The sequence below is a fragment of the Camellia sinensis genome, chromosome 12, assembly GCF_055761805.1.
Source record: "Camellia sinensis isolate YWXY chromosome 12, ASM5576180v1, whole genome shotgun sequence".
Taxonomy (NCBI): Eukaryota; Viridiplantae; Streptophyta; class Magnoliopsida; order Ericales; family Theaceae; genus Camellia; species Camellia sinensis.
In genome coordinates this window covers 40,143,514-40,215,602 of record NC_138972.1, presented here as the reverse complement: position 1 = coordinate 40,215,602, position 72,089 = coordinate 40,143,514, and the positions used below count along the sequence as shown (strand labels likewise).

Genomic DNA, 72,089 nt, shown 5'->3' with positions numbered 1-72,089 from the left:
ACACTTTGTCTTAGTACATGTTGTAGACGTCCTCGAACGCCCCAGGAGGATGAATCCCGTTCTGTTCACTATGGGCTCACTACAGTTCAGGACTCAAAATGTTACGGTCCTGTATCTAATCTCGCAGAGTGCAATGCAAGACCGATGAATCACCAAAGAGTCCAAATCTGGCAAATCGTTTTGGAAAACAGATTTTTTTTTAAAGAAGTGCCAAACATGGACTGCTTTGCCAGATACAGAGTCGCCACCTAAATATTTTATTTTTGAAAAATTTAGGAAATCCTAACTCGTTGCCCGAGGCCACGTGTCCGTCATCACCAAAGTTGCCTCGGCTCGGAAACTTGGGTACGATTGGAGAAGGTCACTTCGTGAGCACCCCCGCTCGCCTGATCAAAGATCGGCCTCTACTAACCATGATATCTAGTTTGAAAATATTATGCGTTCTTAAACCGGTTATTAGCCTAGATTTACTATGTGATGCGCACAGTATACAAGTATAGACTGGATCGCCTGAATTGGAACAAAATATTTCATGTTTGTTTTTGAAAACGGTTTGCTACTCGCAAGTAGGCTAAAAATACAGATTTTGCCATCCTCGGGTGGGCTTAGAAAAGATGGTTTTGCCACTATCTAGTGGGCTTAAAACTCACAGTCAATGCATTATTCCAATTCAGATAACCCAACCTTCACTCACAGGCATTCAAGCAGTTATATCACATAAGCGGTTAGCCTCATAGTAAGCATGCTATCATGGCAGTCACTCATACACATGCAAAGATGCTAAAGCATAAACACTTACCGAGTACTCCAAGCCAAAATAGAAGCTATATTAGAAATCCATGCATGATCCTAACTATACAAAAATGCCTAATGTAACACGTGCAAAAATGCAAATACAATAGGCTCGGCTATTCTAAGAATGGCATATGAAATGCAACAACTGATACACGTATTCAACTTGGAATTGAAATACAATGCAGTTAGTATAATGCGCCGAGCCCGGTGCATGCAAGACAGATGAATAATGCAAACATGCAAAAATAAGTATGCTAATTGAAACATGCCCTAATCTAACCATCATAAGCTGGTAAATAAAAGGGAGAAAGACGTGGGGTTAGAAGACATGCATCACACACAGTCTGAATGACGTGTGCCCTCGCTCGGAGGGTCCGAATGAATAATACAGTCTGAATAAATAATTACAGTCTGAATGAATAATTAAATATTACAAAACCCTAATTAATTAACAAATTAACTAGGAAAGCAATAAACTAGTATGCAAATTCATGGACCGCCTTAGCTCTGTTCCGAATGATGAAAGATGCATGCTCGAGTTGCCTTGCGCGGAAATCCATTGCGATGCCCCGATTCGCCTCTATTTGCAATTAATTCCGGAATGCTGTGCAAGGCTTTAAGAAGGTGCTGACTTCTGATTTGCTGCAACAGAGAGCAAGAAAGGGGCATAGCAACGTATTTTCACATATGTATGCACACCTCGATCCTCGTACCACCAATCACGCATCCCGATGCATGATGGCCGAGGAGTCGAATTGCACGACTCAATGTGAAATGAATGCACATGACAACACAACAAGGCCTAGACTCCATCATGGGTGATCCGGAGTGTCGGCGACCGGGAATTGAGACACATTCCGTCACTTGGAGTACGAAACGTCCCTAGTTTCCCGTGCTTAGGCTAACTCCTACCCCAAACACAATGCAAATGAGATGGCATACACAATGCGACTAACATGTAACCTAGCATACACAATGCTATGGACTAAAATGGCATACACAATGCACGTGATGTAACATGACATACACAATGCTCTAACATACAACCTAACATACGCAATGCTATGGACTAAAATGGCATACACAATGCACGATGGACTTACACCAACATGAGTGGACCTCAGCTACGCTCACATCAGTGGCCATATGATGGAAATGAGACAACCGAAACGCATACAAACATGCACGATGCAAGGGATCGATCCCAAGGCATCAAATGCCACTCTACCAAAGCATGGAAAAGGATGCAATATGGCATACAAGCACACGAACTCCAGCTTTGAAACATGATACAAAATGGTCCCGAAACATGCAAACGTGGCATACAATGCAAGCTAGGGGGCCCAGGTACCGAAACTAGTGAAGTGCGTTACACGAGAGTGTAGACACCCCATTTTTGACCGTCCTCAAGACTTGGACGTCACCGCTGGGAACACTCGGTGATTATCCATGTTTGTGTTCGTTTGGAGTTCCCGGAGGTTTCGGCTCGCGCGCCTTACCTCAGGATCCCCGAACTCAACCGTTTAGTGTCTGGTTTCACACCAAACACTTGTGTTTTGCCTCGGAGGGGCAGGGAATGCCTTGTGAGGCACCCTCACACACCACCGGCAGTGGCTAGAGGCCACCGGCTTTCTTTTTGCTGCCATCGGCACTTTTTGTTGCCGGTCGGCACATTTTATTGCCAGTCGGCATATTTTGTTGCCGGTCGGCACTCTTTTTTGTCGAAATAACATTTTTGGGCAGCCGACCACTGTTCATCTACTTTATGGAGATATTTTGTGCCAGCTGTGATAGCTGGCACCAACTCTGTAAGGAAGCTTGTTGTATAAGCTTTGCAAGAGGGAGTCTTATAAGAGGAAGGCTCTCCTCTTTGATCTAGGTTAGAGACTTGGAAGCAAAAACCAGAGCTTAGAGATATAGATACACCCTATCTCTATACCTCCCTCTCTCTCCTCCTTTGTGTGTGTTTTTTGGCCTAAAAGTGTGTTTTTACCTTACTTTTGCACCATTACACACACTATTACACCTAGCTCTGAGATTGAGGGACTTGGGGGTTGATTCTTGAGTTTTTGGACTGATTTTGATCAAAAGAAAAGGGCTGGACCATTTGTTCTTCAAAGGTTCTTCAAGGGTGAGCATCTTGCTTTATATTCCCCAAACTTGCAATAGTTTTTTACCTATCTTGCTTGCTGATTTAGCTCTTGTGTATAACATAAAAAAGGCTTATATTTTCATGCTTTAGAACTTTCATTAAGGTTGTTTTGTGGTTTGAGTGCAAACTCACCCTATTAGGCCTTGCTTGGCCCCTTTTGATGCCTCTTTGGTAGGGCTTTGTTTACTTCAGTGTTTTGATCTCTTCACCACTGAAAACCAGTGTATTTTTAGTGGTAAGGAAGATGGTTTGAAGTCTTGCATAGGGGAGGGACACCCCTCTCCCTTCATTGTCTTGTTTCCTTGAGTTTTGGCCCAAAAGGGTAACATGCATGCTTGCTTGTTCTTTTGCCTTATTTCAGAACTTTTTGGGTGTTTTGGGGTCATATGAGACCTCTGTTTTTGGCTGGATCTATGGCCCTTTGCATGCTTAGTATACTTGCTTCATACTCCCCCATTTGGCCTAGAATCGTGTCTTGTGTTTGGGCCTTAATTCTTGCATGTGTTGGCTTGGTTCCATGAAGATGTTGGCTTTATTTTATCATGTTTAAAGTCTGTTGGCCTTCATTTCAATCATGCTTGCATGGTTTGATGTCATCCCTTTGTGTTTTGGCTTGTAAGCCTTGAGCATTTCGACCTCTAACATGTATAGCTTGAACCATCTTCATGATTTTGGCATCATTTAGGACCTTATTTCAGCCCAAGAATTATGCTTGTATGTGTGCATGTATGGTCTCTTTCATGCCTTGATGGTGCGCTCTTTTATGCCTACACATGAGCCTTGGTGCATATGCCTTTTTGGAGCTACTTTAGTTGCCATATTAGGAGGGTTTGGAGTCCTATTTTGTCTGTAAAAACTCTGTTTTTACTTGTCTAAACCATGCCATGATTTGGTCTTGTTGTTGGAAGTGAAGTGCCCTTTTGTGCCTTATCCTTAGGTCTATTGGCTTGCATATTGACATGAGAGTTTGTCCGTCATTTTGGGCACTTTTTGGTACTGTTTTGAGGTGAATTAAGGCCTGCACCTTTACCACTTTAAGGCCCTCTTGCATGCTTGTCCCATGTCCATTGCTTGATTGCTTCATTAAGCCTTGTAATGTGTTGATCCCATTGCTCAAATGCTCCATGTTTGCATCATATTTATATCTTGCATGCCTAACATTGTATACTTGCCATATTAGTTGCATGACATTGGGCATGTCTTGCATGATTGGTATCATGTTGCATCTTGAGTCATGTTTGCATAACATGCATTGCATTATTTGGTTTGGGGTGTCAAGCCAAATGTGGGGATCAAGAGACATTCATACTTCAAGTGATGTAATGTGCCTTGATTCTCGGTCACCGAGGCCTTTGACTCCGACTTGATAAGGCTTTGGTTCTCATTTTGTTTGTTGGATGCATCTTTACATCAAGTGGCAAATTTGATCCCTTGGGCTATCATGCACCATTGATGGCTCGAGGATCGAGGGCCATGCTTCCTTGAGTTTAAAGCATGATAGGAAGCATGACCATGCTTACATATGCCTGAAAACCCATGCCATACTGTCTGTCCTCTGTTTGCTGTCAAAAATGTCTTCTGCAGGAAGTTTCTGCCGACCGGCAGAATTAAGTGCCGACCGGCAATCTACTTACAGCCGATAGATCCAAAAACGGCCGGTAGGAATTGTGCACTGCCGGTGGTAATTTCCCCTAGCCGGTGGTACTCTGCAGCATGCAAGGAACCTGTTCTGGGACTTTGGGAATTTTCAGAGAAGTAGGGCAGTACAAACAGAGGTGGCAGTGATGTGGTACGGGTTTTCCAGGTGAGTCAGGTATTGAGCATGCATCATTCGCGCATCCCGAGGCAGAGGCTGTGGCCATCCTCTTCTTTCTTTTGCTTTCTTTCTATTAATTAATTAGAAATTCTGTAATAATTTATTTGCTTATCATTTGGACTGTAATATTTATTTGGCCCCTCCGAGTGAGGGCAATGATGTAATAAGTGTGGGTGAGTATGTGTATGTCTTCCAATCCCCACTTCTTTCTTCCATTTTATTTACCTGCTTATGATGGTAGATTAGGGCATTTTTGAAATTAGCATACCTTATGCTATGCATGCGTGCATTCATGCATTTGTATTGCACGCATTAGGCTCGGTACATCATGCTAACTGCATTCGTATTTCAAATTCCAAATTGAATACGTGAATCAATTGGTTGCATCTCCTATGCCATATTTAGGTTAACCGAGCCTACTCTAATTACATTTTTCCATGCGATGCATTAGTCATTTTAACATGAACTAGGACATGCATATTTGCTAAATAGTTTACTGTTTTGGCACGGAGTACGATGTAAGTATTTTTGCTTTAGCATCCCGCATGCGTGTGAGTGTTGCCATGACAGTATGCTTGCCATGTGGCTAAATGCGTATATGATAAACTGTTTGAATGCCTGTGGGTGAAGGTTGGGTTGTTTGAGTTGGAAAAACTCATTGAAATCCGTGTTTTAGTCAACTTGCGGGTAGCAAATTCCAAAGCACTTTTTAAAGCAAACGGATATGCAATGCTTGTTTCCAAATTAGGCAATCTAGTCTATACTTGTTTGCTGCGCACATAACATAGTAATTCTAGGCTAATAACCGGAATAAGAACACATAAAGATTTCAAAAATGGATATCACGGTTAGTAGAGGCCGGTCTTCGGACCGGGCGAAAGGGGGTGCTCATAGCTGACCTTCCCCGATCGTACCCAAGCTCCCGAGCCGAGACAACTCCGGTGATGACGGACATGTGGCCTTCGGCACCGAGTCAGGGTTTCCTAAATTTCCCCATTTAAAAAAAATATATATATTTAGGTGGCGACTCTGTATCTGGCAAAGCAATCCATGTTTGGCACTTCTTTCAAAATCTGTTTTTCTCAAAACGATTTGTCGGATTTGGACTCTTTGGTTCAGATTTAGAACCGTGACACAAATCGAGAGTCCGAATTGTGGCAGCGAGGTCCCCTCGCGGACATGCTACAGTTTCTGGTGACTCTGCTGGGGACTTTTAGAGAGCTTGACTCAAACTCGTGATATCCCATTTTGACTTCATTTATGTGTCTTTTTGCATTGCATTTGCATTGGTGCGCCTAGGAACACAGTGTTTGCCATCTGCCATTCCTGAACGGTTTGCCGGAGGCTTGTCTTGTCAAGGCATGACCATAAGGCTGACCGGTTATGGGCTCTGACAGCATGGGAACACAAACCCCAGTTTACCGGGGCACCCTTTTCGACCATTCGACCTAGTGCATATTCGGATCCATAGTGACCATTCCAAATTAGGACAGGCTGCTTACCCGATGTTAGGTTGTTTGAAAATTGCTGCGTGCATAGTGAAACCCTAGCTCCTGACAAAATAGGACAGGGAAACCCTACCCCAACATAGGGGTGTTTTGGCTTTCTTTACTTGCTATGTGCTTTTAGAGTGTTGCTCTACAGGAACGTGCATGTCAGTTTGCAGGACTGAGTAGTAGGCCTAAGGGCATCAGTATCAGTTTATGAATCAGTTATCTGCGGGTATCAGGTTCAGTTTTGGGAACAGAGATTTTGGGAACAGTGATCAGTTTTAAGGAACAGTGTGTTCGGCTTACTGACTATGTATTATGGATACCCAACTGTGTATTATATGTTTATTTTATGCCGTTGTGCTGTCCGGTTGTTGGTTTATTTATTGCTTTATTTATCTTTTTGCTAGGTAGTTTAGCATCATTGCTTCCAACCCAGTAGACATTCCCCAAGCACTCTGGATCAGAGGTCGCCGACTCCATCGATCTGAGGATCTGATAGCAGGACAACCGGTGTACCACTCTCTACCCCCGGTTACTAAACGGAAGGCAACTAGGCAGAGGCCATCGGTTCAACAGTCAGTTCAGAGGGCCTTATCTACCCCACCTGAGTTCAGTAGGGATCAGGGTCCTGTTTCGCCCACAAAGAGGGAACGCATACCAGTAATTCAACCAGAGCAGAATAGTATGGCTAGCTTAGAGGAGATGGTGCGCCAACTTCAGGAAAGCATGAAAATGATGCAGCAGGATGCTGTCCGACAGGCAGAATTCGCCAGACAACAAGCCACAGTTATGGGTGAGCAAGCGGAGTTAATTGTGAGATTGCAGCAGCAAACTGGGGCGTCAGCTTCACAGCAGGTCCCTCCCCCACTAAGGGTTCCGATACCCGAAGAGACGCCAAACGCCCGGAATGTCCAAGAAGATACGGACATCCCAACGGGGCCAGCTCCACCCCCGATTCTGCCTCAACAATCCAAGGCACCCACTCCTATCAATCTATCGGATTCTCCCTTCGAGTCCGAGGTGGACCCCGTGGCATTAAAAATGCACAAGCTTGAAAAGCTGTTCAAGAAATCTCAGGGTGCGAAGTCCATTCCGGACATTGGAGACGGATACACTGACGCAGCCGTGACGTTGCCAGATCGGTTTAAGATGCCACAAATCGATCGTTTTGACGGATCTGAGGATCCCATGGTACACCTGCGACTATTTTTAGACGTCCTAAGGCCAATGGGCCTCACTAGATTGCAGAAGCTGTCTTTATTTGGTCGGACCCTGTCGGGTGTAGCGGCCGCATGGTATGCAAAATTGGAAGATGACGTCAAAAGAAGTTGGGACGAGATAGCTGAGGCCTTCATCTTGCAGTACTCGTATAACACACAAATCGAGATCACGACCTGGGATCTCGAGACAACGAGACAAGAAACCAAGGAGAGTTTCTCAGAATTTGTAACCAGATGGCAGGCTAAGGCTTCGATGATGACCTTAAGACCCACGGACAAAGACCAGATTCGGATGATTGTGCGCAATCTTCAGCCGAAGCTAATGCAGAAGATGATTGTAATCCCCTTCCCTACCTTTGCTGATCTACATGAAATGGGGGTGCAGATCGAGGATGCCTTAAAACAAGGCCTGATTGATAACGACCGGGAGCAGCCCCGTAGAACTTTCAATCGTAATACTAATGCAGGCCCGAGTGGCGCTACGACTACCAGGACTTCCGAAGTGAGTATGGTCACCACCAACCCTTCCCCAAGAACTACGGCGGCCACACCATTCTCCGGTGCGTCCGGAAGCAACCCACAAACAGCCAAATACCCTCCCAGAAATACCAGAACCTTTGCTCCGCTTTATGTGCCCCTGTCCAAAGCTTTGGGGGTTTTGATTAGAAAAGGGCATCTGAAGCCCCTAGAGCCACGGCCCTTACCGGAAAGACTCCCCGCTGCCCACAATCTAGCCAAGTATTGTGCGTTCCACCAGCAGCACGGTCACGACACCGACCTGTGCTTTCGATTGCGTCATGAGATCCAAGATCTCATTGATAATGGGGTGATTTTACCCCCTGAGAAACCCAATGTTACTACAAATCCTCTCCCCACACATAACCAAGCACCACCACCCAAAAGAATAAATTTCATCCACACTGGGGTCGCATCCTACGATCCTAGTATCTATATCACACCCTCCTACCTGCCTAAGCCGGAAGTTTTCCTTCCTGATTGCACCGATTTGTGCATGATGGGCGTTTCCATAACCCAACCCAAGCCAGTGGTGGTGACCATCGAGAACAGGAAAGAGAAGACTCCAAAGGAGAAAGGGATTGTCGAGCCAGAGTCTGCGGAATCTGGAAGTGATGTTGGGAACGCTTACAGTCCGAGTGACTACATTTCACCAGTGGGTCAGAATAGACTAGATGTCGAATTTCCAGTCGGGGGAGAGCTGTGTGCAATCCAAGGGGACAGTTTAGGACAGGAAACGGATGATTTGACAGCTGTGGAAGAGGATCTTGCCGAGTTCCAGTTTTACGATAACCAAGATCCAGAAGACTCAGCCGTCAACTGGTTAGATTATGAAGAATCGGCAGAGGCCACGGGATGGTTGGACGATCAGCCAGATCTGGTAGGAGAGTTTCAGTCAGAACAAGGCCCGGCAGGGGCAGAGGCGTCGATAACAGCCGGGAAGGTCGAAGAACAGAATACATCGCCGGAGAGCGCCGGTGTCGAGAGTTTCGCTCAGGAATGGAGCATTTTGAGTACAGGGATCATTAAAAAATCTACTGCATTGACACAGTCAGAACAGGAAAGATTCGAAGATTCTGAGAGGGTCAGGAAGGCAAAAGGCCACGTGGGGGTTGGGACTGCCACAAGTACAGAAATGGAGAATGCTGCGAGCATAGGGATAAAAGGTACTGCAAATATCGGGACAGTTATGCCAGAACCAGACAGATGCCTGTCAGCTGCAGATGGTATGTGGTGGGAAGACGACGATCTATGTCTGGCCCACACAAACGAAGATTGGGAAGGTAATCAACCAGATGATACCTGGTATATCGGCAAAGTCGATCACATGACTAGGAGTGGACGGTATTTCAAGCCTCCACACCTAGATCAACCAGAGGCGTCTGGAAAAGATAAGGAGGCAGAGAAGCAAAAGGAAAAGCAACTCGAGGATGAGGCCGTATTGAGACAATTGAAAAAGATACAAGAAGGCATCTCCATCTGGGGACTGCTTATGGCTTCTCGAGTACATAGACAAGCCGTCCTTACAGCCATGGACAAAGCCAAGCTTTCCATAGACACCACGCCCGAACAGCTGGTGGGCTTAGTCTTTTCGGGAGGAAATTCCCCGGCATTGAGTTTTTCTGACAAAGAACTGCCGCCCGAGGGTGCGAACCATAACAAACCACTCTACATCTCTGTCGAGTGCAGAGATAAATGGATACCCGTGGTGCTTGTTGACACGGGGTCCGCCATCAACGTCTGCCCAGCAAGGACAGCTTATGCGATTGGTTTGAAAGTCGCGGATTTTGTGCCAATGGCCCAAGTGATTCGGGCGTATGACAACACCAACCGTGAAGTAATGGGAACGGTTAAGATTCAAACAAAGGTTGGGCCGGGACAGCATGGGATAGATTTCCATGTCTTGGAGGTTCCTGCAACTTTCAACCTGCTTCTAGGGCGGCCGTGGCTGCATCAGGCAAAGGCAGTCTCCTCCACCCTACATCAAGTGGTGAAATACCCCTATGGGAAGGGAGTAGCCATCGTCTTCGGAAATTCATCGATTCATCCGCCACCAGAGGTGTCTACGCCTGTTTTAGAAATCGAGCACGGTATGGAAGATGTGTTCATATCAGGTTTTACCTTGGCTGAGGCTCGAGTTGTACAGGACATCATGGCAACTAATGAAGGGGTATATGTCAGTGCCCAAGCAGTCTATCTCATGAACAAACTCCAGCACATCCCCGGGATGGGATTGGGGAAGAACGGTCGGAAGGGCGTCTCAGCATTGGCCGAAGTGCCACACAACCCTCATACCTTTGGTTTGGGCTACCTACCCACCAAAGAGGATTGGATAAGGAAAGGAAAGGAAATGGCCGGAAGAGCCAAAGCGAAACAGATGGGGAAGCCCTTTGACTTAACGCATCGACCCATTCGGGGTACCCTAAATGAACGCTTCGTTCGGGAGGGGGAGGACTTTCCGTTCTGTGGCTTCCCAGAGCCGTGGCTCAACGCGGAGAAGAAGCGCGTACCGGGGTTTGAGATCTTCTTTGATTTACAGTTACTTGAGGATGACATCGCCGAAGGACAGGCAGATCTATCGGCTGAGGCTGAGCAGAGTAAGGAAGTGCAGTCTGAGGACGCTGAAAATGAAATAGGGGCAGCGCTGGCATATCTGCTTTTAGATCCTCCGATCGAACAGAAGTGCTTGGGGGATTGCTCCTCGGTTTGTGTGATCGGGAATGAAGCGGCTGCGGGCCTACCATCAGCTATTTTGGATGCGTCCATCGCACCTTCTCTCATCTGGCAATATGAAGAAGGCTTTTTATCTAGCAGCACCGGGTCAGGTAGTGAGCCGGAACCTGATTCCACCAAATCTTGTGCGTCGGAATCAGGTTCCAGCTCGACTGAGTCTGAGTCCGGTATTCCTGGGAGTGATCTAGGTCGTTATTTTCTTTCTCTTTTGAGTCTGTTGTAACAGAAGAGTCAGACGGCTTGGAAGTGTTTAATGAGAACGACGTGGATGTGGTTTCTGAGTATTTTTCTGTGCCTTTGATTTATTGCTTAAATCAGGATTTTCAAAATTTTGATGAAAACGACGAGGAAGAAATTCCTTCGATTTTGTAACGATTAATTGATCAAGAGCAGGAAAGATTTGTTAAACCCTTAATGGATGAAATCACTACTGTGAATGTTGGTACTGAGAAGGACCCGCGGCTGGTCCAGATCGGGTCCACGTTGTCTTCTGAAGAACGCGAGCGCTTAGTCGCTTTATTAAAAGATTTCAAAGATGTTTTCGCGTGGTCCTATGAAGACATGCCTGGAATCGATCCTGAGATTGTACAGCACCGGATCCCTCTTGATCCCGAGGCCCGACCTGTCAAGCAGAAACTCAGAAGGATCCGCCCTGATTGGGCCATTAAGATCAAGGAAGAGGTCACCAAGCAAATCGATGCAGGCTTCCTGCTGGTATCCGAATACCCTACTTGGTTGGCCAACATTGTTCCGGTGCCGAAGAAGGATGGCAGAATTCGGGTCTGTGTAGACTTCAGAGATTTGAACAGGGCCAGTCCGAAGGACGACTTTCCCTTGCCGCGCATTGATGAATTGATAGATTTCACGGCGGGACACGCCTTGCTTTCGTTTATGGATGGCTTTTCAGGCTATAATCAGATAGTAATGGCACCCAAAGACCGGGAGAAGACTGCATTCACTACCCCGTGGGGTACATATTGTTATAGAGTGATGCCATTTGGGTTGAAGAACGCTGGAGCTACTTATCAACGGGCAGCAACCACGATCTTGCATGATATGATCCATAAAGAGGTCGAGGTGTACGTGGACGACATGATTGTCAAGTCCAAAGAAAGAGAAGGCCACTGCACCGCCTTACAAAAATTCTTTCAAAGGATCAGAGAGTTTCAGCTGCAGTTGAATCCCCAGAAGTGTACTTTTGGTGTTACGGCAGGGAAAATGCTAGGGTTTCTGATTACACAAAGGGGCATCGAGGTCGACCCTTCCAAAATCAAGGCCATCTTAGAAATGCCACCACCGAGGACTGAAAAGGAGGTGCGAGGCTTTCTGGGTAAAGTGCAATTCATAAGACGGTTTATCTCTAAATTAACCTTGACTTGTGAACCACTTTTTGGTCTCCTAAAGAAAGGAAAGAAGTTCCAATGGGACGGCCGATGTCAAACAGCTTTTGAACAAATCAAAGAGTATCTACAGAACCCGCCCGTGTTGTCACCACCAGAGCCGGGGAGACCGTTGATATTGTATCTTTCGGTAACTGAGACTACCATGGGCTGCATGCTCGCACAAGAGTCAGAGGACAAAGTAGAAAGGCCCATCTACTATCTGAGCAAGAAGATGCTGGATTATGAGACCCACTATACACCGCTGGAGAAGGCTTGTTTGGCCTTGGTATGGGCTACCAGGAAGCTGCGGCACTACCTGTTAGCTCACTCTGTAATGTTGGTTTCACGTTTGGATCCCATCAAATATCTTTTCGAGAAACCAGCACTTACGGGTAGGCTAGCTCGCTGGCTGCTATTGCTTTCTGAATTTGATTTGAAGTATGTAACACGCAAGTCAGTGAAAGGAAGAGCGGTTGCGGAGTTCCTTGCCGACCACCCGGTTGAAGGGGATGAAGCGGTTAAGTACCTGTTCCCAGATGAAGCCATTCTGCACATCGAAGATGAAACTTGGACGATGTACTTTGACGGAGCATCGAACCAATATGGGTATGGGATAGGAGTGTTGCTGATAGCGCCGGATGATTCCCGTGTCCCTTTAGCATTCAAGCTCCGGTTCAAAGTCTCGAACAATGAAGCAGAGTATGAGGCATGTATTGCTGGCCTAGAAGCAGCCCTAGAACTAGAGGCAAGACGGTTGGACGTCATTGGGGACTCAAACCTTGTTGTGTCTCAAGCAAAAGGAGATTGGAAAGTCAAAGAGGAAAGGATGATAATTTACCACCAAACCTTGGATTTGTTAATTCCTCGATTTGAGAAGTTAAATTTCACCCACCTAGTAAGAGAGAACAACAGGTTCGCCGATTCACTAGCAACTCTATCTTCCATGATAGACATCCCGTACGGAGTCCGGATGCGTCCGGTCATTATTGATCAGAAGTTTGCACCAGCATACGAGTCAATTTCCGCCATAGATGAGGCTCAAGACGACAACCCCTGGTATTACGATATTTGGAACTTCTTGGAAAAGGAGACGTATCCACTAGGGGCAAATGCCAAGGATAAGAGGGCAATCAGAAGAATGGCTGTCCAGTTCATCATCTGCGGGGGTAAGCTGTACAAAAGGGGTCATCTGGGAATGCATAAGCTCTGTGTAGAAGCTGAAGAGTCGAAGCGCCTAATGGAGGTCATCCATGGAGGGGAGTGCGGTGCGCACATGAATGGAGTAATGCTGGCCAGAAAGATCTCAGACAGGGTTACTACTGGTCAACCATGGAGGAGGATTGTATCGGCTTTGTTCGGCGATGCCACAAATGCCAGATCCATGCAAACCGTATGAACATCCCACCGTCCAAGCTGTACAACATGACGTCTCCATGGCCATTTTTCGTTTGGGGAATTGATGTGATCGGAGCTGTTGCCCCGAAGGGGTCGAATGGACATGAGTATATCCTGGTAGCGATAGATTACTTCACAAAGTGGGTCGAGGCCCAATCATACACGGTGTTGAAGGCGTCGCACGTCGCAAAGTTCATCAGAAACAACATCATCTGTCGCTACGGGGTGCCAAACGAGATTATTTCGGATAATGGATCCCACTTTAAGAAAGAAGTGGTTGACTTGTTGGAGAAGTATAACGTGGCTTTTCATAAGTCATCTACATACCGGCCACAAACCAACGGAGCAGTTGAGGCCGCCAACAAGAACATCAAGCACATACTGCGGAAGATGGTGGAAACCTACCGGGATTGGCCAGATAAGTTGTCGTTTGCTCTGTGGGGCTACAGGACTTCAATTAGAACTTCTACCGGAGCGACTCCGTATTCGTTAGTTTATGGAATGGAGGCCGTTCTACCTATCGAAATTGAAGTTCCGTCTTTACGGGTATTGGCTGAGTGTCAAATAGCTGAGGTAGATTGGCAGCAGAGCAGGTTTGAGGAACTCATGCTCTTTGACGAGAGAAGGCTGAAAGCACTGTACCACGTCCAAAGTTATCAGCGCAGAATTGCTCGGGCTTTCAACAGGAAGGTTAAGTCCAGAAATCTAAAGGAAGGGGGTTTGGTGCTCAAGGACAACCGAGCTCCCATCCACGACCCGAGGGGCAAGTTCAGACCCAATTGGACTGGTCCCTACATCATCAAAGCTATCTGGTCAGGCGGAGCTGTGGTTCTGATGGACTTAGATGGCTTGGAATTCTCCCAACCGATCAACATAGACAAGTTGAAGAAATATTACCCTTGAGAGGCTCGCTAGGCCGAAAACCCGAAAGGGCGACCTAGGCAAAAGTTAGAGCACAAAAAAATTAGAAAACATAAAAACTAAGCTCGCAAGGCTGAAAACCCGCAAAGGGTGGCCTTGGCAAAAGTTAGAGCACAAAAGGAGAGTGAAAATACTCGAGTGAACCTGAGCCTGAACTACGTAAGGCTTGATTCCCATCCTTGGGATACGTAGGTAGCTTCATCCTGAAGTTCAGCCATAACACTTCCCCGATCAACTCTGTCCATTTGATCATCTCAGTCATCTTTGTCTATCAGCATCCATTGGAATCTACAAAGTAGTGCTTTTCAGACTAGGGACAACTTTCCGTTGCTGTGCAAGTGCTGCGGTGCTCTTCAAACTAGGGGCAACTTTCAGTTGCAGGGATCTGGGATTATGCATCTCAGTGACAGATCTCAGGCGTGTCCAGTTCTGATCCACATCAAAAATGTTTTTGAGAAGTTTTAATAAAGCCGATTTTGTTCAAATAATCTTTTTACAACTTTGACCATTTTTGGACCAAAAACGGAAAAATTTCAGTACCACAACCTTCAATTTCATTGATTTCAAAACAGAGTTCTCCTGCTCTTGCATACAATTGAAATTGCTTTTTATTACATTCATAAAGAAAACTTGAAAGTACTAATAAAGCAATAAATCTGGGGCATAGTCAAGTCAGGTGTTCCTGCGCCCCCTCCCAGAGCTAGTCGAAGCCTCTGATGCCAAGCTGGGCCCCATCTGTGCCTCTTCGTTGAGCCAATCCACGCACTCGTTAGACAAAGTGCAACTGAAAGTAAGAGCGGGGGCCAGGAGTTCTCTCATCCCCCACGCGGTGACCTGCCGAGCAAGCTGTGCGCCTCGGGCTGGGAATGCAGCAGGATACTCTATCCCCTCTGGTGGGCAAGTCTGATCATGGCCAAATTGGCGTCGAATCCGAAATGGAAAGTAGAATACACAATGAGTGAGCCCAACCAATTGAATCCCGGTCTGCCGGGGCATATTGTAACTCATTGCCGGAAGGTTCAGCCAAGGGCATCGCCAAGCAATACGGTCTGTGGACAAGCGGCACATCCAAGCGAACCACCATCCCTCATCCAAGGCATTGACTAGACGGTGCCGGAAGAAGTAGCCGCGAGCTAAATATGCTGGGCAAGAGTCCACAACCTGCAGTTTATCCATCAACCATACCTGGAGAGGGATTGAAAAATGAGAGAGTAAAGAATAGAGAGATGTACGAGGAGAGAAAAGTGAGAATGGGGTTTTATGAGAAAAGACCGAGCTTGAGGGCCGAGTGATGTGAGCAATACATAAATGCGAGATTGGGTGGGAAAATATTACCTGTAGTAGTAGTGGACTCCCTGCTAATCTGGTCGTCTCATGACGGTAAAAGGTGTCTAAGCCCATTAACGTCTCGGCCAGAGTCATCGCAATGCAGCTCTTGCCCTCCTTCAAGCCTTGGGCAACCTCAATCAGCCGGACACTAGCCCCTCCAGAGCCCGAGACAAATAGAAAATGGGATAGCATGCACAAACAGAGGGCGTGTCGCCGGAAGCCTTGCCAGTGATGGTTGTTGCGATCACCAGCATCAGAAAATCGATTGGCCAAACTCGGAATGTCCAGCATCCCGTCACAAATTAGGGACCGAGCGTCACGCATGCTGAGTCCACACATGCGCCCTAAGGATTGGGCATGACCAAAATTAAGTTGGGGCAGGAGCTCCTCGTCGCGCTCGGACTCCATTAAGGCTCGGAAATCTTCAAAGGTAGGACATATCTCTTGCCCGGCGAAGCTAAAGACATGCGTCACCGGATTCCAAAACCTTGCCGCAGCATGAAGAAACGGGAGGTGCAATGGGGTGCGACCCAGAGTGAATAGTGCATTTATGCCAAAACCCCAGAAATTCACTTTTTTCGAGCCATCCAAGCTAGCAATCCAAGCTGTGAGATTTTGAGCAAGAAACTCTTCCATTGGAGCAAATCAGTGTGAAAATGAGAAAAACTACGAAGTTGGGATCTTTTGTAGGAGATAAGGGTGAGTGGGGGACAGGTGTCAACATTCTGGTGATCCCCTCATTGAGTGCCGACCGGCCAAACTTTTTGCCGACCGACCATAATAGTTTGCCGACCAAGCAATTTCATGGCCGGTAGCCATTCCTTGCAGCCGGTGGTCTCTACCCCAAGCCGATGGGCTTCCTTCTGGTTTCCTAAGCTGTTTATGCTAGGCATTGGGGAACTCCATCACCTCCGATCCCTCCCCGGTGATCGATTCTTGCGAAGTCACGTCTGTCTGCTTAGCAAGTTAGTGAACATTTGCTTATCGAGTTGTATTCCACTCTTCTTGAGTTTTTGATTTGTTTATCGAGTTGTACTCACGCTTGTTTGGTCCTATTATGCCTTTGTACATTTGCTTATCGAGTTGTAAGTCGATTCACTACCTGATTATTACGATGCAAATTTCCAAAGTAAGTTCAAATTCGTTCACATTGTGGTGTGATACCTTGCGATGCGATGCACAGAAAGTCCACAAATGCAACATCTTTTGAACAAAATGGATTGTTTGCTTCCCATCACGTGCTTTGCAAATTGTGTAACTTTGAAAAAAAATATAATAATAAAACTTGCCCGAGGCAGTGCAATGTGCTTAAATTGCTAGTAAAAATGAAAGTAAAACGTAGAACGACAAGGTAGCAAAGTATCAGAATTGATATCAGTGAAACTCCCCTTGCGGTCAACGCACCTTCCATGCCTTTGTTCGGGTCAACGACGCTTTTTCACGCCTTCGTTACTTTAAACCATACGAGGACGCGCACTTTTGAAATGTGAACCTTCGAGTTGACCTCAGGCCACGACTTCTGCGAGCAATGCTCGATGCGTGCGAAGAATGTCCCGCCCTGTATCCTTTTCATGCCTTGTGAATTCCATAAATTGTTTCAATCATGCTGTGTAACAGTACCTTTCATTACTTGCGTAGACCGCATGTTTTGATTGCGTAGACCGCATATTAATTTCATTACCTGCGTAGACCGGATGTTTTGATTGCGTAGACCGCATATTAATTTCATTACCTGCGTAGACCGCATGTTTTGATTGCGTAGACCGCATATTAATTTCATTACCTGCGTAGACCGCATGTTTTGATTGCGTAGACCGCATATTAATTTCATTACCTGCGTAGACCGCATGTTTTGATTGCGTAGACCGCATATTAATTTCATTACCTACGTAGACCGCATGTTTTGATTGCGTAGACCGCATTTTTGTTCAATTTCATTACCTGCGTAGGCCGCGTGTATTGCTTGCGTAGACCGCATATTTGTTAATTTCTTTACCCCTGCGTAGACCGCATGCTTATGATCAATTTCGTTGCCTGCGTAGACCGCATGCCCCACTTACATATCTGTATTTTCACAGCATTGTTATGCTTCCCACTTGCTTTGCGCTGTCACGTATTTCGAGTACACTACTATGCATGTTGTTAACAATATTGTACCTGTTAAGTTTGTTTTCTTTGCAGGCACGATATTGTATGTACGGTTCATTCGAGGCTGGTGCAACCAGATGAGCCGCACAGGTATTATATCCTCCGAGTGAGACGTATTGAGAATCGCATAATTCTCTTACATCCTTTCTGTATTGTAGTGTAGTTTGGTGTTTGTTAGCTTAAAGTTGTCGCGTGTATGCTTCATTACAGCTTTCTTTGCATGATCATAAGTTATGCCCGGCTCTGTGCATTGTCTTGCATTTTGCCCCTGTCTTCAGGCGCATATCTTGTTTGTCTTGCATGTTTGTCTGAGTCTTCGGCCTTGTCAAAAATGGGTCGTCTCTGGGCTTTGACATTCACTCCCGTCATTGTTATGACTTTTGAGTTCTGTCAAAGAGGGGCAACTGTAGACACCCCATTTTTGACCGTCCTCAAGACTTGGACGTCACCGCTGGGAACACTCGGTGATTATCCATGTTTGTGTTCGTTTGGAGTTTCCGGAGGTTTCGGTTCGCGCGCCTTACCTCAGGATCCCCGAACTCAACCGTTTAGTGTCTGGTTTCACACCAAACACTTGTGTTTTGCCTCGGAGGGGCAGGGAATGCCTTGTGAGGCACCCCCACACACCACCGGCAGTGGCTAGAGGCCACCGGCTTTCTTTTTGCTGCCATCGGCACTTTTTGTTGCCGGTCGGCACATTTTGTTGCCGGTCGGCACTCTTTTTTGTCGAAATAACATTTTTGGGAAGCCGATCACTATTCATCTACTTTATAGAGATATTTTGTGCCAGCCGTGATAGCTGGCACCAACTCTGCCTCCCTCCATACACGTGTATGGAGGGATCTCCCTCTAAGGAAGCTTGTTGTATAAGCTTTGCAAGAGGGAGTCTTATAAGAGGAAGGCTCTCCTCTTTGATCTAGGTTAGAGACTTGGAAGCAAAAACCAGAGCTTAGAGATATAGATACACCCTATCTCTATACCTCCCTCTCTCTCCTCCTTTGTGTGTGTTTTTTGGCCTAAAAGTGTGTTTTTACCTTACTTTTGCACCATTACACACACTATTACACCTAGCTCTGAGATTGAGGGACTTGGGGGTTGATTCTTGAGTTTTTGGACTGATTTTGATCAAAAGAAAAGGGCTGGACCATTTGTTCTTCAAAGGTTCTTCAAGGGTGAGCATCTTGCTTTATATTCCCCAAACTTGCAATAGTTTTTTACCTATCTTGCTTGCTGATTTAGCTCTTGTGTATAACATAAAAAAGGCTTATATTTTCATGCTTTAGAACTTTCATTAAGGTTGTTTTGTGGTTTGAGTGCAAACTCACCCTATTAGGCCTTGCTTGGCCCCTTTTGATGCCTCTTTGGTAGGGCTTTGTTTACTTCAGTGTTTTGATCTCTTCACCACTGAAAACCAGTGTATTTTTAGTGGTAAGGAAGATGGTTTGAAGTCTTGCATAGGGGAGGGACACCTCTCTCCCTTCATTGTCTTGTTTCCTTGAGTTTTGGCCCAAAAGGGTAACATGCATGCTTGCTTGTTCTTTTGCCTTATTTCAGAACTTTTTGGGTGTTTTTGGGTCATATGAGACCTCTGTTTTTGGCTGGATCTATGGCCCTTTGCATGCTTAGTATACTTGCTTCATACTCCCCCATTTGGCCTAGAATCGTGTCTTGTGTTTGGGCCTTAATTCTTGCATGTGTTGGCTTGGTTCCATGAAGATGTTGGCTTTATTTTATCATGTTTAAAATCTGTTGGCCTTCATTTCAATCATGCAATGCCATCCCTTTGTGTTTTGGCTTGTAAGCCTTGAGCATTTCGACCTCTAACATGTATAGCTTGAACCATCTTCATGATTTTGGCATCATTTAGGACCTTATTTCAGCCCAAGAATTATGCTTGTATGTGTGCATGTATGGTCTCTTTCATGCCTTGATGGTGCGCTCTTTTATGCCTACACATGAGCCTTGGTGCATATGCCTTTTTGGAGCTACTTTAGTTGCCATATTAGGAGGGTTTGGAGTCCTATTTTGTCTGTAAAAACTCTGTTTTTACTTGTCTAAACCATGCCATGATTTGGTCTTGCTGTTGGAAGTGAAGTGCCCTTTTGTGCCTTAGCCTTAGGTCTATTGGCTTGCATGTTGACATGAGAGTTTGTCCGTCATTTTGGGCACTTTTTGGTACTGTTTTGAGGTGAATTATGGCCTGCACCTTTACCACTTTAAGGCCCTCTTGCATGCTTGTCCCATGTCCATTGCTTGATTGCTTCATTAAGCCTTGTAATGTGTTGATCCCATTGCTCAAATGCTCCATGTTTGCATCATATTTATATCTTGCATGCCTAACATTGTATACTTGCCATATTAGTTGCATGACATTGGGCATGTCTTGCATGATTGGTATCATGTTGCATCTTGAGTCATGTTTGCATAACATGCATTGCATTATTTGGTTTGGGGTGTCAAGCCAAATGTGGGGATCAAGGGACATTCATACTTCAAGTGATGTAATGTGCCTTGATTCTCGGTCACCGAGGCCTTTGACTCCGACTTGATAAGGCTTTGGTTCTCATTTTGTTTGTTGCATGCATCTTTACATCAAGTAGCAAATTTGATCCCTTGGGCTATCATGCACCATTGATGGCTCGAGGATCGAGGGCCATGCTTCCTTGAGTTTAAAGCATGATAGGAAGCATGACCATGCTTACATATGCCTGAAAACCCATGCCATACTGTCTGTCCTCTGTTTGCTGTCAAAAATGTCTTCTGCAGGAAGTTTCTGCCGACCGGCAGAATTAAGTGCCGACCGGCAATCTACTTACAGCCGATAGATCCAAAAACGGCCGGTAGGAATTGTGCACTGCCGGTGGTAATTTCCCCTAGCCAGTGGTACTCTGCAGCATGCAAGGAACCTGTTCTGGGACTTTGGGAATTTTCAGAGAAGTAGGGCAGTATAAACAGAGGTGGCAGTGATGTGGTACGGGTTTTCCAGGCGAGTCGGGTATTGAGCATGCATCATTCGCGCATCCCGAGGCAGAGGCTGTGGCCATCCTCTTCTTTCTTTTGCTTTCTTTCTATTAATTAATTAGAAATTCTGTAATAATTTATTTGCTTATCATTTGGACTGTAATATTTATTTGGCCCCTCCGAGTGAGGGCAATGATGTAATAAGTGTGGGTGAGTGTGTGTATGTCTTCCAATCCCCACTTCTTTCTTCCCATTTATTTACCTGCTTATGATGGTAGATTAGGGCATTTTTGAAATTAGCATACCTTATGCTATGCATGCGTGCATTCATGCATTTGTATTGCACTCATTAGGCTCGGTACATCATGCTAACTGCATTCGTATTTCAAATTCCAAATTGAATACGTGAATCAATTGGTTGCATCTCTTATGCCATATTTAGGTTAACTGAGCCTACTCTAATTACATTTTTGCATGCGATGCATTAGTCATTTTAACATGAACTAGGACATGCATATTTGCTAACTAGTTTACTATTTTGGCACGGAGTACGATGTAAGTATTTTTACTTTAGCATCCCGCATGCGTGTGAGTGTTGCCATGACAGTATGCTTGCCATGTGGCTAAATGCGTATATGATAAACTGTTTGAATGCCTGTGGGTGAAGGTTGGGTTGTTTGAGTTGGAAAAACTCATTGAAATCCGTGTTTTAGTCAACTTGCGGGTAGCAAATTCCAAAGCACTTTTTAAAGCAAACGGATATGCAATGCTTGTTTCCAAATTAGGCAATCTAGTCTATACTTGTTTGCTGCGCGTATAACATAGTAATTCTAGGCTAATAACCGGAATAAGAACACATAAAGTTTTCAAAAATGGATATTACGGTTAGTAGAGGCCGGTCTTCGGACCGGGCGAAAAGGGGTGCTCATAGCTGACCTTCCCCGATCGTACCCAAGCTCCCAAGCCGAGACAACTCCGGTGATGACGGACATGTGGCCTTTGGCACCGAGTCAGGGTTTCCTAAATTTCCCCATTTAAAAAAAAAAAAATATTTAGGTGGCGACTCTGTATCTGGCAAAGCAGTCCATGTTTGGCACTTCTTTCAAAATCTGTTTTTCTCAAAACGATTTGCCGGATTTGGACTCTTTGGTTTAGATTTAGAACCGTGACACAAATCGGGAGTCCGAACTGTGGCAGCGAGGTCCCCTCGCGGACGTGCTACAGAGAGGTACCCAAAGCAATGCACCAAAGGCAAAACCAACCCCAAACAGACCCTAGGCAGGTCTGAAACAGTGGGGAAATGGCCTAAAATGATGGCTCAGAATGCAACGAAATGGAGCTCATTCAATGGTCCGAAAACAAGGCATACAAGTTCGACTCTCAAACACATTTAAAGAGTACAAAACATGGCGATATGGCATTCAAACAAGCTCTGAAATATGATGTATAATGAGCCCAAAACATGAACACACCTCAGTATATGCATGGAATAAACCTCAAAACTCAAAGTTAAACATGGGTATTGAACTACAAGCATGCAAAACCAACATGATTCAACCATGAGACCCAAAAACAGAGCTAGGGCAGTCCAAAATAAGCACAATATCAGTTTAAGGCATGGCCAAAAAGTGTTAAAATCAAGGGTCAACAAAGCATGCAAAGAAAGCTAGTGAACCATGAGTTACACTACAACTACATGGAGCATATGAAGGCTCACCAAACCAACCAAAAACAGAAGTATGCCATGCCAAAATATGCCCAAATAACCACTGAAACTCAGTCAATGCATGCAAGAATGATAGGCTCCTTTGAAAGGCCAATAAGGGAGTTGTTCTACAAATGCATGATGGACACACACAATGGAAAAACCACCTCTGGACAGAGGTTCTGAGGGTCCTAAAACCCACTAAAAAGATCCTGAAATGGGTCTAGGAAACATGCAAATAAAGGCCCCTTTGAAAGGCCTTGAATGGGATTGTTCTACACATGCAAGATAGACACTTTATATGGAAAAATAGGCTCTGGACAGAGCTAAGGAAGACCTTAAAACTCACCAAATAGGGCTTGAAATGTGGCTTTGAAACATGCAAATGGGGGCCTCTTTGGAAGGCCAACAAAGCTAGTAAATAGAACAAGGGGTGAGAGGGTCACCCCTCTCTGATTTTGGGGCTCAAAAACACATGTTAGCCATTGAAAAACCACTAGATTTCAGTGGCTAAAAGGCCAAACCAAGGCCATCAAAAATGCTCTAGTACATGGCTCAAAACATGAGGAAATGAAGCATGCAAGGGGGAAGGTGACCCCGAACAGAAAAATGACCTTGAACAAACTTGAAGAGGAGCTCAAAAAAAGACTTTTTTTAGTTTATGTCAAAGTCCAAAAATTCTTGCAAGTAAGGATAAGATAGGAAGCAAAATAAGCCTACAAAGAGGGATGGAGCATACAAGGAGGTAGATGACTTCAAACAGAAAAGTATCCTTAAACAAACTTCAAGATGAACTCAAAATAAGAAACTTTTAAGTTTAAGACAAAATCCAGAAATGCTTTCAAATAGGGCTAAGTTATGAAGCAAAATAATGCAAAAATGGGGGAAATGATGACTTACCCTTGTAGCACAGCAATGCAGCAAGTTCTGGACCAAGAAGGTGAGCCTTCAACCTCTGAAAAACAGCTCCAAGGCTCTTGGATGGATTGTGGAGGTGTTGTGCTAGGAGGTGTGGTGTAATGGGGCAAGAACAATGGAGTTTTTGAGCACAAAAGAGAGAGATATGGAGGAGAGTGTATCTGTGAGCTCCAAACAAATTCTCAACCCTTGCCAAGGAAGGAGAAGGCTTCCTTTATAAAGGAGAGGGTCTAAGGCTTCTCCAAGAAGCTTCAAAGCTAGGTTAAACATCCTCCATACACGTGTATGGAGGATGCAGCAAATGTCTTCCAGCTGGCACAACTGAAACACACTCAGGGAGACAAAAAAGCTGGGAGCTGGCCGACCAGTTCAAGTGGTCGGCCGACCACTTACCCTGGTCGGCCGACCAGGGGTCAAAAGGTTCAAGCTCAAAAGCTGGTCGGCCATACCAGAAAGGTGGCCTCCCAGATGAGTAGAATACAGCTATATGGTGGGAGACTAGAAAATGTGGCCCAAGAGAGAGCAAAACCAGCTTTCTAGCAAGGTTCAAAAGGGTTAGGAAGAAACGTTGGTCGGCCTACCATATTGGTGGCCTCCCAGGTGAGTACAACACAATGGTGGTATGGGAGACCAGAAATTATAGCCCAAAAGTGAGAAAAACCAGCTTTCTGTCAAGAAAACTGGCTGGAGGAGAGAGAAAAGTGGTCTCCAAGGAGAAAGCTGGTTTCCAAGAAGAAAAGGTGGTCTTCTACCCTTGTACCACCTTCCTAACAATGAAAGTAGGGTCCATACCAAAAATGAACCCTAACCGATGCAAAACGAGGGTTTGGGGGTCAAAACGCGCAGCCTAGGCCCCAAAAACAGGCTGTTAGGCACTGGAGGTGGCACGCGACCACGAAGGTGACCTCTCAGGCCACAGTGTCCCTCAAAAGAGAGGAAACAAGGTGTGTGCCAAAAACTGGAGCAAACGGAGGTAGTTAAGCGGTCCCGAACCGAGGCACACGGTCGACGGCTCCGAAAATCGGAAACTAGTCTCCAAATGGGAAAAATGGCCTACGACCACGAAACGTATCCTACCGCCACTAAGAGATGGTCTACGAGACCTCTCCCTCCCTTCGGAAAGAGAAAATAGAGAAAACAGGACCTAGTTCGCAAACCGAGACAAAGCACAAAAGAGCCCCGAGGTCCGGAGGCAAGGCTCGCAGTCGAGACTCTAAAACTTCAGAACGAGCACAATATGCAACATCACCGAGTGCTCAGTTGGTGACATTTGAGTCTTAAGGTCGGTCAAAAATGGGGTGTCTATAGTTGCCCCTCTTTGACAGAACTCGAAAGTCATAAGTGACGGGAGTGAATGTCAAAGCCCATAGACGACAAGGCCGAAGACTTAGACAAACATGCAAGATAAATAAAGTTGTGCCCGCAGGCAGGGGCAAAAATGCAAAATGATATGCACAAAGCCGGATGCAACTCATGATCATGTAAAGCAGCAAGCTGTAATGAAGCAAGTATTCACAATAAATGCAACAATTTAAGCAAGCGAATAAAAACCAAACTACATTACATGCAGAAAGGATATAAAAAGATTATGCAATCTTAGCGAGCATGTGCGATAGATACTCTAAAGTGAACATGTGATGGATACACAAAGCGTGCGTGTGATGGATACACAAAGCGAACGTGTGATGGATAAAAAGTAAACGTGTGATGGATACACAAAGGGTGAATACAAAGTGAGATAGATGCACTTAGCGACCAAAGTGTGATGGATACACAAAAGGTAAACACAGAGTGTGATAGATGCACTAAGTGAACTAGTGTGATGGATACACTAAAGGTGAACACAAAGTGTGATAGATGTACCATGTGAGCAGAGTATGATAGATACACTAAAAATGAACACAAAGTGTGATAGATGCACTACGTGAACAGAGTATGATAGATATACTAAAGGTGAACACAAAGTGTGATAGATGCACTATGTGAACAGGTGTGATGGATACACTAAAGGTAAACACAAAGTGTGATAGATGTACTATGTGAGCAGAGTATGATAGATACACTAAAAATGAACACAAAGTGTGATAGATGCACTACGTGAACAGAGTATGATAGATATACTAAAGGTGAACACAAAGTGTGATAGATGCACTAAGTGAACAAGTGTGATGGATACACAAAACGGTGAACACGAAGTGTGATAGATACACTTAGTGCACAAGTGTGATGGATACACTAAAGGTGAACACAAAGTGTGATAGATGCACTATGTGAGCAGAGTATGATAGATACACTAAAAATGAACACAAAGTGTGATAGATGCACTACATGAACAGAGTATGATAGATATACTAAAAGTGAACACAAAGTGTGATAGATGCACTATGTGAACAGAGTATGATAGATACCCTAAAAATGAACACAAAGTGTGATAGATGCACTACGTGAACAGAGTATGATAGATATACTGAAAATGAACACAAAGTGTGATAGATGCACTACGTGAACAGAGTATGATAGATATACTAAAGGTGAACACGAAGTGTGATAGATGCACTAAGTGAACAAGTGTGATGGATACACAAAAGGGTGAGCACGAAGTGTGATAGATGCACTTAGTGAACAAGTGTGATGGATACACTAAAGGTGAACACAAAGTGTGATAGATGCACTATGTGAGCAGAGTATGATAGATACACTAAAAATGAACACAAAGTGTGATGCATACACTACGTGAACAAAGTATGATAGATATACTGAAAGTGAACACAAAGTGTGATAGATGCACTATGTGAACAGAGTATGATGGATATACTAAAAGTGAACACAAAATGTGATAGATGCACTATGTGAATAGAGTATGATAGATATACTGAAAGTGAACACAAAGTGTGATAGATGCACTATGTGAACAGAGTATGATAGATATACTAAAGGTGAATGAAGTGTGTTAGATACACTAAAACAAATGAAGTGTGTTAGATACACTAAGCAAATGAAGAAAGTGATGGGCACATTTAATAAACAAAGTGTGATATAAAGAGGAGAATAGTGTGATAGATACACAAAGCGAAACATGTGTGATAGATACACAATATATGAACAAAGTGTGATAGATACACTAAATAAAGCAGTCTTAAACGGAACTTCTTTCAATGAACCGTTCATACAATATCGTCTGGTTGCGCCAGTTTCAAATGAACCATACATACAATATCGTTCATGAATGAGAAAGAAACTTGATAGGTACAATGCAATACAATGCATGATGTTTAAAGAATGCAATAAACCAACAATAGCGGCGCTTTAGAAAGCACCTCACGGGGTGAGTGGCGATAAACCGCTCTACTCTGACGGGGATTTCCCCTCGTGCTCTTCGAACACTTACCTTCAACTCACAGTACAAAGGCTCTGAAAAACTGACAAGGGTTCTTCACGTAGAACACTTTGGATGCTGCCTTTCTTCCTAATCATATTCACAACTTTCCCTATTCTCCAACGGGGTGACAGACTAGGTTGGTTCGGTATCCAGAATTGAGGCGCATACACGCTATCTCAACCTATGGGGCTTCTATACAGATTTCAAGCCGAGGACACGCCTCTGGGTATTTAAACCAGACTTTAGTCTCGGAAATCCCGAACCTTTGCGTTCTAGGCAATAGCCATTCGAACTCTAGTTTTCACCTTCACAGTTGGTCTCCTAGGAACTCATTGCGAACACAGCCAAGATGCCTCTGGCAGGGAATGGTACTCAGAGAGAGCACTTCTGATCGCCATTCTGGCTTGAAGTAGACTTGATCTTGAGCTTGAGGTAGAGGCACACTCATACTTCGGAGCATTGGCAAGACCTGAAGAGCTACACACGGAATGCAATCTCGGAACTTACTGAAGTTAAAACAAACTCAGATGCTCAACATTTCCTCTTTTCTCTTGCTTTACAATCCGGAACCCATATAGCTTCAGATAGGTCCTGGCTTTACTGTTCTGACATGACCTAGGTTGAACCCTGCGATTTTATGAAAGAACGAATCCTGTTTTGCACAGATGTGGAGAACGGCACGGCACTCTAAGCACAAAACGATTCATTTTTGAAATTGAAATGAGAAAAGGGTTCTCAACCGGGTATTGAGCCTACAACTGACCACAACCACAACGACTCAACAACGTAAAACAAAGGTGGAACAACCTAAACACCACTCAACAAAGGAAAAACAACCTCAACACATCTATTGACACTCAAATGACTCAAAACAAGAATCGAGACAAACAAAAACATACAAACACCACACTCAGTTGTGTTACAAAGGCAAGAGACCTCTTGGTGCACGAGGAGCCAGTTTCTCCGGGTATTGTTTCCCAGCATTTCTCATTTGTGATTCTCACATCACTTGGCCCTCAAGCTTTGTTTTTCTGAAAAAGCCCTTTTTCCTCACTTTTTCTCTCAGCGCATTTCTCTCTATTCTTCAATCTCTCATTTTTTATCCCTCTCCTGGGTGGTTGATGGGTAAACATGAAGTTGCGGGCTCTTGCCCCTAGCATGCTACTAGATTCTCTTTCTTCCGCTCACAGCCAGTGAGTTCCTCCCACAGAGGGGTTGCGCTAAGACTGGGTATGTAGCAAATCTGCAGCTGACATTGGTTGAAGATGCTCTGCTGGGGAGCTTGGACGTGACCGGATCTGTCCAGATGAGGGAGTGGAATATCTTGATCTATTCCAGTTCGTGCTTCGCACTTGATATGATACCTTGCTGCTTGGAGGATGAGAGAGCTTTTCGGCCCTTTATTGTTAGCTTCAGTTGCGCCCCTTTCTGGCAGGTAGAGTGCCCTTCTTGGCAAGTATGGTGCCTTTTCTGGCAAATGCATTGACAACGGGAAAAAGACAGGACACTTGACTCAACTGTGCCCCTAGTTCATCATTTTGACCATTTTTTGTTTTTTGGCTTTCTACTAAAACAATTTTGACCAAAATGAGAGTTAGATTAACATGCTTGTTCAATTTTCTGATTTAAAATCATGTAAGTCAGGCTATGAGCACTGAAAATTTTCCTTTTTGGGGTCCAAGAAATGGTCCAGTTTTGAAAAATGGAATACTTTTCGAGAAAATCAGTCAACCTCGGTAAAAATTCTCAAAAACTATTTTTGCAAACGACCGTTGCTTAACAAGCACGGAACCTACTCTTGAGATGCACAACCTCAGATCCGAAGGAAAATCGCCCCTTGCTTGAAGGACACTGCATGGCAACGGAAAGTTGCCCCTTATTTGAATAGCACCGCGGCACACTGTATAGCAACGGAAAGTTGCCCCTAGTCTGAATAGCGCTGCAGCACATGGCAACCAGTCCTCACTAGCGCCGCAGCACATGGCAACCAGTCCTCACAGTGACAATTACAACCAAATTCTCAGATATAGAGAAGACAAAGATGACCAGAACCATCACATGGACACAGTCGGATTTGAAGTGTTTTACGGCTGGACTTCAAAGTAAAGTTGCCTACGTATCCCAAAGATGAGAATCAAGCCTTACGTAGTTCGGGGTTAAGGTACACTCGTGTATTTAACCTCTTCTTTTGCGCTCTAACTTTTGCCAAGGCCGCCCTTCCGAGTTTTCAACCTTGCGAGCTCTGTTCTTCTTTTCTTTTCATTTCTTTTCTTCTTTTTTCATCTTTTCTTTTTATTTTCTTCATTTTTCTTCTTTTCTTTTCTTTATTCTTTGCATTTTTCTTTTTTTCTTCTTTTTTTTGTTCTTTTTGTTCTTTTTCTTGCTCTAACTTTTGCCTGGGTTGCCCTTCCTGGTTTTCGACCCAGCGAGCCTCTCAAGGGTAAAAGTGTAGCTTTGTCCATGTCAAATGGTTTTGAGATCCTGAAGTCATCTGAATCCAGGAGAATGGCTGCTGTTTGCTGACGATGCAAGAGTCCATCGAATGGGGGGCTGAATTTGCCCCTAGTGTTGTGGATAGGAACTTGGTTGTCCTTCAACAATACTTTCTTCTCTTTCCCCTTCTAGGATTTGGCATTCTTGCCAGTCTTCATTGATTTGCAAGATGATCCATCTTTGGCTCTTCGAGCACATCTGACATTTTTCTGCCCCTAAGTCAAGGGCTGCTTCGAATCTGGCCACACAAGCCTCACATTATGGTTGACCTTTGAACTTTCTGAGTCTGAGTTTGAGGTTTGAAAGTGAGGGGTCGAGCCTCGAGGCTGAGAGGGATCCTAGGCTGCACAATCTCAAGAGCGATTCCACACAGGTCTTCACAGGACCACGCAAAACATTTTTTTTAAATCTTTTAAGAAAGCGACAAATCGCTCACGCTGAAGATAGTGTAGAACCAATCTGGATCAAGCCAGGATCCTTCCCAGTACTCACAGTAACAAGCATGATCTCATTCATTAAGGGCTTGGCACGCCTCTCTTCCTCTCAATTGATCAAATTTTTTTTTGCAAATCCCGAGGAATTCCTTCCTCTTTGTTTTCATCACAATGTTCAAAAAGTTTTGAAAAACTTAGGTCCATGCAATGAGTTCGAGGTACAGAAAAGTAGGCAAAAAGTACTGTCGTTTCATTCAAGTTTCTGGCACAACTGGCACAAGGCAGAAGCAAGCACAAAAGCATGAAAAACCACTGTTGTTTCATTCAAATCTTCTGGTGTAACTGGCTCCCCGGCAGAAACAAACTCGAAAGGAAGCGAAAAGACAAACACAAAACAAAATAGTGATATCCGAGGTAACGCCCCCGGGATCACCCGACTCTAACAAAACAGGATTGACTCAATATAACAAGACAGACCCAACTGACACAGTACAAAAAGACTGACTATGCACAAAACAACAAAACTGACCCAATACCCAAGTCAGAAAGTACAAAAACTAGCATTCACAAATGCTCAAAACAGTGCGTGCCATACGCCACACCTGGAGTAAACTGAGCGCCGTCCGCAGGTGGTTCACCCCCTGATCACATCACATTATCCTCCACAAGTTCACTGATCAAGTGCCGATAGACTTGGCTGAGCTGGTGCGGCAATGACCTTGTTGTCAAACAGATCTTGTACATCATGGCGAAGACGAAAGCAACTGCCAGTGTCATGACCGATTTGTTGATGGTAGGCACAGTATTTATTGTGGTCATGCTTTGGAGGGATAGGATCGGGTAGAGGCCGTTGTTCCAATGGTTTCAGATATCCCTTCTGGAGTAAGGCCTCTAGAGCCTTTGACAAAGGCATATAAAGTGGGGTAAAAACCCTCTTGACTCGAGGTGGTTATTTGGTTTTTTGTGAGCTACTTCTGGACGCGCCGGTGAATGGGGTAGCTATTTTTGATGCGGTGGTGGTAACCATGCCCACTTCAGAAGATCTTACAGCTGCATCACCACTGGTGGTTGCATTCGAACTGCGGGAAAACGCCCTCCTGGGCTGCTCCTTCTCCTGGTCAATGAGGCCCTGCTTCATAGCATCCTCAATTTGTACTCCCATCTCATGCAAATCTGAAAAGGTAGGAAAATGGAGTACGATCATTTTCTGCATAAGCTTAGGCTGGAGATTGCGCACAATCATCCGGATTTGATCCTTGTCAATGGGCCTAAAGGTCATCATTGAGGCCTTGGCCCTCCAGCGGGCTACGAAATCAGAAAAACTCTCCTTAGGCTCTTGCCTTGTTGTCTCAAGATCACGAGTTATAATCTCAATTTGCGTGTTATAGGAGTATTGCGCAATGAAGGCCTCGGCCATCTCATCCCAATTCCGTTTGACATTGTCTTCTAATTTTGCATACCAGATAGCGGCCACACCCGACAGGGCGGTCTGGTGAGGCCCATCGGCCGTAGTATATCTGAGAACAACCGGAGATGCACCATGGGATCCCCAGATCCGTCAAAGCGGTCGATTTGTGGCATTTTGAACCTATGTGGCAGCGTCACATCCACGTCGGTATACCCATCCTCAATGTCTGGGATGGACTTTACCCCCTGGGATTTCTTGAACAACTGTTCGAGCTTGCTCAACTTCAATGTTGTAGGGTCCACTTCGAACTCAAAGGGAGAGTCCGGTTGATTGATAGGCGTAGGTGCCTTGGATAGTTAAGGTAGAATCGGGAGCGGAGCCAGCCCTGTCGGAATGTCCGTCTCTCCCTGGACATTTGGTGCCTCCTCGGGTGCTGGAACTACTGGTGGGGGAGGGGCTTGGTGCGAAGCAGATGCTCCGGTTTGCTGCTGTAACCTAGCGATCAACTCTGCTTGTTAAGCCATGACAACGGCCTGCTGTTTGGCAAATTTTGCTTGACAAACAGCATCCTTCTGCATGGCTTTCATGCTCTCCTGAAGCTGACGCACCATGTCTTCCATCCCTGACATATTGCCCCTTGACATACTGCCCTGATTTATCTGATCTATCGGTATATCTATCTTTGTGGTAAAAACAGATATCTCAACCCAACTGCACACAGGTGAGATGGATAATGACTGCTGATCCGAAGACTATTGAACTGATGATTTGTGCTTGACCGGCCTTTTTACCCTGTCTCTGGCAAAGGAACACTGATTTCCCTTGAACTGAATCTCTGACCTGACAAAGTCTATCAGCACAAGTCCGATGAACCTCGGGGGATATTGGAGCCTTCTGAAGCTACGGTTCCAAGACTACCCTAGCAAAAGAGAAAACATGCAGCATCTCAGCCTGATTTCACCAAAACAGATATGAGCAGTCGAATAACTGTGCTCTCTACTGAATTCGGTCCAAGATTTTGCCTGTAAACTGGTACCCTCAGGTTAAACTGATTCTCCACATACTGATGCCCTCAAGCCTGAAACCCAGACTTGCAAACTGATATACACAGCCCTACAGAGACACACTCTAACAGCACATAGCAGGCAAATAAGAGCCAAAACACCCCTATGTTGGGGTAGGGTTTCCCTGTCCTATTTTGTCAGGATCTAGGGTTTCACTACGCACGCAGCGGTTTCAAACAACCTATGATCGGATAAGCAACCTGTCCTAGTTTGGAATGGTCACTATAGATTCCGATATACACTAGGTCGAATGGTCAAAGAGGGTGCCCCGATAAAACCGGGGTTTGTGTTCCCGTCGTGGCAGAGCCTGCAACCGGTCAGTCTTATGGCACGCTTCGCAAAGCGAGCCTCCGGCAAACCGTTCAGGAATAGGATATGGCAAACACGGTGTCCTAGGTGCACCAATGCAAATGCAATGCAAAGAAACACACAAGTGTAGTCAAAACCAGATATCACGAGTTCGAGTCAAGTTCTCAAACTCTCCAACAGAGTTGCCAGAAACTGTAGACGTCCCCGAACGCTCCGGGAGGATGAATCCCGTTCTGTTCACTATGGGCTCACTACAGTTCAGGACTCAAAATGTCACGGTCCTGTATTTAATCTCACAGAGTGCAATGCAAGACCGATGAATCATCAAAGAGTCCAAATCTGGCAAATCGTTTTGGAAAACAGATTTTTTTTTAAAGAAGTGCCAAACATGGATTGCTTTGCCAGATACAGAGTCGCCACCTAAATATTTTATTTCTGGGAAATTTAGGAAACCTTGACTCGTTGCCCGAGGCCACGTGTCCGTCAGAACCAAAGTTGCCTCGGCTCGAGAACTTGGGTACAATTGAGGAAGGTCACTTCGTGAACACCCCCGCTCGCCTGATCAAAGATCGGTCTCTACTAACCATGATATCTAGTTTTGAAAACATTATGCGTTCTTAAACCGGTTATTAGCCTAGATTTACTATGTGATGCGCACAGCATACAAGTATAGACTGGATCGCCTGAATTGGAACAAAACATTTCATGTTTGTTTTTGAAAACGGTTTGCTACTCGCAAGTAGGCTAAAAATGCAGATTTTGCCATCCTCGGGTGGGCTTAGAAAAGATGGTTTTGCCACTATCTAGTGGGCTTAAAACTCACAGTCAATGCATTATTCCAATTCAGATAACCCAACCTTCACTCACAGGCATTCAGGCAGTTATATCACATAAGCGGTTAGCCTTATAGTAAGCATGCTATCATGGCAGTCACTCACACACATGCAAGAATGCTAAACCATAAACATTTACCTAGTACTCCAAGCCAAAACAGAAGCTATATTAGAAATCCATGCATGATCCTAACTATACAGAAATGCCTAATGCAACACATGCAAAAATACAAATACAATAGGCTCGGCTATTCTAAGAATGGCATATGAAATGCAACAACTGATATATGTATTCAACTTGGAATTGAAATACAATGCAGTTAGTATGATGCGCCGAGCCCGGTGCATGCAAGACAGATGAATGATGCAAATATGCAAGCATAAGTATGCTAATTGAAACATGCCCTAATCTAACCATCATAAGCTGGTAAATAAAAGGGAGAAAGACATGGGGTTGGAAGACATGCATCACACACACGCACACTAATTACAGTTATGCCCTCGCTCGGAGGGTCCGAATGAATAATATAGTCCGAATAAATAATTACAGTCCGAATGAATAATTAAATATTACAAAACCCTAATTAATTAAGAAATTAACTAGGAAAGCAATAAACTAGTATGCAAATTCATGGACCGCCTCAGCTCTGTTCCGAATGATGAAAGATGCATGCTCGAGTTGCCTTGCGCGGAAATCCATTGCGATGCCCCGATTCGCCTCTGTTTGCAATTAATTCCGGAATGCTGTGCAAGGCTTTAAGAAGTTGCTGGCTTCTGATTTGTTGCAACAGAGAGCAAGAAAGGGGCATGGCAAAGTATTTCACATATGTATGCACACCTCGATCCTCGTGCCACCAATCACGCATCTCGATGCATGATGGCCGAGGAGTCGAATTGCACGACTCGATGTGACATGAATGCACATGACAACACAACAAGGCCTAGACTCCATCATGGGTGATCCGGAGTGTCGGCAATCGGGAATTGAGACACGTTCCGTGACTTGGAGTACGAAACGTCCCTCGTTTCCCGTGCTTGGGCTAACTCCTATCCCAAACACAATGCAAATGAGATGGCATACACAATGCGACTAACATTTAACCTAGCATACACAATGCTATGGACAAAAATGGCATACACAATGCACGTGATGTAACATGGCATACACAATGCTCTAACATACAACCTAACATACGCAATGCTATGGACTGAAATGGCATACACAATGCACGATGGACTTACACCAACATGAGTGGACCTCAGCCACACTCACATCAATGGCCATATGATGGAAATGAAATAACCGAAATGCATACAAACATGCATGATACAAGGGATCGATCCTAAGGCATCAAATACAACTCTACCAAAGCATGGAAAAGGATGCAATATGGCATACAAGCACACAAACTCCAGCTCTGAAACATGATACAAAATGGTCCCGAAACATGCAAACGTGGCACACGATGCAAGCTAGGGGGCCCGGGTACCGAAACTAGTGAAGTGCGTTACACGAGAGGTACCCAAAGCAATGCACCAAAGGAAAAACCAACCCCAAACAGACCCTAGGCAGGTCTGAAACAGTGGAGAAATGGCCTAAAATGATGGCTCGGAATGCAACAAAATGGAGCTCATTCAATGGTTCGGAAACAAGGCATACAAGTCCGACTCTCAAACACATTTAAAGAGTACAAAACATGGCGATATGGCATTCAAACAAGCTCTGAAATATGATGTATAATGAGCCCAAAACATGAACACACCTCAGTATATGCATGGAATGAACCTCAAAACTCAAAGTTAAACATGGGTATTGAACTACAAGCATGCAAAACCAACATCATTCAACCATGAGACCTAAAAATAGAGCTAGGGAAGTCCAAAACAAGCACAATATCAGTTTAAGGCATGGCCAAAAAGTGTTAAAATCAAGGGTCAACAAAGCATGCAAAGAAAGCTAGTGAACCATGAGTTACACTACAACTATATGGAGCATATGAAGGCTTACCAAACCAGCCAAAAACAGAAGTATACCATGCCAAAATATGCCAAAATAACCACTGAAACTCAGTTAATGCATGCAAGAATGATGAGCTCCTTTGAAAGGTCAATAAGGGGGTTGTTCTACACATGCATGATGGACACACACAATGGCAAAACCACCTCTGGACAGAGGTTCTGAGGGTCCTAAAACCCACTAAAAAGAGCCAGAAATAGGTCTAGGAAACATGCAAATAAAGGCCCCTTTGAAAGGCCTTGAATGGGATTGTTCTACACATGCAAGATAGACACTTTATATAGAAAAATAGGCTCCGGAAAAAGCTAAGACAGACCTTAAAACTCACCAAATAGGGCTTGAAATGTGGCTTTGAAACATGCAAATGGGGGCCCTTTTAGAAGGCCAACAAAGCTAGTAAAGAGAACAAAGGGTGAGAGGGTCACCCCTATCTGATTTTGGGACTCAAAAACACATGTTAGCCACTGAAAATCCACTGGATTTCAGTAGCTAAAAGGCCAAACCAAGGCCATCAAAAATGCTCTAGTACATGGCTCAAAACATGAGGAAATGAAGCATGCAAGGGGGAAGGTGACCCCGAACAGAAAAATGACCTTGAACAAACTTGAAGAGGAACTCAAAACAAGACTTTTTTTAGTTTATGTCCAAGTCCAAAAATTCTTGCAAGTAAGGCTAAGATAGGAAGCAAAATAAGCCTACAAAGAGGGATGGAGCATACAAGGAGGTAGATGACCTCAAACAGAAAAGTATCCTTAAACAAACTTCAAGAGGAGCTCAAAATAAGACACTTTTCAGTTTAAGATGAAACCCATAAATGCTTTCAAATAGGGCAAAGTTATGAAGCAAAATAATGAAAAAATGGGGGAAATGATGACTTACCCTTGTAGCACAGCAATGCAGCAAGTTCTGGACCAAGAAGGTGAGCCTTCAACCTCTGAAAAATAGCTCCAAGGCTCTTGGATGGATGGTGGAGGTGTTGTTCTAGGAGGTGTGGTGTAATGGGGCAAGAACAATGGAGTTTTTGAGCACAGAAGAGAGAGATATGAAGAAGAGTGTATCTATGAGCTCCAAACAAATTCTCAACCCTTGCCAAGGAAGGAGAAGGCTTCCTTTATAAAGGAGAGGGTCTAAGGCTTCTCCAAGAAGCTTCAAAGCTAGGTTAAACATCCTCCATACACGTGTATGAAGGATGCAACAAATGTCTTCTAGCTAGCATAGCTGAAACACACTCAGGGAGACAAAAAAGCTGGGAGCTGGCCGACCAGTTCAAGTGGTCGGCCGACCACTTACCCTGGTCGGCCGACCAGGGGTCAAAAGGTTTAAGCTCAAAAGCTGGTCGGCCATACCAAAAATGTGGCCTCCCAGATGAGTAGAATACAGCTGTATAGTGGGAGACCAGAAAATGTGGCCTAGGAGAGAGAAAAACCAGCTTTCTAGCAAGGTTCAAAAGGGTTAGGAAGAAAAACTGGTCGACCTACCCATATTGGTGGCCTCCCAGGTGAGTACAACACAATGGTGGTATGGGAGACCAGAAATTATGGCCCAAAAGTGAGGAAAACCAACTTTCTGTCAAGAAAATCGGCTGGAGGAGAGAGAAAAGTGGTCTCCAAGGAGAAAGCTGGTTTCGAAGAAGAAAAGGTGGTCTCCTACCCATGTACCACCTTTTTAACAATGAAAGTAGGGTCCATACCAAAAATGAACCCTAACCGATGCAAAACGAGGGTTCGAGGGCCAAAACGCGTAGCCTAGGGCCCCGAAAACAGGCTGTTAGGCACCGGCATGAAGGTGATCTCTCAGGCCACAGTGTCCCTCAAAAGAGAGGAAACAAGGTGTGTGCCAAAAATCGGAGCAAATGGAGGTAGTTAAGCGGTCCCGAACCGAGGCACACGGCCGACGGCTCCGAAAATCAGAAACTGGTCTCCAAACGGGAAAAATGGCCTACGACCACGAAACGTAGCCTACGACCACTGAGAGATGGTCTACGAGACCTCTCCCTCCCTTCGAGAAAAGAAAACAGAGAAAACAGGACCTGGTTCGCAAACTGAGGCAAAGCACGAAAGAGCCTCGAAGTCTGGAGGCAAGGCTCACAACTGAGACTCTGAAACCTCAGAACGAGCACAATATGCAACATCACCGAGCGCTCAGTTGGTGATGTCTGAGTCTTAAGGTCGGTCAAAAATTGGGTGTCTACACATGTGTCATGTATACACAAGTGCGAGGTCCCATGCCTTTGGCTTGCTTGCTCCATAAGTAAGCTAGAATTGCATTATGATTAATGCTTTTGATAAAACTGGTCACTAATTTTTGGAAAAAGCATTTGATCAGAGCACAATCGAGCTTATCTCTTTTTTATGGGGTTACAAGTTTGTTTTTGGCTAAAAACGGGCTCATGGGTAAAATGATCATTTTGCAAAAAGTTGATTTTTGGCCAAAATGGGTTTACACAACAACTCCAAACATCCTTAAACATTCTAAAGATGAACTAATATACTATTTCATCATCAGGAGGCTTGCAAGTGCCCGAAGTCTGAAGATCAGTGAAAATGTGGTGTCTATAGTTGCCCTCTTTGACAGAGCTCAAATAATCATGAAGTGATGAGAAATGAATGTCAATGATCCGAGACTATCCCAGTTGACATGATTCTAAGGCTTATGGCAGTGCCATTCATTCATGCAAGTGATCAGATTCGCAAGTTACTTAGATGTCCTTGTTTGCAAGGAATCATATCAATGTAGTTCGGGGGTGGTGGTGTAACAATCTCATTCGTGAGTGAGTGTGTGCAACAAGCACTCAAGCATGCATTAAGAAGATGAGAGCGGACGATACCTGTAGTACTCGCCTTGCCGTTTATATGTCAAGTTCCTTTCTATTCTTTTCCAAGTCGTACCAATCTTGCAAAATTTTCCCAAGGCAAGCTATTCCAGATAATACAGACCGTAGTGTGGTAAAATGCCATGTCACACCCCACTTTTAATTACCCAAATAACATTACCATGTCTATTAACATAAATATCCATTTCCATTAAGAACAAGCAAAACTAAACATACATTACCTCCATAAACAAATGAAAGCCCTCTCAATCATATATATATGGAATGCAACATAAATTATATTTTAAAAAAATGCCCATAGGCTTACCTATTTACATTAAAATTTAACACTTTCACAATAATGGCGTTTTGCCAATAAGTATAGGCTCCGTGACCAACAATTAAGAAAGATCACTGATCTTGAATCATCTCTCAACTTGCACTTGAAAAATATTTAGTAACGTGTGATGAACATAAAGTTCAGTAGAGATCCCAACATGATCTTAAACAATAACAACATACATATATCTATGATCATGAATGCACCAAATGTACAATATAAATAATGTGACAGTCTAATATTCAAAATATACTCATATAAGTACATTTTCTTCAAGAACATCCATTTGAACACTACAAGGTGTAAAACCATTTGTTTTCATTCCAATTATCTAGTTTAGTTCCAAAAGCATTTCTTCACAATACAACCTTGGTTATCTAAACCTCCACATTAATATAAAAAAAAATCGTCTCCACATTTATTTTGAATGCACGTTCACAAATACAAGTCATAACCCAATCTCACAACTCACCCACTACACACACTTGTATAATAACACATCTACTATTTTCCTTGGCCATAGGCCCAAGGGCAAGGAACACCCATAACAAAAATACCGAGAAACATATATTTCTAAATATAATTAACTGAACGTAATACATACTTCTATATCCACTAGCCTACAACATGAATGTCAAATGATAGAACCCACATAACATGTAACGCTTTATCGGCCTTACCCAGAGGGGAGCGACCCCAAGGTCACACTTTACCAAGCGCAAACCAGAAGGGAGAGGAACCTATCACAAGGCACCATGCTTTACCGGCTCAATACAGAGAGAAACAGATCTCTTTTCACACCTTACCGAGCCCAAGTTGGAAGGGACGATGAACCTCTGTCAAGGTGCCACGCTTTACTGCCCTCACCTGGAGGGAAATGGACCCCCAAACAAAACACAATAATAGCACAACATGCTAAACTACATAATACCGTACAAGTGTAATACATACACATCATTTACTCAACAACAACAATGTCATGACTAAGGACAAAACCTTTAAATAGATAAATAGATACATGACTCATACAATAGAAATCCAAAACTAATATTACGAAATCCATAAGCAGTGTAACTAGTATTGTTATTTCGGAATGTGAGATGTTTGGCGAGTTTGACTTGCATCTTAGCGAGTCTGTTGAGTTGGTCGTCTTGTTTACTGTAGTTTTGCAACCTACATTAGTAAACTGAGTTGTAGAAGCACAGCAAGGTGATCATGAGGTAGAGGCTATCCGAGGAAAGATATCTAGTGGGAAAGTAGAAAAGGGCTTGAACCGTATTCTGACTCTAGTGTGAGGTATCTGAACCGTATTTTATAAAAAGGAAGAGGGTTTTTGTCCTAGAAATCTCAAATGTTGATTTTGTGTTGATAAATGGAAATAATGTTAAAATTGTGAAATTGGGTTGATATTGATAAGGATGTTGGAGTTGGGTATGTATTACCAGTCACACCTTGGAAGTTGGAATTTGATTTTTATGGAAATTATTTATTATTTAGAGATATCTGTTTTGGGCTATCGGTGGAGGATAGCTATGATTGTTGTAGAAATTGCATGAGAACTAAGTAAATTGGAACTATTTTCTCATCCATTTGCATTGGGCATTACTTCATCTTATCACATTGAAAATGTATCTTGTTTTGAGAAAAATGGTGAATATTTGGTGAATACTTGGTGAATTTGGGTAGGGGATGTGGTTGCAATGTTAAGTTGGCTTGTGTGTCCTTGATGAAAGACCAAAAACCCGCGCGGATAGGTGTCGAGCCTTCTAGTTAATACCGGTAAAAATAACAAATTGGTAGCACTTGTATAGTCTACTTGCAGACACATACCTAGAGATTCACAGAGTTGTATTCACAGTTCGGTTTTCTATTAAAAGGGAAAATTGTTTCATGAATGGTGATATAAATTTGGCATTGCATAATTTGAAAGAAATAGAAAATGTTTTGTCATGAGCATTGTATATGCATTCCACCCTTATATCTTTGTTAAGATTCATACACTATGTTGGATTATTTCTACTAGGCTTAGGCTCACCTTATGTGGGAAAACCATTTCAGGTACTGATGATATGCCTCCGCCAAGGTAATAGCTTGGGGGGACTTGGAAGCAAGAGCTTCATTTTGTGTATTTTTGGTTGTATTTATTTGTACAAGCCTAGGGCTTTAACTGTTTTGGATTTTCCATCTACTTTGTTATAACCAGGCACTATCTTAGAAAATTGTAAGCCTTTAGGGTTTTTCTTTTGCTTGAAGTTCATTCTATCGTGTAACATATATGCTATAGATTCATGGATAGGCTTTTGAATGTATATCCAAATATGTTACTCTTTTGTAAACTTAATTAGAACTTAATGGAAGATAATTACCTTCTTATTATTGTCATTTATTAATATCCCAGTTGGGTTATTGTGTTTATTTCGGGGCGTTACAGAAAATGTTTTGTTTTCAGAAAAATTGGTGAATATCTTGATGAATCTGGTTAGAGTTGTGGTTGTGGTTGTTATGTTGGCCTACGCATCCATGGTGAAAGTTCAAAAACCCACGCGGTTAGGTGCCGATCTTTGCAGTTAGTACTGATAAAATGGATTTGGTAGTGCTTATATAGCCTACTGGAAGACACGTACCTAGAGATTCCTTATGTTTTGTATCCACTGCCCTGTTTTCTATTATAAAAGAATTATTTTTGTGAATTGATTTATAATTTGGCATTACATATTTTTTAGATGGAAATGAGAAAGGTTTGACAAATCGCATGTATGTACATTCACCTTATGACTTTGTTAAAATTCATACATTGCGTTAAGTCAGATAAAGGCTTTAAAGTCAGATGAAGGCCTTCATAAACACAGAGATTAAACTCAAAAGGAGAGAGTGGAGTGCCGACAGTAGTGAGTTCATTGGCAATAATTTTGGCGTCATGAAGAAGGCAATGACAGAGCGATCATTTTGTTTCAATTGGTGAAGGCTCAAATGTAGTTGAAGAAGACGAGTATGAGACGAGGATGTAAGGGATTGTTCAAGCGTAAGCCAAAGACCACGATAAGAGGTACATCTGACGGTAATGGGTAGAATTTCATCCGAGAGAGAAGCAATGATAAGGCTCATGATTAGTTGGTCTTGACATTGCCAGGCGTAATGAGCAGGATTGGAAGCGATGATGCCGATGGTTGATGATGGGCAGGAGAATGAACCATCAATATGTTGGTATAGTTGTTGGTCACGTAAGTATGGGAGAAGTTGAGTTTTCCAATAAAGAAATTTTTTGGATGTGAGTGTAAGAGAGAGGAAATGATGAGCATGATTAAGAGAGATAGGTGAAGGTGATGTTGCCGATATTGATGACGAAGTAGCAGGGCTTGAAGAAGTGATTTTGGATGCCATGGCTTTGATACCAACTCAGAACAATTTTCTCTATATTGATCAGATTCAATGAATGGTTTGTATTACATATTCCATTATATTTATACACTTTATATGATAAGGATCATAGTTCTAAATATCGGCCGATACGCTACGTATCGGCCGATACGTATCGGAAAAATGGGGTGCCGCGACGGATACAGGCCGATATACCACTGAGATTAAAAATCGCAGGAGTATCGGCCGAGTCCCGGTACGTATCGGCCTGTAAGCGTTACACAAGCCGTTACACAAGCCGCGACGGGCCGATACTCACCGGTTCGGACCGGTACGGGAAAGAAAAAGTTGAAAAACCTTTGAAATGATTTTTAAAATTTCACCACCGCGACACCCGATTCCCGATACGTACCGATCGATACTATCGATACCGATACTCCGCGATCGATATCGTTACGTTACCCGATACCGCGATTTAGAACCTTGATAAGGATAAATATAAACAATGATAAATACAAACAATAATAAGATGATGAGAAAGAATTTGAGATATAAATCATATCTCAACAGTAATGTTAATTTTTAGCGATATGTGTATAAAATAATTAAAAAAAATTATTTTTAGCGACAATTGTATTATGACTTGTTTTTAAAAGGATTTAATGAAAATTAATTTAAACTATTTGAACTTATTGGTAATTTGCTCAAAAAATTTCACCCTAAAGTTAGAATATTGAGCTGACGTTTGGCAGGTGGCTTTTTTAATTATTTTTTGATTTTCTGATTATTTTTGCTCCGGTTAAAAAGTTCGTTTGGGTTGACTTTTGTGACATTTATGAGGAAAAAAAATAAAATTATTATGATTTAAAAGTGACATTTTATCTTATTGATTGATTTGAATGATTTGAATTGTTCAAATTTTAGAGTGCATCGAGTATAACATATTTACAAAAAAATTAAATTAATTGGATATTATTAATCCTTTCATCCACTCACATTTGTATTTATTTTAATACTTTAAATCACAATTATCATTATTTTTATATTTAATATTTTAAATCACAATTATTATTTATTTTTATATATACAAATACAAATAAATAAAAAAATTATTAATATTCAATTAAATTAATTTTTTAAAATATATTTAAAATATATACAATTTAAATTATTAAAATAGATCCTAAAATAAGCCCAACAATAACCCTTGTGATAGACACAGCAGCCTTCCGAATTCGGCGTGACCCAGTATGTGATTGTTGTAGTTATCTTATCGAGAACAAGAGAAAATATAATATGATAATGAATAATATTTGGACCCCTTTTGGGGTGATCCACCACCCCATAATAATGTGGATTAATAATATTTTATATTATTTTATTTTATTTTTTTATTTACTTAAACCAATCACAAATACGTGAGATTGTGGGGATGAAGTTCTGCAGGAAACTGAATCATTAGTGAGGAAATAAATAGTACACCTTAAAGAACAAATTACCATTGGATTCATTATTGCCGTCATCACTTACATAATCATACAAAATAGTACACCTTAAAGGTTGAGCCATATATATTTTATAATTTAAAAATATATGATATAATTTTATATTTTTTGTGTTATAATTAAAAAAATTATAACAAATTATTATATGAGGTATAATTAAAATTTTATGAGTACTAATTAAATAATATCATAATTAAAAAAAAATTAATCATAATTATAAAAAAAAATAGAATAACTAAAAACATATATGATATACTCCTTTCAAATGACGTGAATAATATAATTTCCCTTCAAAAATGTTAAACAACTAAATTTTTTAGAACAAACTTTACTATACCCATTCTAGTTTGGCTCTTCTCCACATTATCTCTTTTCATTTGAAAATAATTACATAGTCCCTTTGTGATTTGTGGATTGAAATATATTGTTTGTCCCGTTATTGATTTAATAAAAAATGTTAAAATACCCTTATATATAAGCAACCTAAGTATATGAATTATAAATATTTTCGTCATTTGTTTAGAAAGTAAAATACACTTTAATCCTCTGTGCTTTATTTAATGTACGATTTACTCCCTTAAAATATGAAAATGAGGACAATGGGGTAAAGTGAAATGTACCAAAATTTTACAATAAAAAATTGAATAAATTACAAATATACTATTGAGATTTATTTAAAATACAAATTGTCCCTTATAATTTGTAAAATTATAAATACCTCCTTTAAGAATTTTTTATTTAACAGAATTAATTTAAAAAATGAAGTATCTACATATTATACTACATAATAATAAAATTAACTGAATTATTAATTAAAATATATTTATGATATTATTAAAATTTGTTAATTGATTTGATAATTTATTAATAAAATTGGTCATTTATAATAAAATTAGAAATTTTAAAAGATGAGATGTAATTTTTAAAATTACAGAAGGGCAATTTATATTTGAAATAAATTTCAAAATGTGTATTTATAATTTATCCTAAAACATTTATATAAAAAATATGTAATAGTATTATAGGAATTATAAACAATAATTATAAATTTTATAACTTCGAAAAATAAATATAAATGAGATATATTATTTTCGAGGGGGTTCCCTACCGTCTACATTTTGAATTAGAGAGTACAACTTAGGCCATTTGAGCCGACCTCGGGTTGTTGATATAAAACATTAAATTTTTATATTACTTTATTTTATTTTTTTAGAACTTTTCAAACAAGTCATTTATAAAAAATAAAAATTATATTAATCTGATATCAATATTTACATATTTTGATCATGTTTTTCTTAAACAAATGAACATTGTATTTTTATAATTATATTTGTTGTATTTTTATATATAAAAAAAATATGATGTAAATATATAATTATCGATATTCAATTAATTTAATTTTTTTTTATTATAAATAATTTACTCAAAAGCATTAAAAATTAAACAGTTTGGATGAATAAAGTGGAGCCCAAATGAGATCGAATCGTGTAAACTAGATCGGAGGAAAGTTGCATCCCATCATTTTGTACTATTTTTTTTGTACAAATATTTTCCTTTAGATCAAAATTTTTTATACAAATATTGTTTATATTGAATTTGGATAAATTATACTCACCTTTCTTTACATTTGAGAAAAATGCAATTATCTTTCTCTTTTGACATATTTACATTGACTTCTAATTTTTTTTTTTAAAGGATTCTTTATGAATAAGTTATTTAAGTAATTTTTTAACCTTTTATGAAAAAGATGAACAAAAACGTAAATAGGTGATATGATAAAAGTAACTGAAACTAATATATGTGGTAGGCAAACATTGAAATAAAATATATATATATATATATATTAATAGAAAAGATATAACAATATCATTTTTTATTAATAAGACTAACAAATTACTAATAAAAATAGAATAAATGACAAATACACTCATTGATATTGGGTTAAAATACAGCTCCTTAACAAATTAAAAATAATTTTTATTCCTTTCAAACTAAAATAATTACCCATCTTTAACTCATGTCTTATAAATATGTATGTGCCCAAAGACAATGTTGAAGCATATATCCACATCAATGGCGAACCACCGCAACCAGGGCCAAAATGGCCTAAAAAAATCCCAAGTTGTGGTGGTGATGGTACCATTTCCAGCACAAGGCCATCTCAACCAACTCCTCCAACTCTCTCGCCTCCTCTCCTCCTCCTCCTACCACCACCACATCCCCATCCACTACGTTGGCTGCGCAGCCCACAACCGCCAAGCCAAGCTTCGAGTCCACGGTTGGGACCCCATTTCATCAACCAACAACAACAACAACAACATCCATTTTCATGATTTCCCAAACCCTCATTTTCTCTCTCCTCCACCCAACCCAAATGCCTCCATTAAATTCCCCTCTCACCTCCAACCTTCGTTCGACGCCTCGACGCAGCTTCGCGAGCCGGTCGGGGCATTTCTACGAACACTCTCTGCCTCTGCTCGAAGAGTCGTTGTTATTCATGATTCTTTGATGGCTTCTGTGGTTCAAGATGTGGCGTCGATACCAAACGCTGAGTCTTACGTTTTTCGTAGTGTGTCGGCTTTTACTCTCTTTTTATACACTTGGGAAGCCATGGAAAGGCCTTTTGCAATTGATGCCGAGATACTCAAAGACGTTCCTTCATTGCAAGGGTGTTTCACTGCTGAGTTTGAGAGATTCCTTAGCAACCAAGTTGATTACCAAAAGTACAGCTCTGGCTATCTTTACAACACCAGCAAAGCAATTGAAGGTCTTCATTAATTTCTTGATTCATATTTTTCATATATTTATTTGGATAAATAAGGTCCTTTAAAACCTTATTTTGGTTCTCGTAATTTTAATTTTATGCTCATAGTTTTAATTTTGTTACAATCTGATCCCTCCGTTATCTATTGTAACAGTTTAAACTAAAACAAATCATGTGCAAACTAAACAGTCTAAAGTGTAATATTATACTGGTGGTCTTTGTAATTTATTTTAAATTCTATTTTTATCCCTCTAGTTTTATACATGTTATTTTTTGTCACAATAAGTGATAGATTTTGTAACAATAAGTGATAGATGGATCAAATTGTAATAAAATTAGAAGTACAATAATCAAATTGTTGAAATTAAAATTATAATAACTAATAATTCACTGATTCTTAAAATATAAGGATTAATAGTGTAATTTACCTATTTATTTTGTGATATGTGTGTAATTGCTTTGGTGTCTAAAATCCCAACCCAACAGGTCCGTACCTCAATTTGCTTGCAAAGGAACAGATCAGCAAAGGCAAGAAACACTGGGCCATTGGACCATTCAATCCCGTGGCAATACAACACAGCACAAACACCAATCAACGCCATGAATGTTTGAAGTGGCTTGACAAACAACCTCCAAACTCAGTGATATACGTTTCTTTCGGAACCACCACCTCTTTCACCGATGAACAGATCAGAGAGCTCGCAGTCGGGTTAGAACAGAGTGGTCACAAATTCATTTGGGTACTCAGAGAAGCTGACAAAGGAGACGTTTTTGTTGGAGAAGTGAGGAGAGCTGAGCTGCCAAAAGGGTATGAAGAGAGAGTAAAAGGGAGAGGCATGGTGGTGAGAGAGTGGGCTCCACAGTTGGAAATTCTGGGTCACCCATCAACAGGTGGGTTTGTGAGTCACTGTGGTTGGAATTCATGTATGGAGAGTCTTTCTATGGGAGTGCCAATCTTGGCTTGGCCAATGCACTCGGACCAACCAAGGAACACCGTGCTCGTAACCAAATTTTTAAAAGTTGGTGTGGTTTTAAAGGATTGGGGCCGTCGAGAGGAGTTGGTTACAGCGACAATGGTTGCAGAGGTGGTGAAGAGATTGATGGGTTCGGAGGAAGGAGACAATATTAGAAAGAGGGCGGCGGAATTAGGCCGAGCCGTGCGGGAAGCTTTCACGAAAGGTGGCGTTTCTCGCATGGAGTTGGACTCTTTCGTTGCTCATATCAGTAGGTAGATTTTGGATTGATAAAAGCCTATCTTCCAGAAAAGTACAAAGGTTGCGGTGGGTAGAGTTTGTAGCTATGATCGGAGAGGATGGGTTGTATTTTAAGTTTGTGAGTTTTGAAATTATAATTTGAGTGTGAAAAATTTGTTTGGTAAAAGGGTTTTGAAAATAGTTTTAAATTGAATAGGAAATTTTTGATATGACATATGATATTTGTTATAAAAATTTACGACTCATAATTAAACATATAACTCAAAATTCTATTAAAATACATAAAAAAAATTTAAAAATTCGAAAAATATTTTTTTCTAATATATAAAAATTAACATATGTCAATTGTAAAAAAAAATATAAAAAAAAAAAAATTTGCACTGTTCCGGTCAACCTGTGGGACCATTGGTTAGGCCAAATTTTTAAAAAAAAAAAATTTCAAAATCATGACTGAGACAGGGTGTGTTTGGTTTGTGTTTGTAGAGTAGTTTTTGAGATAAAAAGTATGAAAACTTGTTTGGTTTGCCTTTTTCAGAAATGGTTTTGGAAAATTATTTTGAGGAAAGAATTTTAAAAAAAAGTGATTGATTTGATGTGTATAAGAGAGAGTGTGATTTTGGAAAGTAGGTAACCAAACAAAATTTTGAGATTTTTTTTGAAAAAGTTTGTTTAATTTGATCACTTTTGAAAATTTGTTTGTAGAGAATTTTTTCCAAAATTTTTTCTGAAAAACAAACCAAACCTAGAGTTTTGAAAACGTGATTTGAGAACTCGTTCCAAACATCATATTTGAATGTGAGTGTAGAATCATTGTTTGAAAACACAACCAATCACAGCCTAAAATCTTTTCTTTCGTATATCTAGAAATTTTTGAATTCTAAATATAGAATCTATATTAATAACTTTAAATCGGAATTTCTAAATAATTTTCTGATTCCATTTTCCGGGTCAATAAAGGTGTGTTTGGTAACATTTACGTTTTCAGTTTATATTTACAAAAATTTTATAAACTGGCGGGTGGGTGTTGGTGGTGGCAGGTGGCTGGTGAGTGGTGGTGGCAAGTAGGTGGCGAGTGGTGGTGGCGGGCGGTGGATGGTAGTGGCGGGTGGTGGGTGGATGGCAGGTGGGTGGTAGGTGGCGGTGGTGGTGATGGTGGCAGGTGGGTGGTGACTTGTGGGCGGTGGGTAGTGGTGGCAGGTGGGTGGTAAGTGGTGGTGGTAGGTGGTGGTGGGGGGTGGGTGGTGATGGCGGAAGACGGTGGTGGAAAATGGTGGCGGGTGATGACTAGTGTTGGGTGATAAAAAAAAAAAATTGAAAACTCAAAACGGAAACACGTTTTTTGTGTTTTCATTTTTTGACCAAATTTATAAACTGAGACCACTGATTTATAAATCAAAAATTTTACCAAACAAATTTTTATTTCAATTTTTAAATTTTTTATAAATATAAATAAAAAACTGAAAATATAAGTGTTACCAAACGACACCTAAACATGCTGTTTGTTTGTGATTATGACCTGCATTTGGATTGCAGACATCTTTTGTTATAAAATGGTGTGTGATGTGCTCTACAGAGTGTTCCTTTAATTACATGCTCACGAATTCCTTAAGTTTAATGTTAAAATTGCGGGATTGTTTATGCATTTATTGGATAAATAATATTTTTTATTCTTAAATTTTGATTTGAATTTTATTTTGATTGATCTTCTTCTCTCAAAATATGTAAGCTATGACATTTGTAAATTTAATTATCGCAAATGTCATAACTTAATTGTATGAAACTCATAATTATAAAAAAAAAAATGAGTTATAATCAAATACAATACGATACACTCAAAAGTTTTTAGTCAGAACTAAAATAAGATTATAATTAACATCATAATGAGTCATAACTAACCTAACAATAAGTTATAATTAAATATTACAAATATCATAACTAGGAATGCATATGGTGCACATCTCGTACAATATCTCAAAGTTTTGAAATTTCAACTTATATTTTGATTTGATCATTTTTTATTATATCACTATTTGAAATTTGAATGAAAATATAAATAATTAAAAGGTTAAATTACAAATACAGTAATTGATGCTGGCTTAATATACGGATTGATCTATAGTTTTGGAAATTATATGTCGCTTCTTAAAGTTTCTAATCACATAACAAATGATCTCATTTAATTAATAAATTATCAAAATAATTAACAATTTTAATAATTTCAAAAATATATTTTAATTAATAATTTAAATAATTTTATTGTTATATAATAGAGTAGTTATATTTTTTTATTATTAATTTTGTTAAATAAAAAATTTTAATAATGAGATATTTATAATTTTTAAAATCACAAGAAACAATTTATATTTTAAACAATTCTCAAAAAGTATTTTTATTTTTTCCTAATTAAAATGTGAGTGAAAGTTAAATAATTTATCATAAAACTTGTTTCTTTAATGTCGCTGAAAAAGGTTCACGCGGCCTCTAATCCCCTCTTTTAATGAGTTAAACAAATAGAACCTAGGAATTAGTAAGTGATAAGATTTTTATTGATAAGTCCAATTTAGAAGTGTTTTAATCCAAGAAATTCATGAAGGAATTTTTTAACCCATTTCGTCCCATGTATGTATAGTTTTATTCCATAAAGTCCATTTTCTTGATTTACACTATTTTCTTGGACACTTATACCCTTATATTTAATTTTGATACCCTTATAAATATTTTTTCAACGATTAGCAATTTAATGATGTGAACATTCATATTTTAAAATTCACATTTGTAGGAATGTAAATTGGCCCGTGGGCAGCCCGAAACTCGCCCGCGAGCCAGGGCGGGCCCGACCCGTTGACAATGTGAATATTCACATTGACATGTTAAAATTCACATTAATAGGAGTATAAAATTGGCCCCCGTCCCGTGGCGGCGCGAAACCCGCCCGCGGCCCATGGGCGGCCCGGGGCGGGCCCGGTCCGGCCCGTTGACAATGTGAATATTCACATTGACATGTTAACATTCGCATTGATAAGAGTATAAAATTAGGCCGCGGCCCATGCGCGGCCAAAAGCCCGCCCGTAGCCCGGGGCAGGCCCGGCCCGGCCCGGCCCGTTGACAATGTGAATATTCACATTGACATGTTAATATTCACATTGATAGGAGTATAAAATTAGCCCGCGCCTCATAGCTGCCCAAAACCCGCCCACGGCCCGACCTGTTGACAATGTGAATGTTCACATTGACATGTTAACATTCACATTGATAAGAGTATAAAACTAGACAGTAGCCCAGGGCGGGCCCGACTCGGCCCGGCCCGGGCCGTTGACAATGTGAATATTCACATTGACATGTTAACATTCACATTGACAAGAGTACAAAACTAGACAGTAGCCCAGGGCGGGCCCGACTCGGCCCAGCCCGGCCCGTTGACAATGTGAATATTCACATTGACATGTTAACATTCACATTAATAGGAGTGTAAAATTGGCCCCCGTTCCGTGGCGGTGCGAAACACGCCCACGGCCCATGGGCGGCCTGGGGCGGGCCCGGTCCGTCCCGTTGACAACGTGAATATTCACATTGACATGTTAACATTCACATTGATAAGAGTATAAAATTGGCCCGTGGCCCATGGACGGCCAAAAGCCCGCCCGCGGCCCAAGGCGGGCCCGGCCCGGCCCGTTGACAATGTGAATATTCACATTGACATGTTAACATTCACATTGATAAGAGTATAAAATTGGCACGCAGCCTGTGGGCGGCCCGAAGCCTGACCGCAACCCGAGGCAGGCTTGGCCCGATCCATGACAATGTGAATATTCACATTGACATGTTAACATGCACATTGATAGGAGTGGCTGCTCGAAACTCGTCCACGGCCCGTGGGCGGCCCGGGGCGGGCCCGGCCCGGCCTGTTGACAATGTGAATATTCACATTGACATGTTAACATTCACATTGATAAGAGTGTACAATTGGCCCGTGACCCGTGGGCAGCCCGAAGCCCGACCTTAGGCCAGGGCGGGCCCGGCCCGTTGGCAATGTGAATATTCACATTGACATGTTAACATTCACATTGATAGGAGTGTAAAATTGGCCCGTAGCCCGTGGGCGGCCCGAAGCCCGATTGCTGCCTGAGGCGGGCTTGGCCCGACCTGTGACAATGTGAATATTCACATTGACATGTTAACATTAACATTGATAGGAGTGTAAAACTTGTCCGTTGCCCGAAGCTCGCCCATGGCCCGGGGTAGGCCCGAACCCAAACTCGGGCCACCCCGGGCCGTCCACGGGCGTCGGGCCGGCCATAGGACGCGTGTCAATTTTACACTCTTATCAATGTGAATGTTAACATGTCAATGTGAATATTCACATTGTCAACAGGCCGGGTCGGGCCCGTCTCGGGCCGCCCACGGGTCGTGGGCGTGTTTCGGGCAGCCACGAGTCACGGGCTAATGTTACACTCTTATCAATGTGAACGTTAAAATGTCAATGTGAATATTCACGTTGTCAATAGGCCGGGCCCGCGTCGGGCCGGGGCCGGGCTTCGAGCTGCCCATGAGTCACGGGCTAATTTTATACTCTTATCAATGTGAATGTTAATATATCAATGTGAATATTCACATTGTCAACGAGCCGAGCCGGGCCGGGCCCGCCCTGGACAGCGGGCAGGCTTCGGGCCGCCCACGGGCCACGGGCCAATTTTACACTCTTATCAATGTGAATGTTAATATGTCAATGTGAATATTCACATTGTCAACGGGCCGGACCGGGCTCGCCCCGAGCCGCCCATGGGACACGAGTCAATTTTGCACTCTTATCAATGTGAATGTTAATATGTCAATGTGAATATTCACATTGTTAACAGGCCGGGCCAGGCCCGCCTCGGGCCGCCCACGGACCGTGGGCTAGTTTCGGGCAGCCACGGGGTGCGGACTAATTTTATACTCTTATCAATGTGAATGTTAACATGTCAATATGAATATTTACATTATCAACGGGTCGGGCCGGGCCCGCCCAGGGCAGCCCACGAGCCGCAGGCAGGTTTCGGGCCGGCCACAGGCCGCGGGCTAATTTTACACTCCTATCAATGTGAATGTTAACATGTCAATGTGAATATTCACATTGTCAACGGGCCGGGCCGGGCCGGGCCCGCCCCGACCCGGGCCCAAACCTGGGCTTCGGGCTGCCCACGGGTCATGGGCCAATTTTACACTCTTGTCAATGTTAATGTTAATGTTAATATGTCAATGTGAATATTCATATTGTGAACGGGTCGGCCCAGCCCGCTCCGGGCGATGGGCTGGTTTCGGGCCGCCCACGGGCCGCAGGCCAATTTTACACTCTTATCAATGTGAATGTTAACTTGTCAATGTGAATATTCATAATATCAACGGGTCGGGTCGGGCCTATTTTTTTGGCTTGTGGGCCGACCCGGCCCGACTCGAATTTTTTCGGGCACCCACGAGGATCGACATGAGCCGGGCCCCTTCACATTGACGATATAAACATTTACATTGACGATGTGAACATTTACATTAAGGGTATTTTGGTAATTATGCCACCCATAGGACTTATTGAAACATAAGAAAATAGTGTGAACTAAATGGAACATAAGTAGATGAAAAGGGTATTTTGGTCTTCTTATCTCAAATTGGACCTAATGGAATAGTAAAAAAGAATATGAGTTGGATGGAATAAAACTCTTAGAAAATAAATTTATCAAAAAAGCTCCCATTCTCAAAAAGTATTTTTATTTTACCCTAATTAAAATATGAGTGAAAGTTAAATAATTTAACATAAAAGTTGTTTCTTTAATGTCTCTGAAAAAGGTTCACGCGGCCTCCAATCCCCTCTTTTAATGAGTTAAACAAATAGAACCTAGGAATTAGTAAGTGATAAGGTTTATTTATTTATACAGTGTAATTTTTAAAATCATAAAAAACAATCTATATTTTAAATTACTCTTAAAAAGTATTTTATTTTAGGGTAAAGCTTTTGTTCAGTCCGGGATCGGATTAGACCGTATTGTTGGGCCCGTGGAGGCCCAATGCGGGCCCCATTTTGATAATCTGAACCGTTCATGTGTAGAACTCGTCGAATACTATATGCTTATAAAAAATCACGTTGATCGAATATCGATAGCTATATGATCAAATCAGTTTCGTATTAAAAAAATTGGACGGTAAACAAATTAACGATTGACAAAAAACTATTTTGATCACATATCTATCAATATCCGATCAACTTGATTTTTTGTACTCAACGATTTCTACATATTAAACAGTTGAGATTATCAGTAAGCTCTCACGAACTCAACAACACAATCCAGTCCGATCTTGAATTGGACAGAAGCCATACCCTTCACCCTTATTAAAATATGCGTGAAAGTTAAATAATTTATCATAAGTTGTTTCTTTAATGTCTCTGAAAAAGGTTCACGCAGCCTCTAATCCCCACTTTTTTTGAGTTAAACAAATAGAACCTAGGAATTAGTAAGTGATAAGGACTATATTTTAAACGATTCTCAAAAAGTATTTTTATTTTACCCTTATTAAAATATGAGTGAAAGTTAAATAATTTAACATATAAGTTGTTTCTTTAATGTCTCTGAAAAAGGTCCACGCGGCCTCTAATCCCCTCTTTTAATGAGTTAAACAAATAGAACCTAGGAATTAGTCAGTGATAAGGTTTATTTATTTATACAGTGTAATTTTTAAAATCATAAAAAACAATCTATATTTTAAATTACTCTTAAAAAGTATTTTATTTTAGGGTAAGGCTTCTGTCTAGTCTGGGATCGGACTGGACAGTGTTGTTAGGCCCGTGGAGGCCCAATGCGGGCTCCATTTTTATAATCTGAACCGTTCAATGTGTAGAACTCGTCGAGTACTATATGCCTGTGAAAAATCACGTTGATCGGATATCGATAGCTATATGATCAAATCAGTTTCGTATTAAAAAAATTAGACGGTAAACAAATTAACGATTGACAAAAAACTATTTTGATCACATAACTATCGATATCCGATCAACGTGATTTTTTATAGACATATAGTAATCAACGATTTCTACATATTGAACGGTTTAGATTATCAAAACGAGACCCGTAATGAACTCCCAATAACCCAACAATACAATCCAATCCGATCTTGAACTGGACAGAAGCCATACCTTTACCCTTATTAAAATATGCGTGAAAGTTAAATAATTTGTCATAAGTTATTTCTTTAATGTCTCTGAAAAAGGTTCACGCAGCCTCTAATCCCCACTTTTTTTGAGTTAAACAAATAGAACCTAGGAATTAGTAAGCGATAAGGTTTATTTATTTATTCGTCTAGTGTAATTTTTTAAATAATTAAAAATAAAAAATATATTTTATAAATAAATTTATAATAATTTTATGAAACTTTGATAATTTTTCCTTTATCGTTGTCTAGTAAGACCACTAGTTCCAAATACTAATATTATGAATTCAGACTTCACTATTTATAAATTATCTAAAATTATCATCTAATAATTCAACTTTATTCTATACGTAATCATACACTACCCAAATTTAATTTTCACTACAGAAACTCCCACTCAAAATTCTAAATGGTTAAGACTAGCACCACAGACTTTTTTGTCCCAAAAGTAGATGTATCTCAAACCAAAAAAAAAAAACACAATCACACACAAAACATAGCTCAAACCCTACCCCCTTCACCTACTGACAATTAAAATTTGGATCAGGTTTTTCTCAAGTTCTAATATGAACTTGAGAGAATTAAAGAATTTGTCACGGATCTTATTGTGATAATTTAAATCTTTTCTTTTGTAAAGTCATCTATATATATTATTTATGAAAAAAAATTAGGTCAATATTATAATTGTATTATTTTCATTTTATTGTATTTGTTTGACAAAAAAAAAAATAGACGGTTAATTTTTAAAAACATACTTGTCCTCTATTTTTTAGAAAACAAACATAATAAAATAAAAATGTTATGATTATCAAATTAGCTTAATTTTTTTCATGATTAATATTTTTTTTTTTTGGTCAACATTCTAGGTAGTTAGATTTGTTAGTTTGTTAGTAAAGTTAGTGTATCACTTAAAGAGTCGTCGTTACTCTATCAGCTCAGACCTTAACATTTCCTTATTGCACCCTAAGGTAAAGCTATATGCCAACTTGCCACAACGGCCATGGCTGATTGATATACATTGACAGCCCTATAAATGAACGTTTTGAATCATCGAAACGGAACCTGTGTGGACATCACGAGTTCCTCAAAATCTCTCAAATTCAAATTTGAATTCAAAAAAACCAATCCCTAAAATTTAATCTCCTACTTATAAATACCATGTGAGATAAAAAAAATTTACAAATTTTAATTAGTTCAAAATAGTGAACGTATCTTAAAAAAAATTGTATTACCCTACGTAAAAGAGTATAGATCCTACTATTTTTCACCAATAAAAAAGTTTTTATATCAAACTCCTTGATGTTGTGATGAGTAGATCCACCTATTTCTATAGCCTCGAGCAAGCTCCTTGAAACTCTTTAGCTATTTATCTCAACTCTTTACTTTCATTTCCATTCATCTCCAATCTTTTCACAGGCTGAGTAATTATTCCTCTCTCTCAACCACATTTTCTGCTCCCACTTTGTGCTTCAATTTCACAACAATTACCGCATAATATTATGGATTTGATCCATAGACAAAGAAAAAGCGAGCATAGTGTTGGGTATACCTCCTTATTGGAGTGTGGGATCCAATTGGTTTTGAAAAAAGAATTTGATTTGGTTTAGTATTAATTATAATATATTTTTATATATTATATTTAATTTGTGGAGACCCAATCCAATTTGAAAACAACTAAGGTTTGATAAAAAAAACCCTAAATCCAATATATTATTGGGATTGGCTTTGCCTAAGAAAAAAAGGTGAACGGCTGCCTTATGTTTTTTTTTTTGTTTTTCAAAGGTGAGCAACCATTGGTGATCATTAATTGTTGGTGAGATAGTGCTTGGTACATAATCAAAATTGGTGGTTTTTGTTCTGGTTGTGTGAGTGCCGTTTGGATCAAAAATAATTCGGTGGAGTTATTTTTATTCGGTTTGGTGCTGCTTTGGAGCATAATTTGGTTCATTATTTTAGATCTTCTACAACTTTGGTTCTGAAGATTTTGATTCATCTATTTGGTGAGATCTTTCCTCTTTGTTTATTTGTGATTATTTAGAATTCACCTAAGGGTGATTTTGTGAGACCATTAGTGTCTCTTTTGTAATCGTTTGGAACTTATTAGGTTGATAGTGGAATGGAATTTCGATCCCGTGGACGTACCTCACATTGAGGGAACCACGTAAAAATTCTTGTGTTGCCTTTGATTTAATTTTTCCGCATTAATTTTTATTCTCATTGATTGATTTACTTGTGGGGAATTATCGATTTTCCCTAACAACTGGTATCAGAGTCTACGGTTTATTTAGGTCTATTTATTTGTGTAAATCAATGGAGGGGAATGTGGGTCGTATGTCTAGCTTCAATGGAAGCAATTGGGTAACTTGGAAAACTAAAATGGAGGACCTATTATTTTGTAAAAATTTGTATGGACATATTGAGGGTGATAGTGGCAAACCCGAGGGTATGAAAGATGATGAATGGAATAGACTTAATCGAAAAGTCGTTGGTGTTATCCGTCAATGGATTGATGACAGTGTGTTTCATCATGTTGCTACTGAAACTTCAGCACATGATTTATGGAAAAAATTAGAGAGTCTTTATGAAAGAAAATCAGCCACAAATAAAGTTTTTCTGTTTCGTAAGTTGGTTAATTTAAAATATAAAGAGGGCAGCTCTATTCCGGAACATCTGAATGAAATAAAGAGTATTGTTAACCAACTTGTCTCTATGAAAATTGTTTTTGATGATGAGTTGCAGGCTTTGATGCTACTAAGTTCTTTGCCCGAAAGTTAGGAGACTTTGGTTGTGACGGTTAGTAATTCGGCACCTGATGGAGTTGTCACAATGGGTCAAGTCACTAGTAGCCTGTTGAATGAAGAAACTAGAAGAAAATCAGCGGGTTCCTCTAATTCGGAAGCATTCGTTGTGAGAGGCCGAAGCAAAACAAGGGGGAGGAGTAAGACTCCTCATGGTCGTGATCAAAGTCGTGACAAATCAAAAGATGGTTCTTTTCCAAAGAAAGACATTGAGTGCCATTATTGCCAAGAGAAAGGGCACATGAAGCGGGAATGCCGAAAGCTCAAGAATAAGGAGAAAAGGCATGACAAAAGTGTGGACAAGAAGCAAGAAGACACAACAGCAGTTACTACCAATGGTGATCTCATGGTCGTTTGTGAAGATGAATGTATCAATTTTGTGGGCCAAGAGAGCAATTGGGTGATTGATTCTGGTGCTTCTTTTCATGTGACTTCTCGAGTTGATTTCTTCACTACCTACACCGAAGGAGATTATGGTTTTGTTCGAATGGGTAATGAAGGTTTGTCCAAGATTATTGGTATGGGTGATGTTTGCTTGGAAACAAATTTGGGCTGCAAGTTGTTGCTTAAAGATGTGAGTCATGTTCCCGACATTCATCTCAATTTGATCTCTACCGGGAAGCTAGATGATGAAGGCTACAACAACAAATTTGGTGATGGAATATGGAAGCTCACAAAGGGTTCCTTGGTGGTGGCTAAGTGTAAGAAGACTCATACACTTTATTCGATGCAAGGAAAAATTTATAAAGGTGTTGTCAATGCACTTCAATATGATACTTCTACCGAATTGTGGCACAAGCGGCTTGGTCATATGAGTGAAAAGGGGCTGCAAGTTTTGTTCAAGAAAGGTACACATCTTAAAACTTGTGTTCATTGTTTGGCGGGTAAACAACATAGAGTTTCTTTTCATAAAAATGTTGCCTCTAGAAAAGAAAATGTTTTGGAGTTGATTCATTCGAATGTTTGTGGCCCTTTAAAAGTTAGAACACATGGTGGTGCACTTTATTTTGTTACTTTCATTGACGATTATTCAAGGAAAGTTTGGGCTTTTCTACTAAAAACTAAAGATCAAGTTCTAGAAGTATTTAAGCATTTTCAGGCCATAGTTAAAAGAGAAACATGGCAGAAATTGAAGTGCATCCGATCAGACAATGGTGGTGAATACATTGGGCCATTTGATGAGTATTGTCGCAGCCAAGGTATTCGGCATCAAAAGACAGTTAAGAAGACTCCTCAACAAAATGGAGTTGCCGAGAGGATGAACCGCACCATTGTGGAAAGAACACGGTGTTTGCTTTCACAAGCTAAATTGCTAAGATCCTTTTGGGGTGAGGCATTGAAGACAGCGGTTGACGTAATCAATTTGTCTCCTTCCTATCCTTTGAATGGTGATGTTCCTGAAAGAATTTGGACAGGCAAAGATGTGTCTTATGAGCACTTGAGAGTGTTTGGTTGCCGAGCTTTTGTTCGCATTCCAAAGGATGAGAGGTCCAAGCTTGATAGTAAGTCAAGACAATGCATTTTTCTTGGCTATGGGCGTGATGAATTCGGGTATAGATTGTGGGATCCGGTAGACAAGAAAGTTATTCGAAGCCGTGATGTTGTGTTTCTTGAAGACCAAACAATTGAAGACTTTGGCAAAGGTGATCAACCGGAGCCAAAAACTAGTGATCTCATTGAGATGGATCCATCTCCTTCATCTTCAATTGATGATGAAAATGGGGGAGATGTGCAGCCACCTATTGAAGATGTAGAGGATGATGCTAATCCTAATGAAGTTGAGCCAGAAATTGAGGAAGAGCATCCAACTCAAGAACCGCCACCACAACTTGAGTTGAGGAAATCTACAAGGGACCGGCAGCCTTCAAGAAAGTATCCTCCCAATGAATTTGTGTTGATTTCTGATCAAGGGGAACCGGAGAGCTACTAAGAAGCAATTGAGCATGCAAAGAAAGGTGATTGGAAAAAGGCTATGGAAGAGGAGATGAATTCCTTGCTTGAAAACCAAACTTATGATTTAGTGAAGTTGCCTAAAGGGAGGAAAATTCTGAAAAATAAGTGGGTTTTCAAATTGAAGAATGATGGCAAGAATCTGAGGCACAAGGCACGTCTTGTTGTGAAAGACTTTGGGCAAAAGAAAGGTATTGATTTTGACGAGATTTTCTCGCCGGTTATGAAGATGTCTTCTATTTGGGTTGTACTTGGCATGACTGCAAGTATGAACCTTGAAGTTGAGCAACTTGATGTGAAGACCGCATTTCTTCATGGTGATCTTGAAGAAGAAATTTATAAGGAGCAACCGGAAGGTTTTGTAGAGAAAAGGAAAGAGAAATTTGTTTGCAAATTGAAGAAAAGTTTGTATGGCCTCAAGCAAGCCCTGCGGCAATGGTACAAAAAATTTGACTCCTTCATGATGAATAATGGTTTATCTAAAACCACTTCGGACCATTGTGTGTTTGTGAAAAATTTTCCGGATGGTAAATTTATTATTCTTTTGCTCTATGTTGATGACATGTTAATTGTGGGTCAAGATTCTACCATGATTAACAAGTTGAAGTTAGAATTGAGTAAATCTTTTGCTATGAAAGATTTGGGGCCGACAAAGCAAATTCTTGGTATGAAAATTGCTCGTGATCGCAAAAAGGGGCTGATTTGGTTGTCTCAAGAAAGCTACATTGAGAAAGTTCTTGAGAGGTTCAATATGGATAAAGCAAAGTCGGTTGGTTGTCCACTTGCGGGTCACTTCAAACTTAGTTCGAATCAATGTCCTACAAGTGAGAAAGACAAGGAAGAGATGCTGAAAGTTCCTTATGCTTCAGCAGTTGGTTCTTTGATGTACGCCATGGTTTGTACAAGGCCGGATATCGCTCACGCCGCTGGTGCGATGAGTCGTTTTCTCTCTAATCCGGGTAAAGAACATTGGGCAGCGGTAAAATGGATTCTAAGGTATCTTCGAGGGACTGCGAAGGTGTGTTTGTGTTTTAGGAATGGTAAACCGATGCTTGATGGGTTCATAGATTCTGACATGGCTGGTGATGTTGATTCTAGGAAATCTACTTCGGAGTATTTGATGACTTTTGCTGGGGGAGCTGTGGCATGACAGTCTAAATTACAAAAATGTGTTGCTTTCTTAACTACCGAAACTGAATTTATTGCCATTACGGAAGCTTGCAAAGAAGAGTTATGGTTGAAGAAATTCTTGCAAGAATTGTGTTTGAAGCAAGAAAGGTATGTGCTTTATTGTGATAGTCAAAGTGCTATTCACTTGAGCAAAAATTCTACTTTTCATTCGAGATCGAAACACATTGATGTGAGATACCATTGGATTCGTGATGTGTTAGATTCGAAATTGTTATAACTCGAAAAGGTTCACACAGATGATAATATTTCAGATATGTTGACAAAGACTTTGTCGAGGGACAAACATTTGAAGTATCGAACTTTGGCGGGTATGGTTGATTTTTCCACCTAAGTCGGTAGGGGGAGAATTGTTGGGTATAACTCCTTATTGGAGTGTGGGACCCAATTGGTTTTGAAAAAAGAGTTTGATTTGGTTTAGTATTAATTATAATATATTTTTATATATTATATTTAATTTGTGGAGACCTAATCCAATTTGGAAACAACTAAGGTTTGATAAAAAAATCCTAAATTCAATATATTATTGGGATTGGCTTTGCCTAAGAAAAAAAGGTGAACGGCTGCCTTATGGTTTTTTTTTTTGTTTTTCAAAGGTGAGCAACCATTGGTGATCATTAATTGTTGGTGAGATAGTGCTTGGTACATAATCAAAATTGGTGGTTTTTGTTCTGGTTGTGTGAGTGCCGTTTGGATAAAAAATAATTCGGTAGACTTATTTTTATTCGGTTTGGTGCTGCTTTGGAGCATAATTTGGTTCGTTATTTTGGATCTTCTACAACTTTGGTTCTGAAGATTTTGATTCATCTATTTGGTGAGGTCTTTCCTCTTTGTTTATTTGTGATTATTTGGAATTCACCTAAGGGTGATTTTGTGAGACTATTAGTGTCTCTTTTGTAATCGTTTGGAACTTATTTGGTTGATAGTGGAATCGAATTTCGATCCCGTAGACGTACCTCATATTGAGGGAACCACGTAAAAATTCTTGTGTTGCCTTTGATTTAATTTTTTCGCATTAATTTTTATTCTCATTGATTGATTTACTTGTGGGGAATCATCAATTTTCCCTACCACATAGAAAACTAGCAAAAGTGACAGTTTTTCCTTGAACAAATCAGAAGCCAAATTTTAAAGTTATTCAACAGAGGTGATCACAATCACCTTCAATTCGATAGTGCAATTTAGGTTTGTGAGATATATCATCAGTTTCACCCTAACGACTTGATTTCGTCATCTTTTAAGCTTATGTGAATAGATAATAATAATAATAATAATAATAATAATAATAATAATAATAATAATTCACATTGATATTGTAATTATAATTTTATAATTTCATCAAATTTGTTTTCTAAAATATAGACAGTGCCATCAATTTTGTTTCAGAAAAATATAATAAAATTATGTGACTATAATTTATCAGATTAATATGATATTTTTGTAATGATCTATTTACAAGAGCTTAAAAAATAAATAGATCACATTTGAGTGAGACCTGTGGTAGGCCACGGACCCCAACAACGCAGAGAGAGGAAGGGGGTGGTTTTGAGAATGACCATTGCTTTTTGTTCCTTTTTTCTTCTTTTTACTCAAATTAACTGGTTTTTGATAGCCAAAATCATATATTGGTTTAAGTGGAAGCCGTATTTTCTTCTCGTGGAGCTTTGTTGGAGAAGATGGAGAAAAAATGATGCTGTACTAATGTGGGCGTTGTATCTTTTTTCGAGTTCAAGGCATGCATTTTATATCGGCTTGTTTTAATCAACGAAGAGTCGTCACTTAATTTTTAAAAGAGAATTAAAAAACCTTTAATAATGACAATTAAGTTAAGGCCTAATCTGTCAAAACTAAGAAAATTTCATATTCAGGAGCTTAGGTACAAAAAGGGAAGGCCATTTATATTGAAGCACCTCTTTTTATCCAATCCGAAGATTGACCTTACTCTCTATTTTATGATTTTAGTGATTAATTAAAACCCTTAACTAACCTAAAATTATGTGATTTGAAGAAAAATGAATATAATTTATTTTAAATTGAAGGAATAAAGCCATTGTTTCAAAACAATAATGATTTTTCAATAAAAAATCGATTTTATCAATTCATGACTATAAACCCAATTTAAGATAAACAATACTCATAAAAACATTCAAAAACAAATAATTTTGCATATAAGTATATAGACTTGGATTATTAAAAGACAATGCAAGGAGGACACACACATGCTATGAAGATTAAGAGGACTTACCTAGTCACTCACCTACCTTCAGCGTCTTACATGCAATACATAAATTAAATATGGCTTAAATACAACTGAAAAGCACAAAATATGGTCTTAGGCTTAGTTTGAGACTATTAAATGATGGTTATGCATGAAGAGGCCACTACAAGATAATCGAGTTTTACTAGCATTTTTTATTGCAGTAGCCCGAAAAACGCTGCTACAAATGGACTATCATGACAGTTGTTGGCCGCTGCTAAAAAATCAAGTTTTAGTCACAGTTTTTCCTTAAAGCGTTGCTATATATTTTTTTATGGTGACGGTTTGTACTCACCCGCTACAATTAGCCATGCAAAAATAAAGGGGCGCTAAAAAAAATCTCATTTCGCACTCAAATTTGATTTTTTTCTTCTTTTTTTTGGGTGAATAACATATCAGAATTAGTCCCCAACAAAACCGTTCAACTCCTTGAAGCCTCGATTGTGTGCCCTAGTCTCAACACTTCATCATTGAGCCTTCGTTCATCCTTTACCGGTGTATCGACGACGTCACGCTACAACACCACTTTGATTTAAAGGTTAGTCTGCTCTCTCTGTTTCTCTTTCTTTACCCCTCTCTTTCTTCTGATCTATCAGTTTCTCTCTCTACCCCTCTCTGCTTTCTTCTAGTCTCTGTTTCCTCCCCCTCTCTTCCTATGTTTTTGTTTTTGAATAAAAGAATGTACATTTTGTACACATGCCAATCTCATTAGTTTGACTTGATCTGTTATGTACAAATAGGCTACAAATGATAAAACTGTTTCCCAATTGGGCTCAAACCATCAAATCCGAAACCATCATCACCGTAGGATAGGATGGTCTGATGTTTCGTGCGGCAAATGAGATCGGCTTGCGCCGGCAGATCCTCTTCTTCGGCGGTCGCATGTTCGAGTTAGAGGAGTCGTCGGTGGATTCCATAAGCCGTCGAAGTTTGTCGATTGTGGAGAGAGGCCAGGGGCTCCGACGGGCTGTTGTTTTAGTTGGTTTTGAAATATGTTGGCTTGTGACGAAACCAAGGATGGCATTGCAAGAACCAGGTGATCTAAGGTTTCTAGCCTCTATTTCATCTATTTGTTTTGAGATTGGCCTATTTGTTTCATGGTTGCTCTCTCTGTTGTACATAACAGATCAAGTCAAACTTAGCTTTTGATTTGTTTTGCATTTTGTTGTGTTTGAGTAGGGCTAGAGGTGGGTCATCTCTATCTATTATGTATGTATGTTAGGTATTTGATAAAATGTCACAATGGAGTAATAGTGCCTACCTTTTTCTTTATTGGTTTGTTATGTTTTTATTTATTTATTTATTTATTTATTTTATTTATTTTTTTGTTGAGAAAATTGTTGTCCATGAATTTAATGCACATCTTGTAATGTTTTGTTGGCTTAATAATGTGATTAGAGGAAATTCAACATTTATGTATACCTTTTTTTTTTAATCTAAAGACATAATTAAAGAATATTTATTATCAACATAAAAACTTTGAAACATTCCACCTTTTTAACTGGTTTAGCAACTATGAAACAAATGCCCAAATACATATCTTCATATCATTGAAACCAATCTCAAATCACCAACAACCAAACCATCAATATCATAGGGACAAATCCAAAAAATAGTATATTATACTGGAGATTATAATGGGCTGTGGGCTCCAATATTCAATTGCCTCTCTTGTATACCAAGCCACAGGCACACTTTTTGTTGCTCCTATTTTTTTTTTTTTCCATTTCTATTTATTTATTATTATAAACCCCTCAAGTGTATGCTCACAAAACCACATCAATACAATCCCACAAAACATGTAGAAAAACGAATAACAAAGCATGTAGCTTTTGCTTTAAAGTTGTAAAAGAACTCACAGTTTGTCATAGTTTTCTTCTCTAGCAAATATTTATTTTCATATTAGTTGTAAAATAGGTTGCTTCCTTTGTTCTTTTAATTTATTTATGTTAGTTTTATCTCATAAATTATAAGTAAAAGGTACACCAAACATTATTATATATATTCTTAAAATAAATAAATAACTCCAAAATTGTACCAAACATAATCTAAATCTCTGAATATAGCACAACTTTATAGAAAAATATTGTTCATCACGTGATTATATAATTCCTCTCTTGAACACTGTTTTGTGGTTGATCAAATCATGCACTTGGAGTTTGTTGTATAGTAGCATGTATGATGCCTCAGGTTTAATGCTTTTCAAGACTTAATTTGCAAAAACATACATGTGGCTTTTACATGATATCTCAATTTCTTATCTATTTATGTAACAACTCTTTAGCCCCTGCCCTTCAACTACTAAGTATCAAATGATGCCCACACACATGTTATTCTTTTAATTTATCACAATCTACTTGCTTAACATTGAATAGGCAGTCATTTCAAGCCCCCCAAATTGACCACATCACTGCTAAGGTAACTAGTTTCCAAATTTTGAGAACCAACTTTTTGAATTTGGTGCCTGCCCACCATTGAAGAAGCCCCTCTACTAAACATAGCATTACCCAAACCATCCTCCAATACTTCAATATGTTAGCCCAAACTTTCCACACCATAGGGCAAAACAGCAGAACATGGGCCCCTCTGTCACTGATGATGAAGGTTCAGTGACTAATGTTTATTTGTTATATTCTATATTAGCTTTAGTATCTAACCAATAGATTGTCTAGTTTATAATGAGTTGTGTTTGAAACATACAAATATAAGTAGCATAGTATAACATTTATCTTGAAAGGAAGCTAGTGGAAATCAAACAAACTTTTATTATGTCATCCCAAGGAGTTGGACACAAATACATACATATATATACAAATAGAGGACAAACATGTATGCATGTGAAATTTTATATCTAAATTTTTGGGCTGTTTGTTGAATGAGAAATATGAGTCAATATTGAAAACTGATTAGTTGTTATTGTGGCATATTTATTTATTCAATTAGCAATTCTCTATGCATTTTTGGAAATCGAAATTGTTGCGTTACTTCAAAAAGCTGTTCTAAATTGTTTGTTGGGGGTTTGAATGTTGGTTATTTTATTGAAGAAACATGTTAGACATACTTTGAATAATTAAAAAGAGATATAAGGGTGAATTGGATTAGAGAAGATGGTGTACACTCAAAAGAAATTCCTAGTTGTCCCCTTCATGGTTGTGGAATATAAAAATCCTGTGTTTATATCCCTTCTGTCTATCAGTGATGTTGTAAGCTACTTTCTTTGGAGTTTCTAGCATTCTTAAGAACCACAAATGATAAACAATACCAAACATTATATTATCACTTATTTTTTGTCGCTCCATTTTCTTTGAACCAATTGGACTTGGGAATTTAGTTTTCAAATAGACATACTTTTTTATAGGCATACTCACATACATAATATTTATTGGTTAAAATTGTAAGATTCAATAGGGTTTATTAAAAGTTTGGAGAACTTGATGAGTGTCAAGTGATAAAAGATATGGAGTAATGCTCCAAGACCTCCAAATAATCACTCGTCTATGTTGTATTATGTGATTTATAGATTTTCAAATTGAAAATGATACTTATGCTCATTTAATCATTTTTGTTGTAGGAAACAGGACAATATGAAAGCATCAACATCAAAGTCGTTTTTATTGCAGAACCTAGGACAATATGAAAGCATCAAAATGGATGTCGTTTCTTAATTTGAACATGTTTCATGGAGGTCTTTATAAAATGGCGTTATGAGTAATACTTTTGAGTACTATTCTCATGTGACAACTTTATATGTACCTTTTGGATTATGGTGTAACTATTAGTTTGCTAGAAACATTTGATTTATTTTGATATGACAAGCTTATGTAATGAACCTTTTAATTAAGGTGTTTTGGATTTTTTGAGATTATGAAAATGCACACTCTTTTATCTTTTACAATTATTGACTACGGAGCCATTAGAATAACATAGTGCTTTTATATATATAATGGTGATTATGTAAGCAGGGATAAACCATTAAAAATTTCGAACTATATATTATTGGTAATTGAATAGTAAAACATAGCTTATAATCGCAGTTAATAACCGTCGCTACAAATAAAATTCAAAAAAAATAAATGGCTATAGCGACGGTGTAAAACTGATGGAATAGAGTTAAAATATAATAGCAGTTGACAAAATGTCGCAAAAGCATAGGTTGTGGCAGCAGTCAGACCGTCGCTATAAAGGTATCAAGCAATGGGTAAAATTTGAGATATAGCGACGTTTATAACCATCGTTACACTAACCGTTGCAAGAGAAACATTTATACCAGCGCTTGATAAAAGTGTCACAATAAACCTATGCTGACGGCTCTATAGCAGCGCCTTGGCCGTCGCTATTCAAACCGCAGGTAAAAGTGTGCAAGGTTTTAGCGACGGTTTTTGTTACTTTTAGCGACAGTTTTGGCCGCTACTACATGACAATTTTTTTGTAGTGGGCAAATAATAAGTAATTAGACAAAAAAAAAAAAAACCAAAAAAACCAAAAAAAAAACAAAAAAACCAAAAAAAACTAAAATACATGATGACTCAAACTGGGCCATGCATGATTATTACATGATTAAAAATAAACCTAAAACATGTTTTAATTAAAATAAAACTAAAAAAACTGCGTGATGGAATGATGAAACTAACAATCTAACATGAATAATATATAAATATAGACAAATAATAAAGACACTAAAAAGTAAAGCAAAAAGGGACTGAAATAAGAGAGGTAAAGGAGTTTTACTTGCTGGTTTGATCAATCGAAGAACACATGAAAAAAAATGCAAGAAAGCTTCAAGTTCCTTGCTCGTAAGTTGCCCTCACAATTAGGTTTCTGATTTTGGGTCCAAGTGCCAAGTCCTTAGAATGTTTCCACAGGTTTTTAGTTGCTGTGGGGGGTGAGAAATTTCGTGGCTATGGCTAAAGAGAGAGAAGAGAGTAGTTTTTGCTTTCAAAAGCTTGTAAAAGGTAATTCTTACCCCCTCCCCAAAAGAGAGATTGAAGGGTTCTATTTATAGAGCTAGGGGGAGGCTCTGGAACCCTCATAGGGTTTCATCATTTCCCCTTCTACCATTCCCACAAAAAATGCACTACGATTGACTTTCAAAAAATAAATCTGTCATGCTTCAAAGTGCGCATGCGCAACGATTATGTGTACGCACAAATAACATGCGCACTCATATCTAATATTCGCACACACACTTTGTCTTAGTACATGTGCCATGTATGCAGAAGTGCGGGGTCCCATGCCTTTGGCTTGCTTGCTCCATAAGTAAGCTAGAATTGCATTATGATTAATTTTTTTGATAAAACTTGTCACTAATTTTTTGAAAAATACATTTGATCATAGCACAATCGAGCTTATCTCTTTTTTATAGGGTTACAAGTTCATTTTTGGCTAAAAAGGCGCTCATGGGCAAAATAATCATTTTGCAAAAAGTTGATTTTTGGCCAAAATGGGTTTACACAACAACTCCAAACATTCCTAAACATTCTAAAGATGAAGTAATATACCATTTCATCATCGGGAGGCTTGCAAGCGCCCGAATTCTGAGGATCAGTCAAAATGTGATGTCTATAGTTGCCTTCTTTGACAGGGCTCAAATAATCATGAAGTGATGAGAAATGAATGTCAATGATCTGAGACCAACCCAGTTGACATGATTCTAAGGCTTAAGGCAATACCATTCATTCATGCAAGTGATCAGATCCGCAAGTTACTTAGATGTCCTTGTTTGCAAGGAATCAAATCAATGTAGTTCGGGGCGGTGGTGTAACAATCTTATTCGTGAGTGAGTGTGTGCAACAAGCACTCAATCATGCATTAAGAAGATGAGAGCGGACGATACCTGCAGTACTCGCCATGCCGTTTCTATGTCAAGTTCCTTTCTATTCTTTTCCAAGTTGTACCAATCTTGTAAAATTTTCCCAAGAAAACCTATTCCAGATAATACAAACTGTAGTGTGGTAAAATGCCATGTCACACCCCACTTTTAATTACCCGAATAAAATTACTATGTCCATTAACATAAATCCATTTCCATTAAGAACAAGCAGAACTATACATACATTACCTCCATAAACAAATGAAAGTCCTCTCAATCATATATATATGGAATGCAACAGAAATTATATTTAAACAAAATGCCCATAGGCTTACATCTTTACATTAAAATTTAACACTTTCACAATAATGGCGTCCTGCCAATAAGTATAGGCTCCGTGGCTAACAATTAAGAAAGATCACTGATCTTGAATCATCTCTCAACTTGCACTTGAAAAATAATTAGTAACATGTGATGAACATAAAGTTCAGTAGAAATCCCGACATGATCTTAAACAATAACAACATACATATATCTACGATCATGAATGCACCAGATGTACAATATAAATAATGTGACAGTCTAATATTCAAAATATACTCATATAAGTACATTTTCGTCAAAAACATCCATTTGAACACTACAAGGTGTAAAACTATTTGTTTTCTTTCTAATTATCCAGTTTAGTTCCAAAAGCATTTCTTCACAATACAACCTTGGTTATCTAAACCTCCACATTAATATAAAAGAATTTTGTCTCCACATCTATTTTGAATGCACGTTCACAAATAAAAGTCATAACCTAATCTCACAACTCACCCACTACGCACACTTATATAATAACACATCAACTATTTTCCTTAGCCATAGCCCCAAGGGCAAGGAACACCCATAACAGAAATACCGAGAAACATATATTTCTAAATATAATTAACTGAATGTAATACATACTTCTATTTCCACTAGCCTACAACATGAATGTCAAATGATAGAACCCACATAACATGTAACGCTTCACCGACCTCACCTGGAGGGGAACGACCCCAAGGTCACACTTTACCATGCGCAAACCAGAAGGGAGAGGAACCTATCACAAGGCGCCATGCTTTACTTACTAAATACGGAGAGAAACAGACCTCTTTTCACACATTACCAAGCCCAAATTGGAAGGGACGAGGAACCTCTGTCAAGGTGCCACGCTTTATTGGCCTCACCTGGAGGGAAATGGACCCCCAAACAAAACACAATAATAGCACAATATGCTAAACTACATAATACCGTACAAGTGTAATACATACACATCATCTACTCAACAACAACAATGTCATCCTTCGCTGATGACTAATGGAAAAACCTTTAAATAGATAAATAGATACATGAATCATACAATAGAAATCCATAACTAATATTATGAAATCCTTAAGTAGTGTAACTAGTATTGTTATCCGGGAATGTGAGATGTTGGGTGCTATTGGCGAGTTTGACTTGTATCTTGGCGAGTCTGCTGAGTTGGCCGTCTTGTTTACTGTAGTTTCACAACCTACATTAGTAAACCGAGTTATTGAAGCACATCAAGGTGATCATGAGGTAAAGGCTATCCGAAGAAAGATATCTAGTGGGAAAGTAGAAAAGGGCTTGAACATGCATTTTGACTCTAGTGTGAGGTATCTGAACCGTATTTTCGTGCTGAAATCTTATAGAGAACATGTACTTTGGAAGTTCTACCATTCTTGCCTTGCGGTGCACCTAGGAGGTACGAAGATGTACCACAACCTTAGCGTTTTGGTGGAGGGGGATGAAGAGAGACGCAGCCTTGTTTGTTGAGAGGTGCCTTACTTGCTAACAAGTGAAGGCTGAGCATCACCGACTACTAGGTTTGTTGCAATGCTTACCTATAGCTGAGTGGAAGTAGGAGCATGTCACGATGGATTTTGTTGTGGGTCTTTTGAAGACTCAACAAGGTAATGATACCGTGTGGGTGATAATTGATCGGTTAACTAAGTCCGCACACTTTGTACCTGTGCGCACGAGTGACTCGATAGATTACCTTGCCGACCTTTATGTTAGGGACATAGTTCGACTTCATGGGATCCCTGTGACTATTGTTTTAGATAGAGATCCACATTTCATGGCTTGATTATAGTAGAGCCTATAAAATGCCTTGGGTACTAGATTGACGTTTAGTATCTCCTATTATCCTCAGACTGATGGGCACTCTGGGTGGACCATTCAGATGTTAGAAGATATACTTCGGGGTTATGTTTTTGATTTTAAGAGGTCTTGGGAGAGGCATTTGCCTTAAGTGGAGTTTGCCTACAATAACAGCTTTCAGGCGAATATGGTATGGCATTATTTGAGGCCTTGTATGGTAGACCGTGTAGATCTTCTATGTGTTGGGTAGAGGTGGGTGACACACCTATGTTAGGTCCTGATCTAGTCCAAGAAACAATTGAGAAAGTTGCACTTATCCGTAAGAGGTTGACTTCAGCTTAGAATCGCCAGAAGAGCTATGCCAACCGTAATATGAAACCTTTATTTTTGAGATAGGAGATCACGTGTTCTTGAAGATATCACCAAAACGGGGTTTGATAAGATTTGGTAAGAGTGGGAAGTTGTCCCCTAGATTTATTGGGCCTTTGAGATCCTGAGCCAATCGGGAAAATGACTTATCGTTTGGCCTTGCTAAACCAACTTTTCGGGGTTCATGACGTGTTCCATATCTATATGCTCTCGAAGTATGAGCCAGATCCCTCACATGAGTTAGAGGTAGATGAAGATGCCTCGTATAAGGAAAGACTCGTATGTGTTTTAGACTCTCGAGACCAAGTCTTGTGGGGCTGGACTATTCCATTGGTTAAGGTGACATGGCAACATCACGAAATTGAGGAAGCAACTTGGGAACGTAAGACAGAAGTTCGCGAGAAGTATTCGGACTTATTTGTTGATATATGAGACTTATGTTGAAGCCTTTATGTATGTTGTAATATGTGTATATATACATACATTGTACATACCATTTAATTCTCCAAAATATGTTGTAATATGTGTATATATACATACATTGTACATATTTTGGAGAATTAAATGGTGGTAGTTGATGTTGAACAACTCGGGTATCCTTGTTACAAATCTGGATGTTAGGTGATTTGCTTTATTTTAATATATGTTGTTGATTTCAAATTTCAGGGACGAAATTCCTTAAGGGAGAGATTATAACGATTCTAGTTTTGACCCAACCCATTTGCTTGACTTTGAATCCAGGAACCTGTGTATTTAACTATTGTTCAGCTTATTTCCATCTTGTTGTTTGTTGAGTTTGGCTATTAGGAGTTTTAGTTGTGTTTGAAATATGTTGGGAAGTTAGTTTTTTTTTTTTTCAAAGTGTTATTGCCCAAAATTTTGCTTGTTCGCTCGAGCGACCATTCCTATACTCGAGCGGTCTTTTACAATCTGTAAAACTGCTGAGGGTTTGATATCTGCTCTCGAGCGATCTTTTGC

General features: G+C 40.3%; 1 protein-coding gene and 1 long non-coding RNA gene across 2 annotated transcripts; both read left to right on the top strand.

The window, feature by feature from the left end:
• The first annotated feature begins 45,488 nt into the window (after nt 1-45,488).
• On the top strand, nt 45,489-47,579 carry LOC114312729 (zeatin O-glucosyltransferase). The gene is made up of 2 exons (XM_028259007.2): nt 45,489-46,202; nt 46,686-47,579. The coding sequence occupies exons 1-2, from the start codon at nt 45,509-45,511 to the stop codon at nt 47,429-47,431; spliced, it is 1,440 nt and encodes a 479-aa protein (XP_028114808.2). The 5' UTR covers nt 45,489-45,508; the 3' UTR covers nt 47,432-47,579.
• Nucleotides 47,580-63,686: 16,107 nt separating this feature from the next.
• LOC114273554 (uncharacterized) lies at nt 63,687-66,677 on the top strand. The gene is made up of 2 exons (XR_014345755.1): nt 63,687-63,818; nt 66,354-66,677. It is a non-coding gene; the product is annotated as an uncharacterized LOC114273554 (long non-coding RNA).
• The last annotated feature ends 5,412 nt before the right edge of the window (nt 66,678-72,089 follow it).

Excerpts from the sequence above, each read along its gene's own strand:
- LOC114312729 (XM_028259007.2), top strand. The coding sequence starts at position 45,509 with ATGGCGAACCACCGCAACCAGGGCCAAAATGGCCTAAAAAAATCCCAA. Across the intron at positions 46,203-46,685 it reads CACCAGCAAAGCAATTGAAG|GTCCGTACCTCAATTTGCTT; the intron begins GTCTTCATTAAT and ends CCAACCCAACAG.